The sequence below is a fragment of the Mesocricetus auratus genome, unplaced genomic scaffold, assembly GCF_017639785.1.
Source record: "Mesocricetus auratus isolate SY011 unplaced genomic scaffold, BCM_Maur_2.0 Super-Scaffold_100010, whole genome shotgun sequence".
Classification (NCBI taxonomy): domain Eukaryota; kingdom Metazoa; phylum Chordata; class Mammalia; order Rodentia; family Cricetidae; genus Mesocricetus; species Mesocricetus auratus.
This window is the reverse complement of record NW_024429194.1, coordinates 17,769,375-17,840,971: the sequence shown is the minus strand read 5'-3', so window position 1 is coordinate 17,840,971 and position 71,597 is coordinate 17,769,375. Positions and strand designations below refer to the sequence as shown.

The following is a 71,597-nucleotide window of genomic DNA, read 5'->3' as shown; positions in this document are numbered from 1 at the left end:
TGGCTGGTCCCGTGGCATCCACAGACAGGAAGCAGAGATGGATGCTGGAGCTCAACTCCATTTCTCTTTTATCCAGTTGAGACCCCATCCCAAGGGATGGTGCCACCACAGAGGATGGGACATCCCTCCTTGTTGAACCCAATTGGGGTTCACAGGCATGCCCAGAGCCGCACTTCCCAGGTGACTAGAGTTTATCAAGTTTCCATGGTCTGGGGAAGACCCTGTGTCCAGCGACAGGTCATGACCTGTTCAACTCCTTGCGTCTGTGTGATGGAGGACACTGTTTCTCACTGGCCATAAACTAGGGCTTCCCTTCACCTCAAGTTCTTGACATAAGCCCCTGAGGTATGCTGGCAGCTCACAGCATGGCTCCAATTAGGTCAGCAGGAGAGGAGCATGGGCTCTGATGTATTATTTAATATATTATCTTAAAAGTGCTGTTTCAGAGAGACAGAGACACAAAGACAGACAGACACACACACACACACACAGAGAGAGAGAGAGAGACAGAGACAGAGACAGAGACAGAGACAGAGACAGAACACAAAGATACAGACTTAAAAGACACAGACAAGCCACAGGGGCTGGAGAGGTGGCTCAGCAGTTAAGATCTCTTGCAGCTGTTGCGGGGGACCTGACCTATGTCAGCCATCCTTGAGGAGCCTGCAACTCCAGCTCCAGGGATCTGACACCTCTGGCCTCCATAGACACCTGCCCTGGGGAGCACACACTCTCACACACATACACTAATTTAAAAATAAAGACGTATTTATCTATTATGTATATATGTGTGTATCTGAGCATATGTATGTGCACCATGTGTGTGCAGGTGCCTGAGGAGGCCAGAAGATCGCCTGGAACTGGAGTTACAAACAGTGGCAAGCCACCTAATGTGAGCATTGGGTACTGAACCTAGACTCTCTGCAAGAACAGCATGTGCTCTTAACCACTGAGCTACCTCTCCAGCTCTCATAATTAAAAATAGAATGAATATTCAGAAAGATACAAACAACAGAAACTGCCAATGAGGGTAAACAAACTCAGGTTTGACACAGTGAAACTTCAAAATAGTCATTATCAATTATAAATACGTTCAAATAACAAAAGAAAACCTTGATTAAGTTAGAAAATACATGTTTGAAGATGGTGTCTCATCAAGTATATAATATCAATAAAAAGACAGATTAAAAAAATTACACTGAAGAGTTATTTTAAATGACTCAGTTAGTCAAGCACTCATTCATCTTGCAAGTGGAAGGCACTGAGCTTGGTCCTCAGAGCACAGACACAGTGGCTCATACTGAACCCCAACAGTGGCAAGGAGGGTGGATCCCCGAAGCTCACAGGCCAGCTAGCCTACTTGATGACTTTGCAGGCTAGTGAGAGGCCCTGTCTCTAAAGTCAGTGGATAGTGCCTGAGAAACATCCAAGATTGTCTTCTGACCTCCACCAGCATACATACAGGTACACCCGCCCCGCCACATACATGTGTACACACTCACCAGGATAGCCTCTGACCTTCACAAGCGTGCCAACATGCGCACCTCTCCATCCCCCACAAACATGTGTACCCACCCACCCAGGTTGTTCTCTGACCAACACAAACATACATATATGTGTGCCCATCCACACACAAACATATGCGTGCTCACACACACATACGCACACAGAAATCCTAGCGACAAGTAAAAAGACTAAAATAAAAAATGTCAATGGAAGCTCAGCTATTCGTGGGGGAAAGGGTAAACTGGAAGAATTAGGCCTATAAACAAATACTATGAAATCCAAAGGACAAAGTAAAAATGAGACGAGACAAGGTAAAAGAGTTGAGGGTCCATGAAGTGTTGGGTGTCCGGATAATGTTGCCTATGCGTATTTGGATAAGGGGGCAGTGGCAACAGAAAAATGTTTGAAGAAATAGTTGTTGGATACTTCTCAAATGTGTCAGAAACCACCTATCTAGACCCCAGTAGCAGTCACATGGGGAAATAGGCTGTGGATGACCGCCCATGGTTGTCCTGGATAGCGCTTGTGGCCCGAATTGTTTCCACAAGGAGACATTTCTGCAGCAGAGCAAGGAAAATGGAAGTCACCGGAAGGGGAAGTCATCTCAGGCAGTAGCCCAGCCTAGGGATGCTGAGTGCCAGCCAGAACTTGCCGTGTGATTCTGATCACCATGAGATATCACAACTGACCAGTTCCTGCTACACAGGACCAAGCTCATCCTGGCTCCACAGAGCCTGTTTGTAAAAGCGGCCAGACCTTCCTTCTGCCACGGAGACTAAGAGGCTGAGTCCTTTCTTGGGCCTGCAGATGTCCTGGGGATCACAAACACCGGAACTAAAGCTTGACATCTCTCTCGCCATCTTACACCTGTCTGCTTAGACTCGGGCTCAGGGTCCTGCTCAGCTCTGCACACAGATACATTAAACATGCAGGGAGTGTTAATGCTGGGGCAGCAATCCTCCAACTAAGACTGAAAGTGGCCATGTTGCATCCCATGCTGTCACGGGGCACTTGAGTGAGTGTAGAATGCAGCGGATGAGGAAGTACCTGGGTGACGCTGTGAGGTCCCTGAGGCTGGACACCTGCCACCCTTCCATAGCCAAGTGTCCCCCTATGCAAGTCCCCAAGAGCACCCTGCTACTCTCAGGGCAGACTCACACTGCTTGGACTGACCCAAGAAGGGACTGAGCTGCCCACTAATTTTTCCCTCCTGTGAATTCCACAGGCCGTGACACTGGACTCCTGGCTTCTGAGTGCACCAGGCCTGTTACTGCAGGCCCCGCCCCTTCCTCCCGCTCAGAAGCAGACAGCGCTCGTCCAGACCTGGCTGCTGAGTGGCGGGCTCACAGTTTGCTTCTTGCATCAGTAGCCATCAAATCCACGTGCCACAGAGTCTCCCTTCTCTCCCCCTCTCTCTCAAACCCCGCCACCAGCATGCTGGTGAGCCTGGGACACAACCTGTATCACTCCCAACTTGAGGGAGGTGAGCCTTGGCTGGGAACCTTCCTCCAGGTGCTGTGTCCTCCAGGATTTCTGTGACCTTCCTATTCCCACCCACTCCAGGCCTTCCTATCCCCATCCTTGTCAGAAATCTCTGCAAAACCATTAACTGTCTCCAAAAAAACCAACCAAACAAACAAACCACATTCAGAAAAAAACATGGCTCCCATTATAAGCCTGTCTATTCACCATCCATCTTCTATCTAAGAGCTATCTATTTAAATATCTATCATATCTATCTAGTAATTCTTTGGAGGATGGGTCTTGCTACGTACCCCAGGCGGTCCTGAAGGTCTCCACACTCCCACTCCAGCCTCTTGGATGCTTCACTCACATGGGTACGTCAACAGCCACTATAGCCGGCTTGCCGGATTCCTTTCTAACCCAGCAACCATGAGACAACAGCCTCCAGCTGCACACTCGGGGTCCAGGAGTGGAGGAGACTGGCAGAAGGTTCACAGGCAATGGCCCATCCCATCCAAGTTGAGGATGCTGCAGTCTGCATCCCGGACTCTCCAGCAAACCAGTGCCCTGTGTCAGTGGTGGGGATGGGGGACACCAGGTGACATGTGGTTTGATGGTTCCTGATGCAAATACTCACCTGTGAGGGCAGTCAGATCTAGATGTGAACTTGGGTTTTATACGGCAGGGGAAGCCTTTCTGAGCCAGGGAGCAGCGGGTTCCCGGTGATTCGAGGAAAGGCCTCACCACGGATGCAGGCCCATGAGCCCAAAGCCAAGTGACAAGCTGTTTGCTTTAGCACATTTTAGAACAAAGGAACTGGCCCACCTCATCCAAGTTGGGCACGCTGCAGACTATGTCCCGGGCTCCCCAGCAAGCTGGAGTTGAAAGATTGAAAAACATTTTTTCTTCTCTTTTCAACAGTGGGGATAGACCCCGGAGCCCCAAGCATGGCTGACAAGAGCTCTACCATCAAGCTAAATGTCAACTTCAAAGATCTTTGAATCTGGGTGATTCTCTCTACTTTCCTAAATATTTAAGAAAATGTTCTATGTCGGACAGAAGGAAAACAAAATATGTGTTACTTATTTCTACACATATAAATGTATGCATGAACAGAATTCTGTAGGATCCCTGATAATGTAAAGGAAAATATTTACTTACAGAATATTCTCTAATTTTGTCTCTGTTTCTTGGCCAACGTCAAGCGAGGACTAGTCTTTAAATAGTTTGTTTTTCTTTTAAATTATAAGGAATTTTGTTTTCAATACTGACTTATCTTTTGCAACAAATTACAGGGTAGTTAACAAAACATTTGAATTCTGTGATCCCCCAAGAGAACTTTGGCATGTAAACCATTTTTTCCCGTCAGTTATATGCCCCTTCTTTTTATTGCTCAGAGTAACATGGATGTGTTTCCAAAATATATGACAGGCTTTAATAATAAGGGCTTTTGCTTAACAATGTAAACACACACACACACACACACACACACACACACACACAGCTTTAAATGGCTAATTATGTGAGTTTCTATCAATGACAAATTCAAGAGAAATCCAATTTTTATTAAAAATTCTGTCACCGGCATTCTGCTGATAAGTTGATTCCATGGCTCTTTAAAAGAGAAAAAAACCTAAGTGTTTATGTTGTATTTTTTTTCTTAAAATGAAAGAAAAAAATAAACAGACCCTGACAATATACAACCTCCATGATGTAATCCTGGAAACCATCCATGTTTGATACACACATGGAAAAAGTACTTACAGCACATGTGGTTTCAAACAGCTCATCCCGGTGACCTTTGAATATGCTTGACAGTGCTGAGTCAGGGGCATTTAGACTGAACATCCAACCATGCAGGGATGGGGAGAGGCCATTCCACAGCAAGAGAGGACTTTGCATCACCTGGCCGGCTTCAGGGTGAGCACAGGTTCCAGAGGGCAGCTCAGCAGATGGACAGGGGAGGATGGAGGCTCAGCCTCAGCTCCTGGTAGGCAGGAAGGACAGGCTGGGCATGGGGGAGCAGTGGGCTCTGGGCTGTGTGCCAAAATGCAGCTGCTCCACTGTAGGGTGCTGTCCCAGGGCCAACTGTTATAGCCCCAGCCCTGGAGCTGAGCACACGGGAGGAAACACCTTTAAGAACAAATGGCCAGTGTCACAAGACACTTCCTTAAGTGCGGAACTTCCTGTTCTCCATTCATGATGCTAAGGGGTGGCAGCCAATCAGAGACCAGGGCTGGATTAAAAGACAGCATGCATGCCAGTGGCCTCCTGGTTGTGCCCTCAGTCAAATGCATATGGGCTATAGCCTAGAGCTCTGACTTCATCTTTGCAGGACATCCTGGACTCTAAGATCCTGTTCTAGGCCACAGAGGGGACTTGTCACCTGTCCTCCCAGGCTCTGTGCAGGACAGGAGGGCAAGAAGGCGTGTGGCTCACGTGATCACCTCTAACAAGGTCTAGCAGGAACCTGTAATGAGATCTTACCCAAAACAACAGACAGGCTAGGACTCTGGAACCCAGCCTGGACTTAAGACACCTGCTGCTTGGCTTGCCAAAGCCTTCCTGCTGACCCTCCACCTTGGTAACAGCAGAGTCAACACACACAAGAGGTTCCAGAGTAGGAAGAGGGAGGGGAAGCCAAGGATTCTGAGGTTCTAGGCCCCTTCCTTGCCAGGCCAGCTCTGTGAACAGCCCATCACCCGGCTTCACGTGAACAAGCAGTAAAGTACCCCTTGCTGTTGGGAGGCCTGAAGACTTGAGGCCGCCTCTGGCTTCAAGTTAACTCCAGCACGAAGACAGCCCAAGTCAGAGCTGCAGTGGGAGGGAGGAGGCCCTAAGCGCCTCCTGTCAGGCCCAGTCACAGTGGTCAGACCCCATGCAGCTTAGCGCACAGTCCCTTCCTGTCAGGCCCAGTCACAGCGGTCAGACCTCATGCAGCTTAGCGCACACAGTCCCTTCCATGCCCCACCTCTTGGCAAATGCCTGGACTCATTGGCTTAGTTGCTTTCCTTGTTTTGTGATAAAACTTACTCAGCTGAAGTAAGTTAGGAAAAGGTTTATTCTGGCCCACAGTTCCAGTACAGTCCATCCTGCTGGGGATGGCGTGGTGGCAACAGCTCGAGGCAGCCATTCACATTGTGCCTGCAGTTGCGACACAGAGAAGACCGGGAACGGTGATGTCATTTCATTCATCCGCACGCTCTTCTGTCTGGTCACACGCATCTTTAATCAATGAGGAAACATACACCAAGAGTCTGAATGGATAGACATGGGGCAAGTGGGATTCAAGAAACCCTTTTGTCTGGCCCAGGCCACTTGATTGCTAACCTATTGATGCTGTCTTGTCCCTAAGGCTTCTGAGGCCAAAGCTGGACTCACAGGAGATGATCGGCATTCTGGCTCCTTCTCGCTAAGACACAGGTACCTAGGAAATCACTTTTCAGATGCCTTGAACCTGAAACACCCGTAGGTCCATGATCAAGGTAATTAGTTGGTGGCCTGGAGACAAGGACCATACCTTGCCTCGAGGTGGCCAGGAAGGACAGCAGCTGTGCCAGGCCAGCACACACCAGAGGCATCTGTGGTGGCGGCAGCCCACAGGCTCTGCCGCCTTGGCTTCCCACTGGCCTTGTCGATGCTTCTGGAAGCCTGTAAGTCCAGAGAGGAGGCCTGAGCATTGCTGACAAGAAGGGTGGGATGCTGGCCAGTTTAAAAAGGGAAAAAATGATCTGGAAGTGTTTATAGAAGGAAGAGATGTAATTATACCTGTTATATGTAGATTCAAAAAGCTTGGCAGCTTGGAAAATAGGGCCCGGATCTGCTGTTTCTTCCCATTTCCTGCAATTTCCCCTACTATTGTCCAGGGCTCCCTGAGCCAGCTCGCCCTTCTCCCAGATGGCTCCCCATCAACAGCTGCTGGTTCCTAACCAGCCCTGCCAAAAGACTCACTTTAGGCCAAGGAGGAGACCAGAGAAAGGGGGTGCCTCCTAGACTTAGGGAGCACTGGGCATTGACATCGGAGCTAACCAGGGTCACCTTGCTTGTCACAGGGCACCTCAGGGCTGCAGAGACTTGACAACAGGCGGGGGGGGGGTCTGCACGGGGAATCCACGCAGTTGAGGGGTCTGCCACGTGAGATCCAAGGCTGTGGGAAAACACAAGCTGTAGCTCACATTGAGCATCAGGGCCCAGTGCACTGTGTGGACCTTACGGTTCTCTTCACCCAGAGCCCATCTCCAGGTTGAGCAGTCTGGGTAGCCAGACCTCCCCAGGGTCCGTCCTCAGACTGTACAGTCCACAGGTTTTCAGGACTTTGAAAACGCTGCATGAGAACAAGAGTCCAATGACAGCAGCAGGAGCCCCTTAATCAGGGTCTGAATACCAGCAGGGCACTCATGCCCCAGAGAGACACTTCCCATAGGCAGTAGCCGGAGGGTGTGTTTGGGCATTGGCTGTTTGCTCATCCTGGGGTGGTAATACGACATCTGTGGCCTGGTCCTGGGTGGGGACCCTGTGCTCAGGCGCCACAGCTGTTTCCAGCTGATGGGAGTGCATACAGTGTAGGGTGTAACATGATAGGGAAGCCTTCTTACCTCCTACTGCTACTCTGAGAGCTCACATCCAAGATGTGCAGGTGCCAAGAAGGCAGAGATCAGGGGTGCTTCTCGGAACACACAGCACACTCACATTCAGTGTCTCTAGGAACACCACACAGGACACCTGAGTAGTCGTGTGCCAAGGGGCACCTGGGAAGGCAGGTGCTTCCCTCTTAGTGGCTGCAGGTCCTCAGTGGGTCACTCTCCTGTCCTGTGACAAGTGAGTTCAGGGCCTGGAGGCGGGCTGTGATGCGGATAGTGAGGAGGCTCCCCCTTAACACGCCCACTCCAGTTTGGACTTCAGAGTCCTGTGTCTCATAAGGAAGACAGGACACTTCTTTTCTTACCTGGGCTGCTTGGGGCAGCCATTCTTTCGAGACTGAGCACTGGGGAAATCAAGGTGGGGAATCAGCAGGTGGGTTAAAAGGCTAAGGACAAAATGACCCCTGTCAAAATAACTGCTTTGACTGAGGGCTTGCTGAAATGAGGTAATTTTTTTTAAAGATGTGAAAGTGTGGTTTTTTATTTAAAAATGATTTTTCATTTTATATACTAACCCCAGTCCCCCCTCCCTTCCTTCCCTGCCTTTTCCCCCTCAAGCCCCCACCCACTCCTCAGAGGGTGTAAGGCCTTCCTTGGGGAGTCAACAAAATCGGGCATACCATGTTGAGGCAGGGCCAGGCCCCCACCCTCAACCCATATCAAGACTGAGCAAGGTACCCACCATAGGGAATGGCTCCAAATGCTATTCATGCACTGGCTCATGTCCTGGTGCCACCGCGGGGAATCTCACTAGGTGACTAAGGGCAGGTGCACACGTCTCCCCATCTGCTGGCTGTGACTACCCATCTCCTGTATAGCCATCCCTGCATCCGTTTTCAAACAAGAGGGCCCTTCAAGGCAGTGCTTTTCCCATTGGCCAACTCCAAGAAAGTCCACTCTCCATCTCTGCCTCACCCCTTGCCTATCCAGGGCTCGGCTCCACTCTGAGCAGCCTGGGCCTCTAAAGGACATCCTGAAGAGCCTGCATGCAGGGAAGGCTGACCACTCGGGCTCCCTTTGTCTCCTACAGGCAAGGAAGGGAAGCAAGCACAGAGGGCTCTAATACCTCCCTGGGGCAGGTGGTGGAAAGGGTTAAAGGCAGGGTGTGGGGAGTGCCAGGAATGCCTAGGAGGGACAGAGGATCCCACACACAGATCTTACCAGCTACTGGGCTGTGCCCTCTGCAGTGGCCCTAGGCTAGGCAGGCAGTGATTATAACCTCCCGGGACTGTGAGGAGGGAAGTCAGTCCATGTGTCTTTGTCCTTAGTATTGCATTGTTTCATAGTTCTCTTTCCTCCAAGGTGGCATCATTTCGTTTCTTGCTGGCTGAGTCTCACATCCCACTGGAATATAGTTCTACCCCTGGGCCCTCAGGCCATTCACTGCCACAAGGCTACTGAGTTTGGTAAACACAGGAACCCTCTGCTTCCAATGCACTTAGCAAGAGAAAGATCCCAGCGCTGCTGGCACCACCCTTCCTAAGAAAATGCAGGTTTAAAGTGTAGACTTGAGCAGCTTCCTGTCTGAAGAATACTAAAAAAATCCAGTAGAGGCCAACATCTCATAGGTGTCAGTGACAGCCTGCTTCAACGATCCCTTGCCACTGACCCTTTGGGGTAAGCCTTTAGTGGAGGTGTCTGGTCCTAGGGTGTCCAATGAGAGTTCCAGAGAAAATGAGATGCACCAGAACTCAGAGCTCAGGCCTCCCAACAAGGAGCCCAGGGCCATGCAGCTGAGAAAGTCACTTTCCCTCAAACTCTCTGGTCAAATTTTGGACCTGCTTCCTTCCAGGGGAGCTTGCCTCTAAAAAGCCCCCAGGACGAAAGGACCTGAGGGCTGCAGGTCCTAGGAGCAGCACTGCCCTCAGGGGCTGCTTTATTTATCAGAATGTAAACCCAGGGTGCCGCAGGCTCTCCCTCAGCGCTCTGAGCTGTTTCTTTCAAAGCCTCGTGTAGGGTGGTTAAGTGCACTAGCCTTGCAGAGCTGCCCCAGCGCAGGCCTGAATCCTTGGCGCCAGCACACCCTGCTTCCAAACAGTCAAGGCAGAAGTCCTTTCTGGTAATCGGAAAACAGGATGCGCCCAAGCAATTAGGAGCCAACAGGCTTTAGACGAGGGGCCCATGTAAAGTAAGAAGAGTTCATTTCTGCTGCGATGCATTGCATAACCCCACACTTAAATCAATGTGTGGCCTGACTGCAGGTCCAGGACCCTGCATCCTGCAAGTGGCCACGCAGTCACACACTACCCTTACTGCACTCCTCTGCTTGGTGAGGCAGCTATGTGCCACGGCTCCATGGCTGTATGGTGGCTTGCAGTTGGCAGCAGGCTGACGACTGGGGAGCATGCCAGCTGCCACCCGCTGAGCCTTGCTCTGCTGAAGGGGAGGGGAGGGCAACGACCACAAGACAGTTAAAAGTCCGCAAGGACTTCCTCTTCAACAGAAAACAGACAGAACCAGTGTTGAGACAGTGCTTAATTCCTGATCCTCAAAGTGCTGAGGCTGCCAGTGTGGGTTATCCAAAGTGCATGCTTTTATCTCTGCCTGATATGCTTTAAAGGGCAGTAAGCATTTTTGGTGAAACTAATGAGGTAATGCACTGAAACCAGATTAGAGCACCCGCTAGTCCCCCGTGCAGGGCTTCACCCTGGAGCAGGCTGCGAAAGCAGACTCTTCTCCCTCGGCCCAACACAGAGTGAACACGGGAAACGGGAAGGCGGACCTCCGTAGCAGCGCAGACCATGAAGGTCACGCTCCACCCAGGGAGTACAGCCCCCGGGAGAGAAGCATGTGGACTCTCAGGGGCTGGGGCTGTGCTCACACGTGCCAGCCCACATGGCGAAGTCCCTGAGTACCCACTGCTGAGAGCACTGTCTGTGTGCGGGGCTTCAGGGGCAGCGCCCCTCCTAGCCATGGACAGGAAGTATAGCCAAGGTAAAGACTTCTCTTTAAGCCTCTCAGTGGGTTCATGACACTCCAGGGCTAGCCCATTTCAGAAGGAGGAGGAAGAGAGGGGAAAGGCAGGTCGGCGGCAACAGCAGTAAGGCCAAGCAGACTCTTCTGGAAGATGAAAGTGTGCTGTGTGTACCTGATGGAGCCCAGTGCTACTAGGAAACTGAGTGCTAATGTTCATTCACTTTTAATTAAGTTAAATGTAAATTACATGTACTAGGAGCAGCCACAGCAGGGACTCAGTACCAACTCACAACTTAGGACAACTTACAGAGGAACTTCCAAACGGCAACATGAATGACACTAGCTCACAAGGACTCTGCCCCCTAAGTTCCAATACAGGTGACAAAATGTGATTGTTTTCTTCACTTGGGACCGGCACCCTGACTTTTGGTAACAACATCAGACCTGTGTCTGTACCCATCTTCCATGCTCTAGAAGACGGCACTTGCTAGTGTGCGGACGTTCTTCTTTCCCTGTCTGCTCTAATGTGCATTTAAAGGAAGGACAAAGGCTTCAGCAAACAGCTTCAACATTGTGTGTGAATGACCCCAACTGCAGGGGAGGATGGAAGGACTCAGCATCACCACCTGGTAGGTGTCCGTCTGTGTGTGCGCTTGTATATGTGTGCATGTGCATGTGTGTGCGCTTGTGTATGTGCGCACGTGCATGTGTGCTTGCACGTGTGTGTGCATGTGCACGTTGTGCAGACACAGGAGGAGGAGGAGCTATAGAGCCGGCTTTATTTCTTGACGTTGAGGGGACTGAAGGACTTGGGGACGTGGGGCTTCCAGTGGGAGCTGCTCTTCCAGAGCAGACCAGCATTGTTTTGTTTCTTCCCCAGATGATTCCAAAATAAAACTGGAAGCTTCCAGGACCTTTTCAATGGAAGTTGAATCTTTCATCAACTGTTTAGACGCAGGGCAGACTGTTTTTGTCAGACCATTTTTTGGAACAATTTCTTGATCGCTGCTTTTTCCTGTTGTCTTGTAAAGTTCAGAGTTGGCTGTGACGCAGCTAGGCAGAGGGGACTACTCACTTCAGCCAGATCCACTTGTCACCCACATCGGCATTGTACCCAGGGTTGTACTTGCGGCCTGGCAGCTGTGGGGGGAAGGCATTAAAACACTGTTAATTAAGGCCACCTTCCCAGCCCCAGAGCTGGTCAGGTACTGCCCACCCAGTACCCAGGGCAGCCCCGAGAGCAGAGATCCACTGCAGCGCAGCCTTGCTGTAGCATTCTCCCTGATGTCATAAGGACAGGAGGGACAGGACACAGCAGCGGCACTCAGCGAGAACTGGCAGGGGGACCGAGTCTAGGAAGTGCCCTGCCTGCCTGCCTGACCACTGGGAGTAGTGAGCAGCTTTGAGAAGCGGTGGTGTGCTCACTAGGGTCCCGGCTTGGACGAGTGCATGAGGGAGAGTGTGAGCAGGCAGCTAATGGAGATGGCGCGGGCCTTGGGAAACTACCGAAATGTGCAGGTCTGCAGGAACACGGGCAAGAAACTACTTTGGAAGCAAGGGAGTTGTGGGAGGAGCCTCTGGGCTGTCATCAGGAGCAGAACGGATCAAGACCTCAGCCCCTATCTGCCAATGGCTCTGTCCTTCCCCATCTGGACAGCTGGATGTCACAGACAAGAACCCAGGTGTTAACGCCATAGGGCTCAGAAAGAACTACAGACCGGCAAAGGGCATGATAGGAACCTGCCCAGTACAACAAGAGGAGTCTCCACACAGCCCCAAGAGCAGCCTACTCGTACAAAGGCTGCATGAGGGCAAGCAGAGGCTGGAAGCACCCCCTCCCCCGCCACCTTTCCCCAGAGCAGCAAGAGGCTCTGCAGTAGAGCAGAGCTACAGTGTGCTCACAGCCACTGAGACACAAAGCTTCTCCAACTGCCACCCAACCCAAGAGAAGGCTGCTTTTTCTCACTTGTTGGACCAATGCACACAGTTATGTCTGATCTGAGCGGGTCTGCATTACACTAGCGGCCAATCAGCCGGCAAGCCCTGCGGTTTTCAACCACCATTGTCCTGAATTTTAAACTAGAGCAAGTAAAAACTAGCTGAAAACCACCTGACCTGCTGGGTCTCACCAATGTTGACTAACTGATTCACTAAACCCACTCTCTGGAATTCTTTGTGTGGGGGCATTTAATTGGCTTATACAATCAGCGAGGGTACGCTCAGGTTCTGGGGAGAAGGCACAGCACTCAGATATACATAAAGCACCCCAAGTTCCCAGTATCTAACTGCTTGTCTGTGGGCTGGAGGCCTGGTGACTCTAAACTAGTAATTCAGATCATCACAAGGTTGCAAATGAAGACCAGGGCACAGCTGCCTCTGGGGAGGGCCCTGGGCAGTTGGAGACAGAAGGGCAGGGCTCTCTGGAATATTTCAGGACACGCAGGTATTTATTTTCAAAAAGAGCAAGTTACTTGCCTTGAGCATACAGTTATTCCATCCACAGAGCATGAATCTGTACTTGTTCCCAACTCTGGAGAGGTGCTGAGCCTGAGTCTACACACACCAGCCTGAGAGTTGACCTGTGCTGCCGAGCCCGGATGTTTCCAGCCCCCACTCCTCCCTATAACGCTTCCCCTTTGATAAACTCCCAGAAACAGAACTGCTTGCTGAAGCAAAACAGCCTGAAGAGCAGGTGTAGACAGCAGCCCTGCATGGGCCTAACTTGACAGTGGGGAAGCTGGTCTGGATTACTGTGCTGAGGCTTAGGCATGGGAGCTGACTCAGCACCTCCTCTCCTTAAAAAATCTAACCATGCTCTTGGTCTCTGAGGGCCTCCCACCCGCAGGGTGAGCCAACTGGCCACACTTCAAGCCCGGCCCACTGCCCGTCCTTGCAAACAAGGCACCGCCCTCATGCACTTGTGTACAAAGTGGCTATGGTGGCTTCACCAAGGTCTAGTTGGGAGCTTGGAAGGCAGTGGCAAGTGTCATCTTGTGTATCCCAAGTGAAGCCACTGACTTCTGGGTTTAAGTAACAAGATGAAATGGGGTTCTGAGAGTTGTCAAGGGGCCTCCCTCTACATGCCACAGTCAGTCGGGAGGACACCTCAACCTCAAAGCAGCCAGTGCAGAAAAGCTGGACTTGGGCCTCCAGGCCCTGGGTTCCAGTACTGGGGCCTGGCAACTGAGATCTGCCAGACTAACTGCCATCAAGTAACAAGCAGCTCCCCAACAGGGTGTGCCGCTGCATCTGGTCACTCCCCTCCAACCAGAAGCATTTAGAAACTGGAAAGTTGAGTCCCTGACCTGAACAGGCCAAAATGTATGCAGCTGGCAGAGGGACATAGGGCTGGGCAAAGCCTCCAGGAGTCATGAGCAGGATGAATCCAGGGATACTCACTACAGGCGGTGGATCAGACAGGTTCCCACTGAACCCTCCTCACACACAAGAGCACAAGAGAGATCTCAGGCCACACTGGCCCCCAAAACAGGACTGGAAAACTGGGACTCAGTGCTAACAAGATTAACGCTGATGTGCAAGCCACTGCTCTGCAGCCAGAAAACTTCTAACACTTGTCTCAGAATAGAACAAAATCTAGCATTCCAAACCATAAAACTCCCAGTGCACTGCAGCCAGTGATGCACTTCCAGACACGTGCAAGTGGAAAGTGTGACCCTCAACCAGAGGGAAATCAGGCTGACTCAGAAATGACGAAGACGATGGATTGGTGAACAGGGCCATTAAAGCATCTGGTAGGAAAGTGCTCGCTATGTTCTGGGAACAAAATGACAGATGACAGAAATAAGGGAGAACTGGAAAACAGAAAGGCAGGAGTCCAAGTTTAAAAATAAGATTCCTGAAGTACAATTCTATTGGCTGGGTGTGGGGTCAGGCAAATGTGCCAGGCTGGGCTGCTGCTGTGGGGCTCTGAAGGACCTGTCCTTAGACTCTCTATCCTGCTCATGGCAGGCTACACCCTCCCTGCCAATGGCTGGTTACAAAGGAGCGGTGCCACACAGAAATGGATGCCCCAAATCCCTAAGAACACTGGGTAAACCTTTTCTAATGTTTCGAAAGGTACAGACAGCACACCAGGAAACTCTCAGCAAACCTCTGCAAGCTATAAAGACAACTACACAGAGGCAAATCACAACAAAACCCCAAAACAAGCACTAAAGGGCTGCAGACAATCCTCAGAGTCCTGGGGCACTAGGACCAAAGACAAGAGCAGATTAGACCTTCCATCAAAACAACACACACACGAGGCACAGAGAGCCTCCCATGTGTTGTACAGTCAAGCTAGAGTCTTGTATCAAGTGAAAACACCTCTCAGACTGAGTTGAAATAAATTTTTAGCTAGCCAGCTAAAGGAATTTGTCACTATTGGATCTGTACTGTAAAAACTGTTTAAGTTAGTCAGGCAAAACCAGGGTCCAAACAAAGGTATGGAATGCACCCAAAATGACAGTCCAGGAAGAAGACAGAAACAAAAGCCATTTCCAAATCTCCTTAAATGGCAATAGTTTACTATACAATGGTTTCTAGAAGCAACACTATAGCCATGCAGGAGACCGCCCCCCTTCTCTTTTTTTTTAAAATGTATGTTTCTAACTGAATTACAAAATTGGAGGTCTTGATATTTTTTTTCATAAACCCATTGTTTTTGTTAACGTTCTCATCCCACACCCTTTTCTTCCCTACCCTGGCTGACACCAACCCACACCAGCATTATCCCTTTTCTCTTTCCCATCACCTATGCTCTACCAGACACCCTCACTTAAGGGGTCCCTGATGGCTCCTTCTGGCTCCTTCTACATATGCTCCAAGCTAAGCACAGATCTAAAGGGTCTAAGCTGGATCTGCATATGAAAGAGAACATGTGGCCTTTGTCTTTTGGCCCTGGGTCATCTCACTTGGGACGGACACAACACACACACACACACACACACACACACACACACACACACACACACACACACACACACCACTACCTGCAAACTTTGTTTTTCTTTACAGCTGAGTACAATTCCCTTTTGTATACACCACATTGCTTTCAGCCATTCATCTGCTGACAAGACACTTAGGCTGACTCACTTCCTGGTTATTGTGAAAAGAACAGCAATGAACACTGATGGGCCAGGGTCTCTGTAGGAGGATATAATGGCCTTTGGGTCTATGCCCAGGGTGGTATTGCTGAGTCACATGGTAGGTCCATGTGTTGCTTTTTGTGGAACCTCCACACTGATTTCCATAGTGATGTACCCGTCCACACTCCCACCAACAGTGAATAAGAGTTCTTCTCTCCCCATAAGCTCAACAGCATCTGCTGTCATCTGACTTCTGGATAACAGCCATTCTGACCAGGCTGAGATGGAATTTCAAAGCTGTCTCAGTTTGCATTCCCCTGGTAGCCAAATTATGCTGAATACTTTTAAAAGTATTTATTAGCCATTAATATTTCTTATTTTGAGAATCCTCTCTTCATTTCCAAAGCCCATTTTTAAATTAAACTGTTTTCTTGAAGTTTTGGGTTTTTTTAGTTCTTTGTACAATCTGTTAGTCCTGTCAGATATTTTCTACTATTCCATGGGCTGCCTAAACAAAACTCCAGGTGTCGAATGAAAAAATCTCTCCTTATAAGCTATTGGTCTTAGAGGCCCCAATATAGGTTCTCAGCATTCTTGGTCACCTGTAGCCAAGCTCTGTCCTACATGCCAACTCCCAAATAACCACATGGAGACTTCTTATTACTTATGAAAGTTCGGCCTTAGCTTACAGTTGCTCCTAACTAGTTCTTATAACTTAACTCATATTTTTAAATCTTCATTCTTTTACGCAGATTGATTAATTTTACTCCATAAAGGCCAATCTTGCCTCCTCTGTGTCTGGTTGGCTACTCTGCCTTTCTTCTTCCCAGAGCTCTCTCTATCCACAAGTCCTGATTACACCTCCTGTCTAGCTATTGGCCATTCAGCTCTTTATTAAACTAATCACAGTGACACACCTTCACATAGTATAAAGGAATATTCCACAACAGATACCCACCAGAATTAAAAGATAAGACACCATGTGCCTTGGTTGCAAGATACAGAGAAAGCAAGCTGGAACCCGGCCAATTGTTTCTTCCCTGCCAGGTAGCTTTCCCAGTGCCAACTTAAGGACGAGAAAAGGCATCAGTGGTCTTACCCAGATGTGAACCCTACAAAATATAAGCCAACTTGTGAGACAAGATGTGTCCACAAGTGCAATAGCAGCATTACTATTATGGGTAACTAACAACTCTTGGATTAGATTTGAGGTGTGCTCCATAGGAGGGGATTTATGCCTGGTACTATAAAACTTTGCTCCCAAACTCATGGTCAGGAAACACCGTCCCAGGGGGAACGCACCACTGTTATCTGATGTGACATGAAACTGCCTCCTAAATACTTAAGACTACACGCACAGATAAATGCTACTTGACTCAATCAGTCTCTGTGAGTGACAGTGAACGCAGAGTCACAGCTGCTCAGGTGCTAAGAATAAGGGATGGCTGGGTGCTCATCCCTCTACACACCGTCTCGAAGGCTCAGTTAGACAACATCAGAGGGAACAGAAAGAATGTAAAAGTGTGAAGAAGGAAAAAGGGCTACAAAATACTGTCTTCAGATATGACACAGACTGAAAACACATTCTCATCACAGCTGTGGCTGCCTGCACTGCACTTGTATGAGAATAGGCCTGCAGTGGTCAACCATAGACCAGGAAAGGACTCATGAACCCTACAGTCCCTGTTGAACTACTGGTTACTGACAGATTCTAGAAGTTACTGTCTTCAGGTATCTACCTAATTGTGATAGTTCCAAATCCATGGTCCCACAGACACCATCGGTAAAATCAGTGAGACTCACACCTCTCCGAAGGCAGCTGCTAACAGAGATGTCAAGGACTTTGCTAGGGACAAACTGCTCTGCATGAAGAAGCCATGGATGCAGAGATAACCTCCAGCTCTCCACAGCCAGATCTGTGGACTCACACTTAATTAAATGGATGAAGCACATGGGAGTTCGGGTTATACTGTATATTTAGAGCCACTGTTGGGAGCCAAACCGAAGAGGGCAGACTTGTGATAATTAATCTGAATTGGGAATGGCCTAGAAGACAGTAAAGCACACTTCTGGGTATGCCTATGTTTTCAGAGACAAGGAGAACACAAGGGTCCTGACCCGTGTGTAGACGGATTCCTGGGTAGACACATAGTGTGACAAGATGTTTGGGGAAGGGGTGGAAAGTAGGAGATAGGGCCCAGGTGGAAAAAGTCCTTACAAGTGTGTCTCCTTCCTCAGTTTCTTAACTACTATATTAGTTGCTGCTCCCTGTGTCTTCCTTGCCATGGTGGACTGCCACCCAGAAAACTCACAGGAAAATGAGCAATTCTTCACTGACATTGCTTTTGTCAAATGTTTTGTTGCAGCTACAGAACCGGCAACTAACTCTTCTGAAATGAGCAGGGGCAGTCCCAAGCATGGCCCCAGTGGAACAGCTGGGCCTCTGTGTAGTGTGGCCTGGGTCCCTGCCCTCGTTCTCTTTCTGTCCTCTGCCCCAATCTCTTGAACATCTCCCTGTTTCCACTGCACCTATTTTTTGCCTATCAAGTCACAAAAAGTCTTGGTCTTTAGCAACAAAACCAAGTGACAAACTAATAAAATACTGGCCAGTCAGTTCCCACACTCTGCTGACACTTTTTCTCAAGGTTCACCTGAGATCCCAAGCAGTCATCAAAGCAACATCCTGGGTGCCCCTCCTTATTGTGGGGTATTTATACACTGTGTGGAGGTGTACTGCTGAGATCGGTCTAAGAGAAGCTGAAGGGCCAACAGCTAGGCAGGAGATACAGGTGGGATTTCAGGTGAGGGAAAGGAAGAGGGGGAGGAATCCAGGTGCAGGAAGATTCCAGGAGACACAGAGAGCAAACAGGAGGTGCAAGATGGAAGAGAGGTAATACCACATCATAGAATGTAGATCAATATAAATGGGTTAATTTAAGTTGTAAGAGCTGGTTAGGAACAAGCCTGAGCTATAGGCTGAGCTTTCTTAATTAGTAAGTCTCTGGCGGCCCAAAGAAAAGTTCAGCTATACCGCCTTGACCTACCAACAGTACCTTATACTCAGCGGGTACACGCTCTCTCACCAGCTCCCCTCCTCCTCCTGACAGGGAGTGTCTTGACGCTGCAGGCTCCAGTGCTTGGCTGGACTCACTACCTTGCTGGTGGCACTCCTACGCATCCCAGGAGTGAGGTGTGGCAGTGCTGGCTCCCAGTCAGCAATGACAGTAGCGCTTGCCAGTGCAATGCAAGCAGATCACTAAGTCAGAGTTGTGTGAGGCTTGAGCACAGTGGCTGGAAGAGTTCTGCTGCCAGAGAAACACCTTCATGAAACCCACAGGTTCCCAGACTGCCAACAGCTAGGTAGGAAACGAACGGAGGGGCCTTTCTGCATTCATCTCTGACTCACCCATAATGAAATTTCCAGAGGGAAATCTTGTAATAATTGTTGCCGTCTTTAATAGCAAAGAAAACTCTGTCTCTAAGAAGAAAGTCATTATTACTTATTACCATGCTTCATTTCAACCTATTTTTACTAAAAGCAGTTGTTCCCTTAAAAGACAACATTCCTCTAAATGGTCCCACAGTTTGATCATCAAAGAGAAAGCCTGAGGACCACACGGTGCTTCTGGAAGAGACAGAGACTCTGCAGGGGAAAGACGGGGCAATCAAGGTTAAGGTCAGGCAATGGACATGTTGTCATTCGCCTTGACCTTTACCACCTTACCGAAGTGCACCTGAGACTGCACTGCAGATCCCTTAAACTGTGACCAGGAACAGGAACACATGCGTCACTAATGAGAAGCCACAGAGCACTAGCGTCTGTGCCATGATGGGTCCTGGCACAGAAGGACAGAGTGAAGTTCTGGGGAGACCTGGATGATACTTCAGTTGACACTCAGTGTCCATGCCTCATATGACCTGAAAGCTGGTTTAAAATCTTCAACATTTCCAACATTTAATTAAATCTGCATGTCCAATGCCACAGATTCTGATATTCAGCATTCGTCTTATTACTGTTGTGATAAACACCATAACCAAAAACAACTTGGGGAGCAAAGAGTTTATTTCGTCTTATGGTTTGTAGTCCATCACTCTGCGGTTGGGGTAGTAAATCAAGGCAGGAACCTAGGGGCAAAAACTGAGGCACAGGAAATGGAGGAACGCTGCTTCCTGGCTTGCTGCACATGGCTTAATCAGCCTACTTTCTTATACCATTCAGGACCAACTGCCCAGGGGTAGTACTACCCACAGTGAGCTGGGCCTTTCCATATTTATCATCAATCAGGAAAATGCTCACAGGCTTGCCCCAAGACCAATTTGGTAGGGGCTCTTTTTCAGCTGGGGTTCTCTCTCCCCAAAGCTTGTATCAAGTTGACAAGAGACCACCCAGCAGAGTATCAGAACACAGAGAGCCGTAAAAACAGAAGGGTAGTGATGGTGTCAAGATCACCATACAACCACCTACCTATGTCTAGATTTTGGACGACTAGCTGTACAAGCAGAGGCAGATGGCACATAGAGTCCTTCACTCACAGGGATCCCGGCAGGCAGGGGCTGTGTCTTAGGGTGTCAGGACAAAGAGCAAAGGGGGCTTACAGTCAGCACATCAGCCTCCTGGGTTTCCTCAACTCTCACGAGCCGCAGCAGCAGCAGCAATAAGGCACTGAACAGAGCTTCTAGCAGCTGTGCACATAGTAGGGATGAAGCCTATAAGGAGCACCCTGTTAAGCATGCTCTCTCAAGACAGACACGCTGTAAACACAACAGACCTCATGGAAGCACACAGTCAGCCATCAATGTGGTCTAGAATGGATTCTGGTAGTCTGCCTTCACTTTAGTGCTGACCAGGCGACTGTGCAGTGCATCTCCGTGTGGGTGAGTAGCACTGCCAAAGTCCAAAACTACTTTACATTCTTAATCAAATACAAACAAAAGAGCCAAGTAACAGCCACAGTGAGCGAAAACCTGAGACAAAACCCAGGAAGCACCCGCCAGGCCAGGCTGCAGGGACAAAAGGATCAAACAGGACAGTGAGCCTGACAGTGGAGCAGACCCCAAGACAGACACTGCAGTTATCAGGCTACTTTATTTGAGACTGTTTCAAAAAACGTGTAACTAAAATAATTTTGCAAAGTTGAAATGAAAGTGTAAACTCTAGAAACAACAAGAAAGACTGACTAAAGCGGAAGGCTCAATGATAAGAACGGCAGACGGTAGGCTGGAAAGATGACCCATCAGTAGTGTGGAAGGTGGCAGAGGGCACTGATGCGCACTGAGAAAGGCCGCGAGAAGACAGACCCGCACAGTGTCACAGTGTGAGACTACCGCCTTTGGGAGCCCGCAGACAGCAGAGAACCGGCACTGACTGTGGAGCCCAGCTAACGGGACACCGGGCTTCACAAACCTCAAGGCCACATCAGGAACCAGAGAAAACACAGACCCCATAGAGAAACAAGAACCATTCCACAGAAGCAGCAAGCTGCTCTTTAGAACAGAGCCGGAATCCTAGACGCTCAAGCCTGGATTGGCTGAAAGGAATCAGGCTGGTGGCTCAGAATTCTCCGCCCCATGCGTATCATTCCTCAAGAACGATCCTAAGTGGAAACAGGGCCACGAAAGGATGTGAGCCACAGTGGGGTTAAGTGTCGAGTGCTGCAGAACTATCTGGAGTCAGTACGATCTCTACAGTGCCCATTATGACTCGACGGACTTCAAATGCACAAAGAATTAAGACACATAGTCACAACAGCCCACAGGAGGAGCTGGGCAAACAGCAGTCTGTGATGTCACATGGCTGGAAACTGGAAAACTATTGATATCAGACACAAATGACCACTTTAATTACCAATGATTATCAGCTAATTACAGCGACTAACTGATACTAGAATGATAACCAGTCAGCAAGCAGAGGGAAATAAATGAAGCCAGAAAAAAAACTGATTTCCCGAAAGGAAAGATTAAAAAAAGAGCAAAAACCTGCTCGGTGCAGGCTTCTATTCCTGTCGGGCCTCTGATCCCTGGCTGAACAGCTGGAAATGACCCCTCACACTAATGGAGGAACAAAGGCTTGTGAAGAAGATGTGGAAACCAGAGAAAGGTGTGATCGGAGTAGTAGCCACTGTCTTCTCTGTCATCCTCACTGCACTGTACTGCTTGGTTGGAGGACACTGTAGAAATGTAAGCCTAATGATTTAGAGATACACTGTGAGGAGTAAGGTGACATCAGATACTGCCGTGAAGAACTGGAGACACCAGCAAATAGAGGACTGTGTCCATCAAGACAAAGCACCTAGCGAGGGCCCTGGATGTGGTGCTTATCTGAGGACTCACTGTTCAAGACTGGCGAAGGACTCAGTGGCCATAAGTACCCCAGGCTCTGCCCCCATGGCTGGGGCTCACCTCTTTGAAGCTATTGTAGATCCGGGAACCCTGGTGAGGTCCAATTGTGACTTCTGGGAGGTAGATAGGAACGGTCGTGAAATTCAGCACGTCCATCTTATCCTGAACCCTGAAGAGTAAGACAGACATGGATTACAACAAGCCACCAAAGTCAGTACCATTAGGCAAATATTATCTATATTAAAAAAAAAAACCCAGCATAGGGGGGCTGGAGAGATGGCTCAGTGGTTAAAAGCACTGGCTGCTCTTCCAGAGGACCCAGGTTCAATTCCCAGCACCCACATGGCAGCTCACAACTGTCTAACTCCAGTTCCAGGGGATCTGACACCTTCACACAGACACATAGACATACATGCAGGCAAAACACCAATGCGTATTAAATAAAAATAAATCTTTAAAAGAACAAAACAACAAGAAAAGCCTAAGATAAGTGCCGCTCAGAAGCAGGTGTCTCTGAAGCCGCCCCTCTCTCAAAGACCCCAGGACTGTGTAGTAGCCGCTGCTGAAACAGCTCCAGAACTGAGCGAGTGCTGTGAAACCCTGGCACCTTCAGAGTCTGGGATAGGAGGAAATGGGGCAATGTGCAATTCACACACAAGAGCAGATGGTAGGTCACCATGCTAGGCACACTATGCCTTATTAAAAATATGTAACGTTAATAGCAATGGAGGAGGCAGGCCACACTTATCAACGGTCAGCTGCATTTCTGGTACTGGTAACGCCAACTGTGGGCTTCTGTCTTGCTTTACCAGTTCCCTCTGCTGATGCGAGGATGTTAAACTGTTGTTAAAGCTCGTTCACTTTGAAGCTGGTCTCAAAATAACCACTGTGCTTGAGGAGACAAACTTTTATTTTATTTTTTTAGGAAGAAGCTTTAAAGTTGGGCCTAGTCATGTAGGCTTAAATCCTTGAATGTTTGAAATCCTTGTTCTTGGGAAGCTAAGACAAGAAAACTGCCACACATTTGAGTCCAGTCTGAGATATCTGGTGAGACAACTGTTGGAGGGGAAAAGACACTAACTCTTCTCTTACAGGCTCGAGAAACAAAAGTAATTATTTTCAACAGATACTTAACCACATCTAAGTTGTAAAGGCAACAGAGGGCATTTCTTCCCTGCAATTTCCAAGTGGAGATTCTGTACTTGGCTCCTGGTGGCTGGACCTTGTAAGAAGCATCTAGACTCACTATACAAACTTGCAAGTAGCCAGGACCCCACAGGACCAGAAGAACGAGAGGAACGCAAGACGCATAGACCTATGGGTCACACCTCCACAGGAAACCACAGAGAAACAAGGGTTGTGGCAGACTGAGCTTAGTTGGTAGCAGCAAAGCACGGCCTGCTGTCCTAGCACAAAGGCATCGCTCCCACAGTTAATGATTCAGTGGCCCAAACCCCACCCCAAACAGCAGCTGTCCAGTAACCCGCCCTGCCTCTCCTTCCATGCGGCTTGCACTCGTTTAGATAAATGGCCACACTCGACCCAGTCAAAGAATAAGATTGCTTTTCTTAGCCTTCCTATCCACTTGGTTTCATCTGCCAAAAAATATGAAAACATTTAAAAACAATTCCAGCTTGCAAATTGTAACGTCTACGAAGGACACAAAGTAGCTGTGTTCTTTCTGTAAGCTTGCTTTGCTCAGCTGCTGAATAAAAAACTCTACAGCGCCAAAGCCCATCTTCAGCATCGCCTTCTAGCAGCCCTCTCCATAGCTGCATGCTGACAACTCTCACACACAATCTTTACCAACTCTATGCCAGCAGCCAGCAATGCATGAGCACATAATTCTCTACTCTAACACACAGTTATTTTGTACCTGCTACCTTTTAATTTTGTTGAAGTGGCAACAAAATATTCCAACTAAAAATGAAGTACATGGTAAATGTTAACAAATACCAAAGTAGTAGGGAGGTACCTGGTTTTCTCTATAGCTGAAAATTCTTAGAAAATGCTGGAAAATAAAGAATGTGTCTTGGAAGTATAGGAAACAGAGCAACAGCGCCATCTATGCTTAATTTGGCAAAATTACAATTCCCACATGTCCCAGAAAAAGTTACAAAAAGGCTTTAAAAGTAAATCCATTGGTCTATTCTGCACCTTACTTAAAACCTGGAAAAGTTCGACTCTTAGCGGAGTTCACAGAAATGAGGAGAGCCACACAGCATATCTCAAGTAAATACATCTCTTTGATCAGAGATAATTAAAGAAACAAAGACACTAGGAAGTCTTTTATGCCTGAGAACACAGAGCAGGTAAGGAGAGAGTTCTACTCACAGAACACTTGGTTCAACTCTGCGGTTGGAAAACCCGGCTGAGAACAATGTACTTGCCACACAGTGCCCAGCTATGATGCATGACCATAGTCTGGGGAAGCATAGTCTGTGACAGACAGCTTTGAACAGAAGGTTGAGGCAAGAAGACAGAAAAGAGTAAGATGGCGATTGAGGCTTTATGACTGAAGATTTCTCCATTAGCAGAAAGCACCCTTTCCCCCCACCTTTCACAGCCTGGTTTGCTTCCTCCTGAACTGCAGCTCCGCCTGAAACTTCACGGGGAGCTCCCACCTGGCTCCACAGTACTAGATCTCTCTTTGGAAATGGGTCCCAGTTGTCGCTGTGAGCCTCCTGGGCAGCTCTGTGGAGCTGGGAGGTTGACTAGAGGTGGGTGCACCGACAAATGTAACTGAAATTAAATAGAAATGCTCCAAAGCAATAATTTGGTCAAGTTCCGGGCCAGATAAATATAACTGGATAGTGGCATGTTTACAATAATTATCTCAGAAAATAGATCATAATTTTCACTCAAGAAATTAAAATCAACACAATTACCACTGAAAACTGTTATGAAACCGAGGAGAGGACACCAGACAGGGAAAGGACAAAGCCACAGCAAATGGAATGAAAGTAATCAATTGGACGTCGTAACTCACAAACTCTGGGAAAATTACAGGACACAGCTCCACATCCTGATAACCATATAACTAAGTAATTACCAAAACTATGATTTTAAAGCATGGATCAGATCAACACGTGTTCCAGATCACATTTAGAAAATGACACGGTATTATCTGTGGGAGGTCAAAAGCCAGACATACTCCCCAGTCTCGGCAAATCTGTCCAGATCTTAGACAGGCCTCTGTTCCTGTATGGTAGCTCACACTCTGCCCAAAGTCACTGATCCTAACAAGCAAGGGTCATGGACATTTGTGTGACAGACCCACAGCATTAAGAGGTGTTGACAGTGACATGGGACTGAGCAGGCTGTGAAGAACACTGGAATTCAGATAATCACTAGGTGCTGGACCAGGACATGGAGCACAGTTCCTGAGCTACCCCAGGAACATAAATGTCAGTGCTTGGGAACACTCTTCCAAAAGGGGAAACAGGAACTTTCTTAACAAGCAGACTATACTCTGGAGGCATAATGGAAACAGCTGAGAGCAATTAGTGACTGGTCAGAGCCAACACGAGGGCATCAAACCATCAAGGCAGACAGTAAGAGGGACAGGCATGAAACCACATGGAGGGAACCAGCTTCAGAATGGACTTAGGGAGAAGCGAGGGATGGCGTGAAAGAGAGGGTTGAGTTGGTACCCCACACCCCATTTCAGGACGTCATAGGCACACCATGGTGTCCACAGGGATGTTTTCAGGGACTCTGTGCACAACAAACTCTAAGGACATAAAAAGCACAGTACTGTCACACAGCCTCCGTGTTTCCTGCCATACACTTTCACTAATCCCGCTCTGGACACAGCTATCACACCACAATGCTTAAAGAATACTGAGAGGGAAATGTCTCCACATACTCAGTCACAATTTTTAAAAACTAACTTGGCTGGTGTTATGGCTAGGATAGGCTAACTGCATTTTCTTAGAATGACAGTTATGATAGCCTGAGAAAGTGTAGCTTGCAGGGGAGTGGAATGTCGCCAGCAATGCTGTTAGGGACAGAGGGTGCTTCCTGCTGCCAGCCACCTGCCCTCCTGTAGGACAGCAGTGGACATGGATGAACTGGGAAGGCAGGGACACACAGAAACTAAAACTGTGTCTTTCTAAACTATAAAATATGAAGGAAAGACACAGTGGCTATGCTATGGGCAAAGTGTCTTTATTATAATATCTCAGACAGAACACAGTTCAGAACAAAGTAAAATACCAGGCACACACAGACGGGCATTATCTAATTAGAAGATTAAGATTCTTAGCAACAAGAATGAAAACACAAGGCAAAAATGAGCAGGGCTCAATGGCGGCCCAGGAGAGCTGCACTGCATTTCAGATGGACAGGCCCTACAGAGGACACAGAGTACTCGGCCCCACATGCCTCGGCTTCATCAACAGGCAGACTTAGCCCTCCCTGTCCCACAGCAGAGCCCACACTGTCTGCTCAATGGAGCATGAACCAAGACATAAATAAGACCCGCCAGCCTGTAAGACAACTGAATGGAGGTAAGAGAAATAGGCAGAATGCTTGCACCAGATACAACAAACAGCACATTCCCAAATCATATGTGAGCCAAAGGAATTGAACTTATTTTCCAGAAATGAAACTAAGAATGTTCCTTATCAAATGTATAGGCTGCAGGAAAAGCAATACTAGAGGGAAACTGAATGTACCAGCACTGTTAGGACAGAGGGTCTAACTCGGCTGTCCAAGCTTCCTCCCTGGGATGCTGCAGAGAGCAGCTGAGACCTAAGGAAGTAGGAAGAAGAATGAAACAAGCAAAACTCACCACTGAGAACAAAGCAGCAAATGAACAGACTACACCTAGTTCTTGGAAAGTCATCAGTAGGAAAAGGAGACTCACAACGGCACATAAGCAACCAAGAGGAGCATTAGCTAAGACTTAGAAATTGCACAGCAAGTAAATTCTTTTCTTTCCTTTGGGAACAAATGGCAGATTTTGATTTCTACTTAATTATACTGTAACATCACAGGTTGATGTTCCTGTGCGTGTGCAAACGCACATGTGAATGTATGTGACTATGTGTGCAGAGGCCAGGAAGACTCAGTCTTCCTCACTCACTCTCAGTCTTCATTTTTGGGATGGGGTCTCTTATGGAATGGATTTGGTTGGACTGGCTGGTCAGCAAGCCCCAGGGATCCCCCTGCCTCCGAACAAGCATGCACAACCAGCCCAGCTTGTTATGGGGGTGCCTGGAATCTTAACTCGGGTCCCTTACTAACTAGGTCATCTCCCGACCCTAAGTGCACTTCTTAATATAAAATATTCACTGGCAACGGTTTCTATAAAATAGTTTTGCAAAAAAAAAAATAGTTGTAAAATGTATTTATTTGTACATTCTGACCCAGCAACAATTCTTACAACTTAAGAAAGTAATATAGAACCAAAGAAGTGTGCACGATATGTGCATTATTGTGTTGTGAATATGAAGAAATAAAATAATCAGAAAGACCAGTATCAATAAGTAGTCAATGAGTTCGGCTTTATCCCAGGGGTTAATAAGCTTTTCCTATTGAGGAGCAGATAGTAAGAACGAGGCTTTCAAACTGCAAAGTGACTGTGCTATGAGTGGCTTTCACTGAGGCATTTCTCATGCACAAATGGGAGGGGCTCTAATTTCTACCACCTAATATGCAAATGTAAGGACAGTCTGAGCAGCTCTGGGGTGATCTGGCACACAGACCATAATGTGCCTACCTGATTCATTTCTTAGCTGACAGACATGGCATATACGGGTAGCCACTAAAAATAAAAAACCTGTTTGTGTAGTAAAACAGGGACACATTTGTGATATTAAAATAGGATATAAACTATAAGACAATATTCAGAAATACATAAGCACACAGTGCATTGAGTAGAAACCCCACTAAACTGTCAATATGGGTTCTGTGACAGTAGAATGGCAGGTGATCTGGGTTCCCATCTTTTTCTCTAGCTTCCCAAGACAAGCAGGTATGCCTTTGCCCTCCAGTTACTTCACCTTGCTTTTGGTATGCCTCCTCTTGAGCAGCTTAACTAGTGCTGCCCCATGCTGCTAGCGTGAACCTACTGCCTCATCTTTCTTCACCACCGGCGTCATGAACCCTACAACTTCCCAAGAGCCTGACAGCTAGCCCTTCCTTAAAAATGTACTGCTGTTAAAAAAAAAAAAAGGTAGTGTTCTACTAGAAAGCCACACTCACATGTATTACTTTTGAAAGAGTAAAATACTCCCGTGCTTCTAAGCACGGCTCAAGGACGTGCAACAGTGCAGCACACGGCAGGACCACCACTTAACCTATGCTTGTGAGCAGATGACGAAAATGCACAAGGGGCGCTAGGCGTAGATCCAATTGACAAAGATGTGAGATCAGGGGAAAAGCAGCACCAGATATCACCCTCGGTGCCTATAGCAACCGCAGTGAGGGCAGGAAGACGGCCCTGAGAAGAGGGCAGGAAACACTTGGGTAGCTGATGGAACAGCCTCCAAAGCTCAAACCACTCACAGCAAACATTCCCAACATCAAGGGAGCACACAGCATAAAGAGATGAGTGCTTGAAGAGCTCACAGCTGAGATGGGAAATCAGACATCCTACAGCTGAGCAGGTGCTGGGGTCCCTGCGATGCTGAATCAAAAACAAAGAGTGTCCCTGTCACCAAGAGAGCCTGTTACACTCCAGGGGGGGAGAGAAGCTGTTTATGGGGAAAAGCAAACAAAAGATAAAAGGAAGCAGAAACAAGCCAAGTACTGAAGAACAATGTTAACAGAAGAACACAAGATAACTATAATCTACAGGATACACTGTATAAACTACCAAAGGGCAGCACTGGGACCACCCAGCTCTATACACTTCACACTACTTATAAATTACAGCAATTCTGAGGCAGGCTCCGGGTTTTTTCTCACCCTACAACGAGGACCCAAGCATGACAGTTAACTCTTGTTTGTTTGCTTGTTTGTTTTTAGATTGTTTCTCTGTGTAACAACTCTAGTTTTTCTGGACCTCACTTTTTAGACCATGCTGGCCTTGAACTCACAGAGATTTGCCTGTCTCTGCCTCCCTAGTGCTGGAACTAAAGCTGTGTGCCCCCTACCATCCACCAACGGGTAGATTCTTAGTATCTTCCTCCAAAGGTGTATAGTCCATGGTGTAGTCACCAGCCTATGGCTGTGTGCTCTTCAGGACCCAGTCCTTTCTGTTTCCTGGCCACCATGAGCTGATGGCCTATTCTACCACGTGTGGCCACCATGTTGTGTTACTGTGACACAGGCCCAAGCCACATAGCCAAATAACCATGGTCCCAGGCCTCCAAAACCATGAGCCAAAATAAGTTTTTCTCCCTTTATCTGTCACCACGGGAGAAAGCTGACACACTGAGATGCACGTCCCTAGCAAGGAACACCTCTGACCTCATCATGACAGGATAATCTCTGACATCAAGTGTCTTCTCTTTAATGAAGGAAAGTCTCTTCTCCTGGAGACTTAAACTACGTTTCTGCGCATGACATCCGCTTCTCTCCATTTCCCATTTTGTACACCCAGCAGCTGAGACTGCTGGGAGTACCTTCCTGACACCCTGCCACATTTACAGCAAGGCACAAACTACTACAACAGAAACTGCCTCAGGAGCTTCCCATGGAACATCAACACCAGTGCGAGCTCTGCTTCTAAGGGAGCAGAGGCTCCCTCCTTATTGTCTGTTTCTCACTGTGTCTGTTGGCAAGCTTGCAGCCTCTGCTGGACTGTGGCGTGCATCCTGAGCAGGTACTGCGCCAGGCTGCAGAGCACTCACGCAGGGCCCACAGGCAGAGCGGTGAAGCTTCACTCTCCTGACAGCAAGATTCAGAAGGAGGCTTTGTCTTGTGTTTCCATGGAGGATGCCTAGATTCCCTAAGAGGCTTTTTCAGAGACGTGGCTCTATCAGCGGGTTCCTTTCACTGGCTTAAGACTGCTGCACAGTAGGCCAGTGAATCTATGGAAAGGAACGCATGTGAACGCTACACTTACACTTGTTTTTCTTTTCTAGTCAGCAAATTCAGCCTCATGTCTGCTTCAGTATTAAAATTTTACAGATGAACATACTTTAGTTTTGTAATGCCTCAACTTACTTTATTACATCACCATCTTACATAGATAAACCTTAGAGTACTCATTCCTGAAATCTATAGAGCTTTGCCTTGTCTGATACTTTAAGGCGGCAAAGCTACCAGCCATCAAAAGCATCAGAGTTCTTGAGAAGGATAAGATTTTACCTGAGACTGGAGAATGAGAGACTTCGTAGCTGACTGCATGGACAGCCACCCCCAAGGGCCTCCACAGTTGTTGCAGTCAGAGGCTCCAAGAACACCTGCCTTTTGCTGATAGTGAGACCTGTGCATTGGGGACTTTTTAGGAAGACTTTCCTACGGTTGACCTGAGCAGCGTGGAGAAAGTCGATTCCAGTGTCCTCTTTTCCAGTGAAGAGTCCTGTGAAGCAGTTGAGGTGAAGGGCAGGGCTGCTCAGTGGCCAGCATTGCCACTTTTGTGGGCGGAGTTTCTTGAGTGTCCACCAGTCTTCTTGGAAGAAATGGGGTGGTGCCAGCAGCTGGCCTGTCTCTCTGTTATAAAAAGCTTTTAAATAAAACATTGAAATGCCACGTTCTCTAGATCTCTGAGCATTTGAGGACTGTTTGTCTGTTTAGTATATCTTAGTAGACAGAATTTATCTTTAGTGACTTGCCTTAAGCGCATAGATGGCTAGAAAATAGAAGTAATAGAAGCTTTACCTTTGTAACCAGCTTACAGGAAGGACTGGGTGTTATACTTTGTTAATTTGAAATAGACCCTTATAACTTTAAATGTTTATCATCATTTAAGAGACAACAATTTAGAAATATTTGATATTTAGTGTAGTTTAATTAAAGTTACCTTATTTTTTACACATACATGTAGATACATTAAACAGGATTGGGCAAAAGTGTTTGATCCACACTTGTAGCAAACAGATTTAAAGAGACAGTCAGTGATGAGAAGGAAGATTTATTACAGATAGACAGGGGACCCTGGAAAGGCACAGTATTCCATAAACAAGCCATGTAAAGCTGAGCCAATGAAAGAAGAAATTAGAGGTAAAAATAAAAGCTCAAAAGAGACAAAAAGTAAATGAATTGTATCTATCAGCAGGCTTGGCCGGCAAAAGCTGGCTGGACCTAGTGAGGTGAGGCGCGTCTACACCTAGGTCACTCAGTAAACATGGCGGCCTCAGTAAACAAGTTTCCAAGGTAGGCTGCATCACCAAGATGGTGGCCTCCATAGGCACATTCCTTAGAGTGTCCTGAACAGACACTAACCCAAGCCAAGCCATTGTAAGCTGCTGACATCTGTATGGAAAAGGAATACGGTAGAAGCAAAGCTGAACAGAAAAGAGGAATTTGTCATTCCAAGCTGAATGAACAGGAGAGACAAAATAGGACACTCCCGGGTGGAAGGTGGTTCCCGCCCTGAGACAGTTTAGTCACGATGGGAAGTGGCGAAGCCTCTGGGACGGGTGGGAGTTTTTTAGGTTTAGCTTTAAAAGCTAGAAGAATGAGATTTAGAGGAAGAATGTTGAAGAGAATGTTTAGCAGAGAGGTAGAGAAAAAGGTTTCTCTTTCATTATACTACTTTTCATAGTCTTAACATTAATCAATAAAGTTCTGATAAGCTACTAATCTAGCTCCAACAGTGTTAAACAACTATACCACTATATAATCATAACTATAAGCTCAAAATTAAGGTGCTTTTCGTTATGCTAAAAATATCTGTCAGTTTCAAAAATGTTAATGCTGTCAGTCAAGTCTTTTCTAACACAAATATGCTGCTGATATGTCTAATACTTATGTTTTCACAAACTCAGAGGATTCTTGTAAGCTCCAGAAAGCCAAATTGGACCCACCCAAACAGGTCAGATTCACTCCAGATATTATTCAACCTCTCCCTGGTCCTGGGACTCCCTTCTCTCATCTTGAGACCCCTGGGGAACCTCTCCCTCATCTTACAGTCTTCCCCTCAAATACTAGGACCTAAGAAAGAAATTTTTTTTTCAACCTAACTTTGTCTTCTACTCTGCTAACATCTTCCCAGATCCACAGAGATGCCAGAGTTCCAATGGAACCACCAGCTACTCCAGATGTGGCAACACCCCAACTTTCTCAGGTTCCCCCAAAGATGATCAACGCCCCCAGGTCAACAGGAAGTAGTTTTAAGAACTCAATGTCCTTGATCCCAAACCTGCCACGTCTAACACCCCCATCTCTTCTTAATCATAAATAAAGATGGGAATGAAAGGTTCAGGCATTACGCTGGTCTGTCCTGTTAGCTGGCAGGAATCACTCAGGCAGCACTCTGGCCAGCCCAGAGTTCTGTGAAAACCACGCAGGTGCAAAGGACCCCTTTGAAGGACTGACCCCTGACCGATTACACTCTCTCTTTTACTCTCGTCTCTCTCTCTCGTCTCTCTCTCTCTCTCTGTCTCTCTCTCTCTCTCTCTCCTCCCTCCCTCCCGCCCTCCCTCCCCCCTCTCTCATATCTTATCCCCCTCTCAGCTCTGCATGGGTTGGTTACATCTCACCCCCCCCTTTCCCTCCCTGTCCACCAATAAAACTCCACGTGGGATCATTGAAAAGAAAATTTTTACAGATGAAGAAAGCAAGGCACAGGGGTCAAGTTATCTGCCCCACATTCTAGCTAGACCAAACCCTACTCCACCCCGCAGTCTGGTGCAGACACTATGCTGTGTCTACCTCATCAGCGCTCACCATCTATTCCAACCAACCAGAAAAGTAATTTGTACCCAACACTTCAGTTTGATTGCAAGTTGAAATCCCACTTAAATACTGTGCTGTGAATTAATACTCAGTACACTGACTCCTCTTCATGTGGATCTGTTTTTGCTGTGACTGCGGTGATGGAAGGAAGAAAAAGGCTGCAGCACATCCGCTTCAGGCACCCCACAACTATGCTGGAGACTGATGCCACAGCATCGCAGACAAGTGCTCTACCATTGACCTTATCACCGTGGGCAACAGCCTGTTAACTGTATGCTAGTGAGCCTGCTGTGCCCTGAACACAGGAGACCACACACAACTCCACTTAACCCAGCGGTGGAGAAAGCACAGTTGATCCATCATACACTCTCAAGGACAAACCACTGGACCACTGAGGAGGTACTCCCATCATAGCACCAGGCAGGGCCTCTGAAGCAGTCGGTCATTTACTTCTCAATATTGAGAAGAGACTTGGGCACCAAGCCATTCTGGGGTAGGCAGCCCAGGAAGAGCCAAAGGGACCACAGCCTCAGTGCAAAGTGCAAGGCTCTGGGCCCAGTATCAGGGCGGTGGCAGGAATTCACACAAAGGAACAACCAGACACCATGTGCCCTAGTATTGTAAGCTAATAGACTTAAGACAGCAATGCTGGTGTAGACTGGTTTTCCCAACCACTGAGATGATTGATCCCTTGGACCTAGGAGTCTGAGACCAAGCTAGGAAACACAAGGCAACCCCTTTAAAAGGGGGAACCCTAAATACTGAAATATTCTGTTATGTAAGGAAAATTAACGGTCTTCTTTACAAAGTCATTCCTGAATTTGTAGGAATAGCTACAAAACAATAAAGAGAAAGCACCTCCTCCAGGAGTTTCTCCTGCACGTACATCTGCATAAAGGCTGTGCAGGACCTGGGGTGGCAGGTAAGCTTCCGTCCAGCTGATGGCCAACAGCACAGGCTGGGCAATAATCAGGACTGGCTGGAAATCTATGAGGTCAGGGAACACGCTGAGCAAGAGATCACTCCTGAAGTGTCCATGGGAACAGAGTCCAAGAAGTCAAGACACTATGGCTCGAAAGAGTACGGAATGGGAGGCCTAGTGCATATATGTCACCTATGAGAGCCCAATAGTGACATGCCACAGAAGGCTAATTGGGTAGGTGGCCCCCTTTCCCACACCTGTGGTCTGCTTCTGCCATGGCTCCTGTTTGCTCACACTGGTTTAACTGGGGAACTACACCACCTCCAGCATGCCCCTGCCTCAGCCTCTTCATCCGTTGCCCCTCTGATGCCTGGTAAGCTTCAGACACATAAGGCTGAGTCCTACTTCCTTCAGGCCTCTTCATGCAAAGGCCTACACATGCTGGTCACTCACACTCCAGGACTAGGAGTGACCTTTATGACTCAATAGCTCCATGCCCGGGATGCTCTGCATGTCCCACTAAAATGTGTCTTTGCTGACAGCAGAAATTTTATTTGCTCTTATAGTCTTTCAAACTAGAACCAAGCCTGGCACAGGGTAGAAGCAAAGTAATGATGGAATTATTAACACCAAGTAAGTAGCTGGTGAAGGTGACAAGTAAATTGAAGCATTCATTATTTAAAAGCTGTCTACTCCTCCAGCATGCAGCAGAACCCTGTGGTGTGCTCCAAGGAGTAGTTTGTTTCTGCCCCAACAGCTCCCCCAGTGACTCACAGCATCCGCAGGTGGTGAAAGGTTCGGTCATCCTGTTTAAGCCAAGGCCCTTTGTTGTAGTTAAGGTATTCAATGTCCTCTACCACCTAAAACAACAGAAACAGAGAACCCCACTTTAGAATTGTGAATGAGGCAACAGTGGAAGCCACAAACTCTTGGCATACAAGTCACGAACAAAATGGTAGGACCCGAGTGCTGCTCAGCATGGTCCTGCCTCACCAGCATCCCAAATACCAAGAGCTGCTCTGAAGACTGGAGGAAAAGTAAGACTGGACAGAAAAGCCAACAGTAAGGACAAACTACCCTCGTCTTCCCAAAACTTCCTTCAGAAGGAAAGAGTCAAGCAGAGAAGCAGAGGAACCTGAATGCCAACACATTCCTGGAGAGGTCGGGCCTCTAGTCCCGCCCTTTCAGAGGCACTCTCCTCAGGCTCAGAGCTCTTCTACGTGAACATGAACAGGGTGGCACGGGACCAGGATGGTAAGGAAAGCAGCCTTTCAGACCACGCAGGACAAGCCAGGGAAAGACGCTTCAGCAGGAAGCAGCAGAACCACACTAGAACACGGGCTCCTCTGAAAGCAGAGCGCTGCTCCCTAGGGACAGCTCACCAGGCTCCCTTCCTCTGTCCTCTGTCCAGAGGAACTGAGCATGCAGGCTGTCACAGCCACCAGCTCTGCAAGATCCTTCTGCAGGACAGAGGGGCCACTGCCAGCACTCAAGTCTTGAATTCCTACACTTCTTACTGTTTACTAACTCTCAACCTTCGTTTCTTCCTGAGACAAGGTCTTGCTACACCCCAGCTAACCTGGAACTCACTATGTAGACCAGGCTGCCTCAAACGTGCAGTAATCTTCCTGCCCCTGCTTCCCAAGTGCTGGCACTACAAACATGCCTCACTTGGCGCTGGCAACTGAAGCTTCAGATACAATGAATAAATTTACAGCAGAATTCCTGTGAGGGGATGGGTGTTAGTTTTTGCCACTGTCAACAGGTTCTCATGATGCAGCCTAGGCTGGTCTTGAATTCACTATGTAGCTTAGGCTGGCCTCGAACTTCCATTTCTTTACTTTAGGCTTACATTTTTTTCACTGAGTGGATATTTACTTGCCTGAATGTCATTTAAAAAATGACCTTTTCCCTCCTATTTCACTTTTTATTATTATCTTGAAGGAACTGGCTTGGCCAGACTAGGGTGGTCTTTGTCTTGAGTCTAGTGAACCAAAACCAGCTCATGCTAACTGGGTGACTTCCTACCTCTTGCATTAACCAACTCATGCTAACTGGGTGACTCCTACCTCTTGCATTAACCAGCTCATGCTAACTGGGTGACTTCCTACCTCTTGCATTAACCAACTCATGCTAACTGGGTGACTCCTACCTCTTGCATTAACCAGCTCATGCTAACTGGGTGACTCCTACCTCTTGCATTAACCAACTCATGCTAACTGGGTGACTCCTACCTCTTGCATTAACCAACTCATGCTAACTGGGTGACTTCCTACCTCTTGCATTAACCAGCTCATGCTAACTGGGTGACTCCTACCTCTTGCATTAACCAACTCATGCTAACTGGGTGACTTCCTACCTCTTGCATTAACCAACTCATGCTAACTGGGTGACTTCCTACCTCTTGCATTAACCAACTCATGCTAACTGGGTGACTCCCTACCTCTTGCATTAACCAACTCATGCTAACTGGGTGACTTCCTACCTCTTGCATTAACCAACTCATGCTAACTGGGTGACTCCCTACCTCTTGCATTAACGACACAAGAGTTTTTTGCTACTGTGCATGTGCTTTTGTACTTGGGAGAGTAGATGTCCTGAATTACTCCTTTCAGAATTTTCTTGGCTGGTACTTACTAGGTTTCCTGAAAACTCCATTAAGATTAACTGGAATTTCACAGAATTCAGAGTCAAGGCAAATAGTTCTCTTTAAAAATTAATTCTAACTTTTCCTCTGAACTAATGAAAGGTGCAGCTGTAATACTCTTGAGATACATACATGACCACGGGCATTTTGCATCTTTGCCATCTAAGATTTTAAGATGATATGAACAAAGCTAAATTAAAAAAAAAATCAACAATTTGATGGCTCAGGGAGGGTGACGAGCAGGGCGGATCCTACTGTCTGATTATGATGCGCCAATGCTCCTATAACTAGTAGGAATCACACTCATCATGTGGCCTGGGGAGCCCTGTGCATCAAATTTAAGAACATCTGCCACTGACTAGCATTGCCCCACCTTGGTTGAGTCTTCAGATTCCCAGGTACTGTACACCAAAACCTCACACTGCTCACTGTAAGACAGAATGAGAGGCACGTGGTTAGCATTTCCACATAGGTCTGGACAAATGTCCAGCAGCCACTAGAGCCCCTGTTCTGACACAAGCATCCCCCAGACAGTGACCTGAGTATCCTGTGTCCATGCCACCACAGTATGACTCTGCAGGAGGCAAAAACCACTTACTTCATTTTTGTTTTATTCATAATTTCAATTTCTTTGAGAACTTAAACAATGCCCTGAAACTTTTCGGTATCAAACAATTCAACTGTAACACCTTCCTTTACATACAAATACACCCAGGACCCGAGAGCCCTGAGAAGTGGGGGAAGCACAGTTCCCTCATGCTTCAACACAGGAACAGGAATGGAAGAGAACAGCTATGGTGACGCTCACCCTATACTGCTGAAGGACCCAACTGAAAGGATCCATGGGACTGCGTTTTCATGGATTTCCTCCACAGGTATGCTGAGTGTTTCCAGCAAGTTTCCTAGATATCTAGCTGCTGCCTGAATAAGAGTGCATCTCTAGTTCCCTCCAATCTCTGTAAGGCAGCTTGAGTCTTACATGTCAGCACTGAGCTGGGCTCACCTCATCTCTGGGAGGAAGGTGTTTTTGTAGGCATTCTCGATGTCCTGGAGATAGGCAGAGGTGATCTTCATCTCATGTGGCTAAACAAAAGCAGAGAAAACAGAGCAGGAGGCATTCAGACTGTTTCTTACCGTGTGTGTAAAGCGTGGCCACAACTGGAGGCACTGCTTTTTTCTAAGGACCAACAAGCTGCAAGGCTTCAGGGGACACAACCTGACTATAGAGCAACCCATGTCATGACCCTCCTCTACCAGAGCAGGGCCAGGGAAGAGGTCCCTCTGGAAAGTCCTGCCTGTCTTTCTGCTGCACCTCACATGAAGGGCAGGCAATGAGGGAGCATAGAGACTGGGAGGCGCAGTCTCTCCCACTGCCTCCACTCTCTTCCTGCAGACCTCTCTACCCCTCTGCTCTTCCCTCCGTTTCCTCCTCCACATTCCTTCACTCTCACTTCTCTTGTCATCTGAGGTAATTTTAAAACATTTAAAATTCAAGTAAGGGTGGACAGTTTAGCCAAAGCTAAGGCTCATTCTTTCTCCCTGGTTCATCTTCTGTGGTTTCTGCCTATTTCCCTGCTCATTACAGGGTTCCTTGACTACAGAGAGCTGCTGGGGTGGGGAAGTCACCTATCCGGTTACAGTCCCAGCACCCTAGATCACATGGAGATGTTCATTCTTCCACACCCATGTAAGCCCAAGGAGAAAGCCAGGCCTTGCCCTGCTTACTAGACTTGTAATGTACCAGCCTTGCCCTCTCCGCTAAGGAAATAACCTACCTTGCTGGTAACATAAACACTCAACACAAAACATCCACTGAACTTACATGACTACTGAAGGAACATCCCAAATCACTTTCATCTCTAGGACAACAGGACATGAGACCTTTCAGAAGAGAAAGGTCCAAGCAGGGCAGAGGAGATGGCCACTGGGAACTGGCACACATTGATCACAGAAATATGCAGACACCTGGCTCTCATGGTACTGACTTACATCTCCTTTCTTCTGGATCCGGCTCTTTATTTCCGGCACGGGCACATCGATATATATGACCAGATGGGGTGGCAGGTACTCTGGGAGAGTGAGCCGTTTCACTTCATTGTAGTGGTCCACACCTGCAGGAGAGAGCCCATGGTCATCAAACTCTAGACAGCTGCAGGCTTCTGGCACGTGGGGATCTAAACCATGACCGTAACCGCTGTCCACAGAACAGACTCTGAGTATGTCTACCTCACTTCCTGGACAAGTTGGAGACATGCCAAGTGTTCTCCTAATGTTTCTTGAGCTGGGATGCATGATACACCTGATATATATCTACTTATATCTTTATGGAACACAGATAAGAGTCTGGTCTATAGGGAGATCAAAAGGTATTTCTCAATTAATTCAACTGAAAACATAAGGTATACTTCCCTGGGTTCAGAATATTTCAGAGAGTTGAATAGACCATGCCAACTACCCACTGAATCAGATTCACACCAAAATGAACTGGGAGCCCTGAGACTGGAGCAGTCACCTCACCCTCAGCACACACCACATGGACGTCAAACCGTCCTGGCTTGTTATTCAAAAGAACAACAACCCAGCAGCTATGCACATCCTACCCACACCAGCACCCAACAGGGCACCTCTGTGCAGTGTCGAGAAAGCACTGTTTGTATGGTAAAATCTTCCAGAATGATAAGTGGGTGCTCACACTAAGGCCCACAGAAAGACGCTTATTTCACTTCATGAACATTCCAGTGACCCTCATGATCACTATGTCAAAGGCTATCTTTGGACTGGTCTGTGACCAAGACCAAGGAGGGCCACATACTAATAAGAAATGTGTGATAGAGGAGGCATATCTAGGGGTATAGGGCACTTGCATGGACTGCCCTGACCACACGCACGTAAGCCCAAGGAGAAAGCCAGGCCTTGCCCTGCTTGCTAGACCTGCAATGCACCAGCCTTGTCCTCCGCTAAGGAAATAACCTACCTCATTCCCCTGTTCCAGCTCCATTTGCCTGCTTATTTGTGTCAACATCCCATTCCTTTAGCCTCTCCTTCCACACTGGATGCCACTGACTCTAGCCAATGGGCTTTCCCCTGTCCTGGTACTAATATGATTGGCTATAGTCACCAACCTTATACATGTAAAATCCACTGTTACAGTCCATGTGGCATGGCCAACCCCTCACACCCTTCAACTATCTCTATGCACACGTAGCCACGGAGCTTTAGCCTTCAGGGTTTCCCCCTCCTCAGTAACTGTAGCCAGACCTGCTCACCACTCTGCTGTCCTCATGAGCACTACCAAGTCAAAACAGGCCCTGCCGGCTCTACTCCTCAGGCCTCAGCAGCATGACTCTGCCTTTAGGCCTAACCTGAGCCCATTTCAGAGGATCTCCCACCCAAGATACTCAACAGAAACTCGCCTTGCAGCCTACTGGCTCCTCTCCATTCTAGAAACTGGTCTTCATCACTCTCCTGCTGTGCTTCTGCAAGAGTGACCACCCTTCCCTCCTTGTCAGCTTCAGCCTCCTCAGCAGACAGCTCCTGCTGCCAGTAAACCCTCTAGCCTAGACCAATCTGTTCCCTTCCCACTTCCTCCCAACTGGCCTCCTCCCCTCGGACTTTTCCTCACCATATATGTTCTTTCCAGATATTTCTGTGACCATCTAATTATTAAATCTTCCTTCTCACACAAAGCTCAGTGGTCCCTCAGCACCCCACCCTAAACGGCCAGTCCTTACTTGTGCATGCCCCGTCAGGGACTGCCACTCCAGCATCACTGGCCAGTCCCCAGCCTGCTGCTGACAACGGGCCTGTCCTCTCTCCCTCCCTGAAGGCCACCCACCACAGGAGCTGTCCCTGGCAATGACCCCCACTGCTGCCACACATCAGTCAGGTTCCAGGCATGCGATTTCCACAGCACTCTAGAGCAAAGCTGAGGGTTACTCAGGGACTCTGTGCGGCCACTCATCACTTCTGCTGGCTTAAAGCCCTTGCCTCGAGGATAAGAAAAGCCTTGCCTGATATCCTAGAGCTGTATATACAGTGGCCCCCAGAGATACCTGTTGGCCACCCTAAACTGCTGCTTGGCATGTACAGGGCAGGCTGCCTGTGCCCACTCATTCCACTCCACACACACAGATGGGTGACCTCTAGCCACCGTGATGTAGCAGAGCCAGAGCCTCATATTACAACCATCCCTTTGCTTGCCTCAGTTTCCCTGACTGACTACTCATGCTGACCATCAGATTTCAGTACCCACTGATGCGGCCATCAAGCACTCAGGCAAGAACCTGACACTAGAACTGACTCAAGTCAAACACAGTACAGTCCAAACTCCTTACAGATACACCAGCCTCCTCAGGATTCCCAGGCCAGCCTACTTTAACCAAAAGCCTTTTATTCTTTCTCCTTTGTCATCTGCCAATGACCCAACCGATGACAATGTTTCTAAAATAGACTCACCAATTTGTTGGAGGGGCAACTGTACAGGGACAGACAGAGGGGAAAATAAAATGGCCCAATTGCATAAAGCTTACACAGCAGAGCTGCAGAGTTTAGCACAACTAGCTATACAGGCCAAGGAAAAGGTCTCTGAGGGTATGGCTAGGAGAGCTGTGGGATGCCAGAGGTTTCCTGAGCACCAAGGACACCACTCTGCTTCTAGGGCTAAGTGAAGGGACAAAAGCTACATATTTGGAATGAACAGGACAATGGGAGCTTCCTGAGTTCCCTCTCCCCTGGGAATACGGTATGCAATAGCACAATACCCTCCCCTCAGCCTCTGTGGAGGTACCCCCATCAGCAAAGGCACAAGCACACCAGAGGGCACATTACACAACTCACACTCCTTTCGGATGAAGCCCTGGTTGTACATTGCTTCCAGGAAGACAAAGTCACTGTAGATGGAGCGCTCCAAGACCACACCTTGTCCTGTTGAAACAAGTAAAGAAAAAATTTAAACCAAACAGCTAAAAAGTACTGCTAACTAGAAATTTCATTTTAGAAATGGAAAAGAAAAACTCCAGTCACTTACAGTTCCAGTTCTTACCAAACACATTCAGAGGACCAGCTTCCCCAGAACACTCGCCAACTCACTCCTGTCATGTATATTTCTAGTCTGTCTTTATGAGCCTATTAAAATGTAAGCCTCCTGCCTGCAGTATTCCTGGCTTTTGGAACATGCCTAGCACACAGCAGGTACTTACTCACAAACTATTTAGTAACTAAACATAGCATAAAAAGAAACAAACCACTGTTTACTTAACATGTAAAGTGTTTCTTTTTAATTTAAGAAACAAGTAGTTATAAAATGGGCTAGAATGTGCTTCTAAAAGAAATGGACTGCTTGGATTTCACTGAGGTAGGTCCTGGTAGAACCCACGAAGAAGACTCCTGACCACATAAGTTCCTAGGAATATTACTAATCAAGACCAGGGCTTCCATCCAGGGAAGGGAAATAATCACTAATAAAATTGGGAAATAAAAACCAGACACCTCTGTGACAACGTCAGTATGACCCAGACGCTGTGGACACACGCTGTGTGCTCAGGAACCTAATAAGAGTCCAAGAAAATGGGCCCCAAATGTAAATTTGTGAAACAGCTCTATCTGCTATCTTAAAGCCTTGCTGAAAACACATCCTTGTTCTCACAGCTCAGAATCAGAAACATGGATCCAACTTCCCAGGGCAGCTGAACTTGCTTCGATACCCACATGGAAGCCTCTGCCACAGGAAGTAGACAGAGCCTTAAACACAAACCACCCAGTCTTTCCCACACAATCTGCCTATCAACAATGGGCAGCCACTGCCACAGGAAGCAGACACAGCCTTAAACACCAGTCACCCCCTCTCCCACACTGCCCACCCATCAACCATAGGGCAGCCACTGCTATAAGGAACAGACACAGCCTTAAGTACTGGCCACATCCTCTCCCACCACACACACAACGTGCCACTGTGAATACAGTTCCTGGCACATGGTACAGTATATTTCAGGATATTCTGGGTCCATGTCTGTTTCCCAGGGAAGGGGCTGTATCCTGACCTCACTTACATACATTCCTGCTCTGTCATGTGCTCTCCCCTCGTGTCCTTGCTGCCAGTCTCCCACTCTAGACTTTGCTTGCCCAAATGCGCTCAGCTTGAATAGCATCTATGGAAACGCTCTTCCTAACTGCAGGGGCTCCTGAGACCCTGCATGCTTTGCCTCTCCAGTCTCTGCCATCTTTTCAAGGGTTAACTCTTAATCTGTGGCAACTTCCAGCCCGGCCACTGTCGCTCCAGAAAAACAGCTGATTGTCATTCATGTCTGTATAGGACACACAGTCCATCCTGATGGGAAACACAGCAATTTTTTGGAAAACCTCTACTCAGAACAGGATCAAGAAAGAGAATGCCCACCACCCCTGACCAAGGACACAGTGGTACCTGTGCTCAACAGATGTTCCAGGGCATCTGAGTACTGGAGGAGGCGGCTGGCATACAGCCAGGACTGCAGGCGGTAGCTGTTGCCATCGTTACTTTTGGGGTCATCGTAAAATTTCTCTAGGCTACAGCTGCCACTGAATTCCGTGTCGAGGGGCCTCCCATCGCCTGTGGTGCTGCTCGAGTACTGTATGCCTGCTTCAGGAAAGTGCTTCATGCCTAAGGAGAGAACACCCAGACTAAGCATGGGCTGACCACTCCCTACTACTCTAAGTATGTGGTTGAACAAAAACACAAAGAAAATGTGAATGCTATGGCCAGGGCTGGGCACCAGAACCCAAGAGAAGTCGCCTTCTCACTCACACTTCTTCACACGCTCAAGAAGCACACGAGGTGCCATGAACAACGGCTGAAGAGCATGTGTCACCATTTCCTGCAACCAAGCAGCACGTGGCAGTCCTTCCAACCCTCACCCCACTGCTACTGTCCAACACCACTAAAAAGGAAGGTAAGCAGATGGCTGCACCACAACAGGCCAGCCTGTCTCCCCGCCATCCCATGCGGAAAGCAAAGGCAGTGAGAGCGCCACCGGCAACGCAGCTCAGGCAGGTGCTCTGCTGCTCTCCCAGGGAAAGTGTAATTCCAACTGGTAACTGCCAGGGATTTTTAAATATACTAATTTGAAAGGTTACTACCCCCCACCCCATTCAGTCTTTTTGAGATAGGGTCTTCCTATGAAGCTTTGGATGGCCCAGTACTCACTATATAGCCCAAGCTTGCCTGGATTCCATGGCAGTCTTCCTGCCTCAGCAGCTAAAGCACTAGAGATTATGGGCATATATTAAATAAGCAACTAAAAAATGTAAGACCTACCTTAGGTATAAATTTACCTAGTCAACTGTCAAGCAAATTCTATGTAGGATAAGCAGTCACATGACCGACAAGCCAGGGCCAGTCTGCATGATGTCCATACCTAGTTTCTCTGCGATCTCCTTGGCGAGCTTGTTTTTCCCAGAACATATGTTCCCATCTACTGTTATCACTCGGCTGTACTCATTCAGTTTTTTGGTTGTCTTATCACCAAGAATGAAGGCCAAAGCTCCATACTTCATCTGTTTTTGCACACTGGTATGAATTTGTCCCTGAAAAACACATCACATCACCACTCTGGTTACTGCAGGCATTAGCAACTATTAGGTAGAATATGAGGAGGCCCCTCTTGTTTGATGAGCTGATTCCCTTCCTTCTTAGAGCAAGCTCTCTGAGGGTTGACTGTTTACCTCCCTAGGTCTCAGAACAGGGCCTGGAACAAGGATGCTTGCTATGTTGATAAAAAACTAGGTGGATGGATGAATAGATGCAGATGACAAATGGCAGAGGGGAGGGGGATCTGACCGAATAAAAGCGCCTCTCTGAACTAGGCTTCTATCTTCAGGCTGTTACCTAGTTACCCCACCACCGAGTACACATTTTAAGCATGAGAAAGCTAGAAGACTTAAACCAAAGTAGAGTTTCCATACTCTAACCCCCACGACCCAACAAACAATAGAGCAAATGTAAGTATGATCTTTGCCTTCCTTCAACTCCATAATCACCACAGAAGCCAAACTCTCAGGCTCTGTGGAAGAAGCACCACCTCCCTGTTACATCTCTCATCTGCAAGGCAAGAGATATCCTCACCAGCTGTCTCCCAGGCTATGCCCCAAACTGAAGCTAAAATAATCCACTCCCCCCAACCCACAAACAAAAAGGTCACCAAGGGGGCACCAGTGGGGGAACTGAAAGGGCAGCAAATTTTAAAATGAGAAGTAAACTGATCTCACAGAGATGATGTGGATGACAAGTGACTAAATGCTCCCACGAGAGCCAGGAGATGCACTGTGTGTGCTCTCCCAGGATGCCCACAAATGCAAGTGACTGCAGCACCAAGGCCAGCAAGGCAGTGTGTGGCAGGATGGTCTGCCCTGCTGAGTAGTACAAATGGGGCAGTCAGTGGAAGTCACATGGTTATAAAACTAGCATCCCACTAATGGCCCAGGAACCTTATCATCCAACTGACAGGAAGCATTCCCACAAGAAATTTGGATGCATACTTAATGCAGCCCCCCCACTCCAATTGCCTCGAAGGGGGAACTATCAAGATGGTCTTCAATAGGTAAATAAATGATTTTATATCCAAACTAAAGAGCATTACCCATCAATTAAAAGGAATGACTAAGCAAGCCATAAAGACATGAGCAATTTTTTTTCTTGCTGTTTTTGGGGTTTTGTTTTGAGATAAGGGTCTCACTATGTAGGCCTGGCTGGCCTGGAGCTCCCTGTATAGATCAGGTTGCCTTAGATTTCATAGATCTGCCTGTCTCACGCTGGAATTAAAGGTGTGCACCATGACATCTGGCTTAAGATTTATGAGAGGGAGGGAGGAGGGAGGGAGGGAGGGAGGGAGGGAGGGAGGGAGGGAGGGAGGGAGGGAGGGAGGGAGGGACAGAGAGAGAAGAGTGTTAGAAGAGCAATGGATACTTTTAACCACTGAGCCATCTGTCCGACACCACTGTAAAGTAAATGTAAACACAGAAACGTGTGGCAGGCAATATAATGTGACTGATTACATGAGTCCAGAATAGGTGAAATAACAGAAACCATCAATGGCTGTCAGGTTAGGGTATGGGAAATAAATGAACATTAAGCACAATGGACTTCCTCAGGGTTGTGAACAATTCCATGTGGTACTATGAAGGCAGAGATATGTCACTGTCCACTGTGCAAAACTACAGGACTTCACAGCATGAAGAATGAGCTAAGAGCATACAAAACTTGGAATGGAAACCAGAATGTGAATGGACTTCCGATAAACATATGTGGAACAACCTCACTTAAGAAGGGGTTGATGAACGGACAAGGAAATGAATGTAACCTTTAAGTCAAGGTCAAAGCAAAACTGCACCGTGAACGTTCTGTGCGCTCTAGTTGGTAAGTGTGGACCCAATGGGGAGTAAGCTGACAGCGCTGATTCCGGCTGGCATTCACGCGCTCCCCATTTCTCTCTCTGGCTCACATTCATAGCACACACACACCTCTCTTCTGTTCAAAATTAAAACCCTGGGCAGTTTAACACCTCTGTAGTTCTAGCTATTAGAAAGCAAAAAGAGTTAGGATGCCGTCATAAAACGTGTCCTATTCTGCCGGGCGTTGGTGGCGCACGCCTTTAATCCCAGCACTCGGGAGGCAGAGTCAGGCGGATCTCTGTGAGTTCGAGGCCAGCCTGGTCTACAGAGCGAGTTCCAGGACAGGCTTCAAAACAATACAGAGAAACCCTGTCTCGAAAAACCAAAAACAAACAAAAGTGTGTCCTGTTTCCAGCCACGGTCCCGTCAGCACCCAGTATCACCCAGTAGTATGCATGCGCCGCAGGAAGTCCTAATCCTCCCAATCTAGCCCCAAATGTCTACTACTGCTCCACATCACGGCACCCCAGCGTCTACAGGACGCTCCACGAAGCCGCTTCGCCAATCACTGGACGGATGAGCAAGCGGGCCCAGGCTCCAGGGCTCCGGCATCCCGACTCCCCAAGTGCAGCCGGGAGAGCGAGTCCCGCTGCAACGCTGCACCCGGAGCTGGGGCTGGGGCCTCAGGAGCTCGCGGCTCCAGCAACACCGGGACAGAGGGCACGGAGCCGACGGGCCGAGACCCAAGCAAGACTAGCCGCCCGCCGCTCACCACGCGCTGGACTCCGGCCGCGAGGCCGCGCGCGGAAGCCGACGCCGGGACGAGTCTCAGCAGCCTCAAGGCCATAGCTCCGCCGTCCCCGCTGGCTCAAGGACCAGAGGGACGCGAGCGCGACGAGGTCCTAGTCTGTCTGCGGCGCGCTGCCATGACGTCACCGTCGAGGTGTCCGCGGCGCCTGTCGGGAAAAAAAAGACACCTTTCCAGGAACACAGGTGACCCGGCAGGGTCTTAGGGAAGGGACGGTACTTAAAGCTAGACTGACACTCAGGGGACCGGGTTAGCTCCTTTGGGCGAGTAACGCGGCTGGACCCTAGAACTCCGAGTGTGGCGAAGGCCGAGAAGCCCCTCCTGAGCCTTGCGGATTGAGCGGAGGCCGCCAACTCTGAGCTGGGGTTCTCATCGATGCCTTGAGGGGTGTGGCGGAAGGGTGACGCCCTCGCTCCGGGTATTCCACGGGTTCCGTGGGATGGACCCGCTCGCTCCCAAGATTCTGTGGTGAGAACCCGCCTCTGAGGAGAAGACCCAGTTCCTGAGTTCCGTCGGCGGCGGTGGCGTCACCTACTCCCTGCCTGGGTTCAGAGAGGAGGAGCTGCCACCCGCCTGGACTCCGAGGCTGACAGCCCTGCACGACTCGTTTCTGAGCTCTTGCAGTGCTGAGAGCTGAGGTGGCCTCAGGTGTGGAACCACCGTGGTTTCCAGTGCAGAGCTCCCTGCCTCACTTCCACAGCTGCCACCCCCCCCCCCCAAACTTCTTCAGCCACACAACCCTCTGAGGCTAAGGAAGAAGAGTCTTCATAAGCCAGGAAAGTGCTGTTAGGGGGAGAATCCCCAAAACAATGGGGAGTCAAGCCTGGGCGCGGACTTGTCCTTGTAGGTGACACAGAAGCTCTCCTGCACTTCCGCATTTCTAGAAAGCCCGGTGCTCTTTCCAGTATATTAAGAATGGGAGTGGGAACCCTCACCACCCACATTCCTCTTACATCCTGTCCTGATCATCCCATTTGGCAACCTTAGTAGTTCTATGTGGAAGAAATCGGATTTTTAATTTAAAAATCACAACCAAAAATGAAATGTCTAAACATGTATGTTTTACTGAAGAATTTTACTTAACACTTAAATATGTAAATATGTACAGTTTCCTCCAGAAAACAGAAGAGAATGCTTACCATCACGTATTGTGATGCCACAACTGTCAAATATATCCCAAAAATTTAAGACTAGTGAAAAGGGACCAGCCAAATTAACACACCCTGAGCAGAGCCAAAGAAACACACTTTGGCCCTGGAATCAGAATCAGTGAAAGAAATACACCCTGGTCCTAAAACTAGAACAAAAAGACTAAAAATGACCAGAGAAAGAAACACACTTTGGCCCTGAAACCAGAGCCAAATGTAGCCATCCTGAGCTGGAGATTTAAAATTGACCAATCCCCACCCTGGAAGCCCCTATGTAAACCCTGTGTCTGTTCAGCTTGTGGCTGTTCGCTCTACCCGGCTGTCCTCTGCTGCTCTGGCAGGGGGCAGCCACATCTGCTGGATTCTTCCCTCCCAGTAAACCCCTTTGATGAGCTTTGGGTGAAGACCTTTTTTTGCGCTGGAGCAGAGAGAACCCTGGGCAGAGCAGAGCAAGCAGGGCTGTAACACTTCTGCTGGGGAAACCTTCCCTTAGCAGAGCCAAGTTGTTACACTCCATTCTCCACTGTCCCGGAGCATAGCTGAACTGTAGCAACTTAGCCTGGGAAAACCTCATGCTGGAACAAAACTGCTACACTGGGCAAACATCCCCAGCTGAAAGACCCTGTCCTGCCAGAGCAGAGCCGATACACTGGGAAGCCTATCCCTGAGGCAGGGCTGTAAGCTGCTATGCTTACTGCTGCCTGTGCTGGTCCTTAGCTCCGGAGCTCCAGGATACCTTACCATCTGAGTTGTGTAACACTTAGTATTCTGTGACTTCCATTGCCAGAATATCTGTCTCATCTGATCCGACCAAAATGCCTACAAAGACCCCCATAGATCAATATCTTATGAATGTATACAGGAAAATTCTCAAGAAAACAGTAGCAAAATGAATCCCGCGATGTATAAAATGAGCACAACCCCAACAAATGTGATGTAGTCAAAGGATGCAAAGCCATGTGATGTTTAAAAATCCACTAATGTAAAAACAGAACAAAAGAAATACATGTGATCAGTGTGTCTGATAAAAGCATTGGACAAAGACAAATACTGATTTATAACAAAAGAGCACATGTGTTCAAACAAGGACTATAGGGCACCTACTCATCTTCAGAAAGAATGCCCACAAAACCCTAGAGATAACCTCAAGTAGAGGAAGAATGAGATTTGTCTTTTGAATAAAAAGCAAGGCCTTCTGCTTCCCCCACACTTTCCTCAGCAAAACAATGAAAGCCCTAACTCATATAGTATTACAAAAGATATAAATGGAATACATATAGGAAAAATAGAAATAAACTATCTGTAGATGATATTATTTTACTCAGAAACCCCAAAAGAGATGACAGAAAATCTCCTTGAATGAACAAGTAAGTTCAGTTCAGTTGGGTTGTGCAGTACACATAAAAAATGTACATAGAATGACAGTATTCTATGTACTAACATTATATAAGCCAGAGCTGAAGAACAGATGAAATTCAATTTATTCTTTTTTTTTTTTTTGGTTTTACGAGACAGGGTTTCTCTGTTTTGTTTTGGAGGCTGTCGGTCCAGCCCGGCCTCGAACTCACAGAGATCCACCTGCCTCTGCCTCCCGAGTGCTGGGATTAAAGGCGTGCGCCACCACCGCCCGGCTTCAGTTTATTCTTGATCTAAGTAAACTGTAATACTTGAGTGTAAATATCACATATTTGTAGGCTGCAACATATAAAATGCTGATTTCAGAAATCAAAGAAGCCCTCAAAAAATGGAGAGGCATATATATCACAGATCAGAAGAAATACATAATGTCGATTTTCCCCAAACCGATCTATAGGTTTAATGGAGTTACCACTAAATCCTCCACAAGGACATTTGAATGGGTAGAGACAAACCTTTTAACATTATAGAAGTGTAAGGACGCTAGATTAGCCACAACGAATTGAAAAAGAAGAATAAAGTCAGGGGAACTACTCTTCCACTGTTGGGCTTCACTACATGTTGCTATAAATCAAGAATGTGCAGTGGTTTATGGAGGCTGTGGTGTTCCCAGAACAAGAACCAATGAAGCAGAGAGAACTGCCACAAATGAACCAGCACATAGTCTCAGCTCTTTCTGCAATGGTGCAAACACAGTCCCGTGGCAGATGGTGTGAGAGTGATTTGGCTAGCCATGGGGGAAGCAAATAAACCTTCACTAACCTTAACACCAAAAAGAAAGAAAGAAAGAAAGAAAGAAAGAAAGAGCCTAAAATCTCAAAATGGAGCGTGTATTTGAATGTAGTATGTAAAATTACAAAGCATTTAGGAAAAATAGAAAGATTTTGAGCCTAGGACTAGGGAAATAATTTTTGGCTTGATATCAAAAGCATAATTCAAAATGGTTAACTAGACTTTATCAAATCCAGAAATGTCTGCTTCATGAGACCTTAAGATGTTGAGAGGACAAACTACAAGTAGAGAAAATATTTCCAAGCCATGTATTGACAACAGACCTGTTTCTAGAATATATAAGTAGCTAAATTCACATTAGAAATAATCCAGGAACTGGCATGATGGCACATTCCAGAGGTCAAGTGGTGTGGTTTCCATTTATATTATATTATGTGTTGAATGACAGGAAGAACAACTTAGAGGCCAGGGCCACATGGGACTCCCTGGTTTATGTCTTTGCAACATTATGTAAATTGCCATTATCTCTAAAAGAAGGCATGAAATTACATTGTGTGCAGGATAATAAAGAAATTGTAACAGAAGACAGGTGCTCATTATTTTCTTATTAAAATCTCAAATTTGTGACAATAACATTGTCTTCAAATTAATCTGTAGATTCAACACAATCCCGCAAATAAAAACCTGCAAGCTTTTCTTTTGTTGACACTGACAGTCAGATTCTTAGATGTGTAACTCCTTCCGGGAAGACCTAAGAGAAACCAAGACCACCTAGAATAGAAGCACATGAATGGAGGGCATGCTGGACCAGGTCCCTCTTCATGACAGGGTCCTGAGGGAGAAGCACCAGGAGACAGTGGCAGAGGGGGAGGGTAGAAGAAGATAAAACAATAGCTGGGGTTTTCATAAGCTGATGACTTTTGCCAAGCAAGTTTATTAAGAAATACGGCATCTTATATACTATTTTCAGGGGGAGATGTGGCCAAGGTCAACAGAGCTAAATCAGACCATGTTGGCAAGAGAACACATGATCCTTCAGACACAACTGCTTTAGGACTGATAAACACAGCCCCGGGAGAAGAGATTGCTTCTCCATAAACCACAACCATGAATCCTTTGAGGCACTGACTTGTGTCCCAGATCATCCTTGTGAAGTCCACTCTTGTACAAGGACACAGAGCTAACATTTCCTTTGTTCTTTCATCGCAGCCTCTGAGAAAGTCTTGAATGGGTCTGGCTCCCAAAACCAGGTATACAAAAGAGCAGGCTGGAGTCTAAAGCACAATGATCTATGCTTTCAGTGATTTGTTTTATTAGATGGTGACACTGCCTAGGGAAGAGCGTGACCTTTCAAACAATGGATGAGTGGTAGACCAATTTCAGGTTCTAATGGAAACTGTTTTCAGTTTCAGATAGATTAAAAATGTAAACATTTAAAAAACAAAGCTTTGAGAATGCCACTGAAGAAATTTTCATGAACGTAGGGAAAGCAAACATTTCTTAAATATAAAATCTCTATAAACGTAATTGTACAAGTTAGACATGAAAATGAAGGACTTCTCATTGTAAGACACACCAGAACAGATCATATAATAAACTGGAAGCTTTTTGCATCCAAGGGCTCAGATCTGACAGGAAGCTCAGATCCAGATGTTATAAGAAGCCCAATAAGAAAAGAAACCAATATAAAAATGGGCAGAAGATGTGGACAGCTCACCAGGAAAGTCACATCCAAATGGACAGTGAGACACTCAAGTCAGTATATGCAGAACACCATTTGCACTTGGAAAACACAGATTAAAGTCACTGTAAGGGACCTTTGGAGCCCAGAAAAAAGGCTGAATTGAAGCAGAAACAACACTACATGTTGGCCATGATTCAGAACCTCTGGTATTCTCCTGTATTGCTAATGGGAATAAAGATGGTACATAAAGTTTTGAAAATAGTTTCTACTAAACCTGGCCATGCACATATCTTATGTTGCAGCAGTTATAGAAACATGCATCCTATGTTACCTATGTCTAGCCTAGATACAGCTCTGTGTATCTCACTAAACTGCATGACTATCAATAAAATACTCTGGATTGTATATAGAAGCATCACACATCCTAGACAGTATCCATAATACTGTCATCCAATAGCAATACACAGGACTACATGCTGATGCACATGTGAAGATTACCAAGCAACAGTGCATGAATCATCACTACATGCAAGAGAGGAAGACACATACAGTTGAGCCAAAGCAGGACATGAAATGTAAGCATTTCATGACCACATTAATGAAACTCAAAACACCCAGGTTATTCTGGCATTAGAAACCAGCATAGTAGTTCTCTTGAAGCAGAGAGGGTAACTAGGGCTGGACTCTAGTGCGTGCCCAGAGTCCACACTCACAAAACATATTTGGATGAAGCCTCATGACTGTGGGTAGTTTTACAGTGTTAAATTTCATGAAAAATAATAGTATTAGGATGAGAGGTTTTATTTGCATTACACTTGAGAGGACTTAATGTCTACTGAGAGTAGTGCCCAATCCCAGGGTCCTTCTCACAGCATCCTTAAATTCAGTGTTCCTCAGACAGTAGATCAAAGGATTCATCATGGGTGTGAGGACAGTGTACACAGCAGAGATGAGCTTGTTGGAGCTCCGGCTATCAATGGCCTGGGGCCTCACATACATGAAGATCATGGCCATGTAGAAGAAGGTGACCACAGTAAGGTGGGAGGCACAGGTGGAGAAGGCCCTCCACCTTCCCGTGGCCGAAGGGATACGAAGCACAGCCAGGGTGATGTGGCCATAGGACAGAATGGTGGCCAGGAGAGGGAACACCAGAATGATGAAGGCCAGGACGAAGTCCACCAGCTCTGCAGTAGAGAAGTCGGTGCAGGCCAGCTTGAGGATGGGGGAGATGTCACAGAAAAAGTGGTTCAAGACATTGGAGCCACAGAAGGTAGCACTGGAGATAAAGTAGACCTTGATCACAGAGATAGTGAAGCCACTAGCAAAAGAGAAGGCCACGAGCTGGACACACAGCCCCGTGGTCATGATGACTTGGTAGCGCAGGGGATGGCAGATGGCCACATAGCGGTCATAGGCCATGGAAGCCAGGAGTACACACTCTGTGCACACCAGGGAACTGAAGAAGTAGAGCTGAGTCATGCATCCAATGAAGGAGATGTGTTTCCTCTGCAGGAGGAAGCCGTCCAGCATCTTAGGGATGATGTCTGACACATACCAGATCTCTAGGAAAGACAAGGAGCCCAGGAAGTAGTACATGGGCCTGTGGAGAGAGGCGCTGCTCCAGACAGTGAGGATGATGGCCAGGTTCTCCGTCAGCACAAAGAGGTAGGCGAGCAGGAAGAGGAGGAAGAGCAGGTACTGCAGCCTGGGGGCTGTGGGGAAGCCCAGCAGGATGAACGCGCTGACCTTGGTGATGTTCTCTCCCCTCATCCTTCCGCACCTGCAAAAGATCAACAGGACCAAGTGTCAGCTGAGGGGAGGAGAGGGAGCAGGCAGTCACCCCAGCTGCAAGAAGGAGAACACCCCTGGTTCCTGTGAGCAGCAGGGAAAGGAACTCCTTCTCCTGCCAGATCTCACACTGGGAAGACCTGTGCGCTTGTGTTTGGTGCATAGTGACGAGGGGACAGGCAAGAGGGGAACTGCTGAGGATAGATGTTTAAGATGTAGGAAGCCTACATGGCCCTTGGGGAGAGTAGTTGGGTTCAGAGTGGGGTTCTTTGCTGTGCTGCTGGTGCTTGGGTTCTATATTCTAGGAAGGGCATGCAATGGTTTTGCCAGACAACATCAGCATCCACCCTCTCTTCAATCATGTCAAGGATGATAATGCTTATTTTATATTATTTTCCCTTGAATCAGAGGTGCCAAGGCTGATGTTTGCTCTGCTCTGCTTTAGTCATAAATGTTTACTGTGGAGAAAGCCAGGACAGACAGGGCGGTGTGGTACCCTGCAGGGGTGACTATAGACAGGTCCATGCTCCTTGGTCTGGAAGTAAGAGGATAGAGGGGACTATGCTCCTGCCTTGCTGGAGGAATGAGTGTAATGGCTAGGGCGCTACGACTCAGTGAGATCTCCAGGGATCCCTGTGCCCAGCTCCACCCAGCGCACCCCACGCGTACACACACACACACATCTGCTCTCACATCCTGACCCTCCCCATGTTGATAATGGCATCACTGCCTTTCCTGGCTACAGACTACAGTAGCCCATAGGAAGCTGGATTACTTTGAATACAGGGGTGGGAAGCCGACTTAATTGGAACATAGAGAAACTGGGACCAAAGGAGGTCCAGGAAAGGCCCTGGGAGCAGTTAGTGGGCAGAGAATCTCTCAGCGGATGAAAAGCAGTACCCTCAGGGCCACAACTGCAGGTGTGAAGGACACAGCTTGGGGAGGTGGAGAGGGAGATGGTTCAGCACCCCATGCAGACTGAGTCAGGAAGACCTCGTGGTGTGACCACAAACACTGGGTGGAGGTGAGGACAGGGCAGGATGGAGCTGTGGGGACAGAAATCTGAGGTGCAGCCAGAGACCCATGAGACATGCTGGCCCATTGCAACTCCAACAATAAAGAGAAACAAAGGAAGCCAGGGCTGAGTATGGCCACTCACAGAAGCTGTTCCGCTCCTGGGAACAGGAATAGATGCGGGTCTCAGAAGCACTGATAGAATTGGACAAAGGTTCCAGAGCAGGCCTTACTCAGGGAGGACAGTGAGCAGACATAGAGGCAGTCACATGAATGCACATCACATGGTGCAAGTCTCCAGGATTCCTGCAGCTCAGACAGAAAGCTTTGGAACAAGGTCTGGATATCGGGCAACCAAGCTGACCCCAAACTAAAGGATACAGAGGCTGCTCAGGATCCTGGAGAACTGGTAGGCAAGAGAGATGTCAGGAGCCATGGCCCCTCCAACTAGGGATCCTGAGCCAACACCCATGAGCTCACGGAGAACCTAGAGTCAAGGCCACTGTTCATTTAGGAGGATGGGTATAGGCATAGGACAGGTCCCCACAGCCACAGACAGTTCTTGCAGATAGCAGAGAAACACCAAACAGGCAGACTTTTTTCTCACAAACATCCAAGACACCCGTGAACTCTAGTGTAGAAAACTGTGTAGGGCTAATCATGGCGCTGCTGAACAGCACCGTTCTTGCATTCCCTAGCTGCAGGCTGGCAGCTTTCCTATCCCATTGTGTCTGCAGGCCTCTGGGACAGTGACTGAGTCTGCTCTCCTGCTTTTTCCGCTACCACCAGTTGATAGCTGTACTTGCTCAGCCTGAGCCACTTCTGTTTAGTTGTCCATGAATGATCGCAGCACCTCACGGTAAGGCTTGTGTGTTTACGCAGCCATGCTACAGCACTTAAGATGCCATAGACATCAACTCTGAAGGTAGACTAGAGCGGTGGACATGTGCTTGCCCAGGCTGCTGATACTATGCCAGTGCTGATAGCTTACCAGCTACAAACTTGCAGGCTATGGGTAAAGTAAGTCTGGGGAAGCATTTTTCAGGGTGCTCCCTGTGGCACTGGAATTCTAGCCCTAGAATTCTGGTTTGAAAAGGAAGAAAACATCATGAAAATAAATACTTAGGTGTCCAGTTGACACCAGTGGTTTGCTGGGGAGGGGCAGTGTCTCCTGGGAAGGTTTTGCTATTGGAGCCCCAGTAAGGGGGTTTTGAACCTTCAGTATAATGGGGGTCTTCTACTTCGTGTTGGCTATCATAGCATGCAGACTCAGATTTCGCTAATTTCTGACCTCCTTTTTGGTGGACCTTAAATCCAATGACAATGACTTTCTGAAAGATAGCAAAGAGTAGACATCTATGGAGGGACAGTCACATGAAAATCCAGGCAGATGTTGAAGCCATGCAGCTGTAGGAATGAGGATCCCTCAAGGCACCAGGCACAGGAAGAGGCATAGAGGATTCTCCAGAGAGGTCAGGTGGGAGAACAGCCCTGCCACACTTTGACTTTGAAAGTCTGGTCCCCAAAATGTTGAAAGAATAAATGTCTGTGGTTTTAAGTCACAGGCTCTAGTCCTCTGGTAGTCCTGTGGATCCTGGCAGCAGAGAGAGAGGAGAAGAGACTCAGGCGAGCTGAGCTGTTTAGCATACCCAGGACATTGCAGTGATGGGAAGTGTAGAGAGGGCCCTGTGGCTGCCCGGTGTCTAGGAGCATCTCTACTTGGGTGGCTGTGCTGTGAATACTTGGGTGGCTGTCTGTAAGGTTGGCTCAGCAAGCCTGGGATCCACAGAGAGGTTCTGGGATGAAAAAAAGAAACCGCTAGGAAAGACATGGCACAGGGCAAGTTTGCACTTGGGATGGGGATTCCTGCACCAAAGGTAGATACTCTGTAAGAAGACCCAAACTTGCCACAGCTGTGAGTTATCCCAAGGTAACAAAACTTTCATGCCATTAAAATGCTAGTGTGTGGTTAAGTGCTGAGCATCGTCCTCTGCAGCACTTACAATGTCCTCCAGTGTGTCACCCAGCACACACCTCTTAAGCTAAGCCAGTAATGGCCCTGCCATTGCAATCTCAACACCTGGTGCTGGACATCATCCAGAACCAGGTTGTGTCCTTCCCTGGCTGAGTGACCACAAATGGCTTTGGAGCTCCTAGAGGAGTCCTTGGCATTTCATTGGCTTTGCCTGGTATTGCTGTGTCTCCAGAATGGTGCAAGCCACACGGATCATGCGTATCATTGGGACACGGCTCCTGATCACTGTGAATGAGCTAATTAATGATGGACGATGGAATGGACAGAATCTCAGTCTGCCAGTTGAGCACCTGAGAGCTGCATACTCCTCTTCATCTGTTCCTTGGCCATGGCTATGGGTTCTTTCAAACAGACTTTCTATTTTGGAACCATTTCAGATGGACAGACCATGAACCTCCTGTTCAGTTCCCTCAAGGCTAATGGTCTGGGTAATAGAACATGCTATCAGGATGAGGGGGTGGGCCCAGGTATTTGCTCATGACTGCACACACTTTACATGTCTGTCATCTGTTGGCTCCCATGTTCCAACTGATCTGAGGTCTCCACTGTTTAAGAATGCATTTTCATGCTGGGTTTCAGGTTCTTGTGGAGGCTGGAGGGCCACATGGGTTCTGATAAGGAGTCAGAGGTTTTCTCATCACAAGCTAGTCTGCACGGTGCCCCAGACTGAGTGCCCTTGCATGGTAGAGTTCAAATTCAGGAACATGCAAAAACCCAAGAGAGGAAAGAAAGTTTCTGCAGACTGGGGTTGCCCTGGGAGTCAGGAGAGGGTCCTGACCCTGTCAGCCTGCAGTCGTGAGCTCAAAGACTCCCATTCTACCTGGGAGAACCAGTGGACAAGGACCTAGTCATGGTGGGGAGCAGATGTTCTGATGAGCCCAGTGTCGTGAGGATGCTAAGACTCTGTGCTGCTAGAGGGGAGGACACAGCACAGTACCCAATCTATGCATGCAGCATTGACCTCAAATATGCACTCAACACAATTCTCACAGTTCCATACTCAACACAGCACCCATTGACGCTTAGTCAAAAATACCCACTAATGTTTACTCAACATACTACCCACTAATGTTTACTCAGCAGAGGACTCATCAACATACACTTAGCACAGAAATCCTGAACATGTATACATCAGATTAAGTACACTATCCACCCATACACACTAGGCACAGTACTCATAGATGATACTCACACAGGGCAAATCAATGCTTAGTCAACATAATGCTTACTTAACACAGAACTCATCAATATACACTCATTGCAGTATCCAAAGATGACCACTCAGCATAGCACTTACAGATGAATGACCTTTTGATTCAGTACTGTGAGCCTTCAGGCTGGGTGCTGTGTCTGTGGAGGTGAACCCGCCCCAGCCTCAATGTGGACACGTCTGATGAAGTTTCAGTCACCCTGCACACGTAGCTCTTCTATGATCACATTATACAACATATTCTGAAGACAGCATGATCCATCCTGACTCGAGAAGCACTCATACTACCTGGGGATCTGGTAGCCTCACTTGGACAGACTTTGGCAACAAGGCTGTTCCTGGCTGCTGACTCCACAGTGACCAGATGAGACTCAGACAGATTCTAAGGACATGGGCTCCTCAAGTGAGGGAAGGAATAGGTACGGCTTTTTAGCTGGAGCCAAGTGTCTCCTGGGCCCAATTACCCCCTTGCAGCTGATGAACCTGCCCACACTGGTAATGAGCTGGATGAGGACTTGTGGAGCAGGCTACTCCTGCCCTTTAGCCTGAGGAGCCTGTGGTCTTTCTTTGTTGCCTCCCCACAGGCCTGGCCATCCGGTTGCCCCACTCTCCAACTGAAACCAGTGTTTTTCATCTTGTAGACTTCTTCCATTCTCAACCGTGAGACAAACTTCTACAACCAAACATGGAGATCATGAAAGATTTCGCAATACTAAATGGTTCCTGAACATGCATGACGAAGAATTAACCACAAATTAAGGAACAATGACACATAGAGTGGCCACCAGCTCTGGCTGGGTTGCATCAATGTGGCCTCACTGCGGTCTTCCTCGGAACACAACATGAATACCATGTATACCCTCATGCCACATAACACCAAAGAACTCTGCCTGGCACCCCAGGCTCGGATTCCAGACTACCCTATGTTATGAACTGCATGTTTTTGTTTTTATTTTTGTTTTTTACTGCAAGGGCATACTTTTCGGCTTTTAGAGCTGTAATGTTTCAATTATGGAACACAAATATTTCTACTGACATTCATCAGCATAGAAGAATCAAATTAGTGTTATATTTGTGTTGTATTGAGTTCAACTGCTTTATTTATAAAAATTGATGTTTGAGTCACCAATTTGAGCTTCATGAGAAAGCGCTCAATTGATTTTGTCTTGAGAGCAAGAATTTCCAACAGTTTGTGGAATGGTGCTAAATGTATGTTTGTACTACTTATTTATATGAAGCTGCAATCTCAGCATTGGCAATTATAAAATGAAAATATCAATCAACTGAAGAATTCTCTATGTCCTTCATTATCAAATATTCAGCCATTATTTTATTCCTCATGTAAAAATAAATAAGCACATTCATGTGGTTAAATACACAAGTCTAATTTACCTTTAATAAACAGGGACATTCTTCTATCCGAAGATTTTAAAAACATAAATTTACTTATGCTTTATATCCATTATTTGGTGATATAAAGCATAAGTGAATTTATTTTAAAATACCTATGTTCTGAAGGTCGTGTAAAATTTCTCACATAAAGAAATCCATGAGTGGAAAGTATCCAAGGAGACTTTGTCTAAGACACAGCAGCCAGCTGGACACTGCCTCTTACCACTTCCTGATGAATGGAGAAGCCATCGGCTCAGCAAGTGTAGGATTGGAAGCGGAGGCCATGGCGTTGCTCTGTGGGATGCTCTACTGGACAGTTCTCAGCTATGCTTTCCTGTGGTAACGCCGGTGCCAAAGACTCAGAAGGAGGCTGCCAGGCAGATCAGACGCCCAAGCCCCAGGCAAGTTAGCAGCAAAGGGAATCCTTTCAGGACCCCCGCGGACGCAGCTGTGTCGCTTCCGCACCGCGGAAGCAGCTGTGTCACTTCTGGCACCGTGGACGCAGCTGTGTCGCTTCCCGCACCGCATTTGCCATATTCCTTCAGGACAAACATCGAGTCCTGATGCACATTTACAGTTGTGGGGGAATCTGGACATACAAGGGAAGCACAGAACTTCTTAGGTGCGGGGCGACAAACTCTTTTCCTTTGTATCAGCGTCACCTTGCCACCGTTGAGATGAAACTACATGTGTCAGTCCACATCCAGGCAGGACATTTTGCTGCGTCTGCCAGGGATGATATAGATGAGAAGTGACCTGGTTCTTCCCTCTGCTCTGTTCCAAGTTCCTCAGAAAGAACCTTAATAAGCAGAATGGGTGCCCCTGATGTGGAAAAAAAAGAAAATTGCTGTCTGAAAGGATGTGTAAGCACGGCCTCACAGAGGGCCCAATGCGTGTTCATCCCTGAGCTCTAGAAACCTTTTTTTTTTGTTTGTTTGTTTGTTAAAAGCCCAACTCTGTGAAGCTTGAAAACAGGAAAATCATCCAGGTTATAGAACGAATGGTGACTGTTCCCAACATACTAGCATAGCACTTAAGCAATGTTGGGTATGTGAGACCCTTCACCATAGGAAGACAGTCGGCATTTCATGTGGGGTGTCCGCCCACTAATGGATGTAAACTATTGAACTGCCCTTTGATGAATGTAATGGTTAATTTCAATTGCTAACTTGATACAAGTTGAATCACCTAATGGGAGTCTTGTTAGGGGTTCTCTTGATCAGGTTGAGTTGTGGTCATGTCCTATGTTTGGATCCTAAACTATAAAAAGGTAAAAATAAGATGAATACAAACACACACACACACACACACAGACACACTCCTTTATGTGCTCTGGACAGTGGGAGGGACTAGCTGCTTCCTGTCTCTGCCACCTAGACTCCTTGGTGGATTGTATCCTGCAATTATGAGCAAGACAACCCTATTTTCCTCAAAGTGTTTTATCACAGCAACATGGAAAGAAACTAGGAAATAGGATATTTGAAGATTTAAGTCAACTTAAGATAACTTTGGAGCACAGAAGGAGGGCTGAACTGAAACATATGTGCAATGCTACCTTGTAGACAGGGTATGAAACCATTGGGATTTTCCTATACTGCTAATGGGAGTAAAACTGGTACATATGGTTTAGAAAACATTTTTTCTGTTTCTTCTAAACATGGCCATACACATACCTTGTGCTTCATCAGGTTCTTATATGTAACTCAGTCTAGCCTAGATACTGTTCTGAGTAGCTCTCCAAACTGCATGGATATCAGTACAAAATACTACCTGGATTGCACATAGCAGCTTTACCCATCCTATACAGTAGCCACAATACTGCCAGCCAATAACAAACACATGAGTGCATGACTATATATACGTGAATACTATTGAGCAACAACTTATGAATCATCACTACACACAAAGACAGGAAGACTCAAACACATGATGCTGAGCCAAAGCAGAACATCAAAGTATAAGTGCTTCATGATGACATTCATAAAACCTTCAAACACCCAGGTTACTATCTAGAAACACTCATAGTGGTTCTCCCGAGGCAGAGGCTCATGAAGGCTGAACTCTAATCCCTGGTCTACTTAGGAGCTAGTTACCTGAGTCTACACTGAGAAATCATATTTGGATGAAGTCTTATTACTGTAGCTCTGTGTTAGCGCTAAATTTTACAAAAAAAATTAAAGAACATTAGGTGCTATACAGGAGACTTTTCATGACAAATTCGATTCTAGAACATGCAATGTTCTACTATAGAGTGTGACCCAATCCCAGGGTCCTTCTTACAGCATCCTTAAACTCTTTGTTCCTTAAGCAATAGATCAAGGGGTTTAAGATGGGTGTGAGGACAGTGTACACAGCAGAGATGAGCTTGTTGGAGCTCCGGGTATCGATGGCCTGGGGCCTCACGTATATAAAAAGCATGGCCACGTAGAAGAAAGTGACCACAGTGAGGTGGGAGGCACAGGTGGAGAAGGCCCTCCACCTTCCCGTGGCCGAAGGGATACGAAGCACAGCCAGGGTGATGTGGCCATAGGACAGAATGGTGGCCAGGAGAGGGAACACCAGAATGATGAAGGCCAGGACGAAGTCCACCAGCTCTGCAGTAGAGAAACCGGTGCAGGCCAGCTTGAGGATGGGGGAGATGTCACAGAAGAAGTGGTTCAAGACATTGGAGCCACAGAAGGTGGCACTGGAGATAAAGTAGACCTTGATCACAGAGACTGTGAATGCACTCGCAAAGGAAAAGGCCACGAGCTGGACACACAGCCCCGTGGTCATGATGACTTGGTAGCGCAGGGGATGGCAGATGGCCACATAGCGGTCATAGGCCATGGAAGCCAGGAGTACACACTCTGTGCACACCAGGGAGATGAAGAAGTAGAGCTGAGTCATGCATCCAATGAAGGAGATGTGTTTCCTCTGCAGGAGGAAGCCGTCCAGCATCTTAGGGATGATGTCTGACACATACCAGATCTCTAGGAAAGACAAGGAGCCCAGGAAGTAGTACATGGGCCTGTGGAGAGAGGTGCTGCTCCAGACAGTGAGGATGATGGCCAGGTTCTCCGTCAGCACAAAGAGGTAGGCGAGCAGGAAGAGGAGGAAGAGCAGGTACTGCAGCCTGGGGGCTGTGGGGAAGCCCAGCAGGATGAACGCGCTGACCTTGGTGATGTTCTCTCCCCTCATCCTTCCGCACCTGCAAAAGATCAACAGGACCAAGTGTCAGCTGAGGGGAGGAGAGGGAGCAGGCAGTCACCCCAGCTGCAAGAAGGAGAACACCCCTGGTTCCTGTGAGCAGCAGGGAAAGGAACTCCTTCTCCTGCTAGATCTCACACTGGGAAGACCTGTGCGCTTGTGTTTGGTGCATAGTGACGAGGGGAACATGGACTGGAAATGCTGAGGTTAAGTGTTCAGGATGTAAGATGTCTATGCTGTCCACATGGTCCCAGTCTGGAGCGCTATATGTCTCAACATATAGGAGGTTCATGCCTCCTATTGATGGACCCCTACCCACTACCCTGGATCCAGAAATATAGAAGGTGCTTTACCTCAATCCTTATTCCATGTTCCCACCCTGAAAGTGTGAGTGAGTACTGATGAGGATGTGGCCTTCCTTCTTTTTGGTGAGTATAGTTGGTGTCATGCCCTCACGTTCCAGAAGGCATGAGTATAATGGCATAGGCCCTGGGGGCTGATGAGACTAAGTGAGATCTCCAGCGTTGACTGGCTAGTGTGATTACTTTGCTACCACCCAATTGGCATGAACACATAAGTGCACACGCACACACACACACACACACACCTTAGAAGGAAACAGACATGTTTGCTCACACTCCATTACACACATTCCCCATGTTGTTGACTGTTTTCCTTGGCCTCTGCCTATAGAGGTGGCTGGAAAACCAGCTTAACTTGAACATTTGGAAACTGAGGCCTGAGGAGGTCTAGGGCAATTCCTGAAGTCACAGAGGGAAGGTTGGTCTCAAAATAGATGAACGATCTGCTTCAGGACCTTGATTGCAATCTCGGAGGACACAGAATAGATATCTGGAGAAGGAGATGGGGTATAGGCCTCTTTTTTAGATTCAAGGAGGGGTGTCCCATAGCTAGATGTGTCCAAGAGCATTGGCTTAAGTGAGTACATCTAAAGATGGAGTTGTGGGGACAGTGTGGGTACACCCGACCACCTATGTGGTAAGTGCTGCTGCTATCTCCTGGTCTTGGCTTTTTGTATTGGCAGGTAGGTGGGAAAGAATCAGGGTAATTCACAGGACGTGCCTTGGTCCTGATGATAGAAACTAAAGTGAATCTGGGACTGCGTGGTGACACATATGCCCTGATTTTAAACAGCATGTGTGAGAATAGGCTGGCACCATGGATTAAAGAAACTAGCATAGGGTACATGCTGAATGGTCAAAGATGAGTGTTGCCTTTTTTGAAGTGAATAACTTCAGGGGACCCAGAGATGGGCACAAGGGAGCAGGGGATAGGATGGGGATCTAGAAGCACTGATTAGTTGGACAGGGGCTCTAAGGTAGGTAGAGCTCAGTGGAATGATACAGTCCAAGAGTGTCTGGAGCAGACATGCATTCCAGTGGGGCACAGAGGTGGTCAAATGAACATCCACGGGGCAGGCTTGCAAATTCCCTACAGCTGAATAGTGAGTTTCAGCATAAGGTCTGGCTGTCCCCAAACCACGTAGACATCAAAGAAGGCTCTATCGAAACTTCACACCCTCCCAGAGAACCACCCTCCAAAGTGGGCAGATTCTGAAGCTATATCCCCTCCAACTAGGGATCAGCTAGCAGCTGACTGCAAGAAAACTTCTAGAAATCAATTTCTCACAGACAGGTTTGTTTATGATGCCATTAATGCAGCTGTTCCTGCTATAAAATACTAGCGAGTGTTCCAACACCCTCCAGGACATTGTGCAGCCTCCTCCTTTAAGTCAGTTCAGCAAAGGCTACTGCCTTTGGGATCTGAATATCTGGTCTTGGACATGGTCCAGGGTGTATCTGTGTATCTTTTCAGCTAAGTGGTCACAGAGGGCTTTGTATTGCACGTAAGGTACTCAGTAGAGGGCCATCACCACTCTCCTACAGACAGGGATTGCCTATAGACTGGAGGTCCTGTGTCTCCTGTCTCCATCCAGGACTGCACATGCCCACAGACTGTGTTCATGTTAGGATGTGACTCCCAATCACTGCAGGTGGAATAATTAATAATGGATGAATGGGATGGATAAAGCCTTGGTCTGCAAACTGAGTCCCTTCAGAGCTGCATCCTCCATTCAACAGAATCTTGGTCATGGTTGTGTGCACTTTCACACAAACATTCTATTTCAGAATCATAGACTTACAGAAGCCTTTGGACCTTTTGCTCATCTCCCTCAAGGCTAGTGGCTGTCAGGGATGGGGTGGAGCGGGCACGTTACTCACAGCTTCACCCACACAGTGCAACTCCCACCTCTCTTTTCCTGTGTCCTTTCTTGCCCCAGATTCCCATTCATTTTGCACTTCTGGTCCCCTAATTGTGAGGGAATAGACGTCTATTTTGTTAAGACCCAGGCTATGGTCGTCAGAGATCTTGAAGAGAGAAGTGGACCAGAACATAGGTTATCCCACAGGTGAGATGCTCTGAGGATGACTGCATTTTCATGCTGGATTTCATGGTTCTGGTAGAGGCTGAGGGGGTACGCTGGTTCTGATGAGTAGCCAGGAATTCTCTCACCACAAGTCAGGTCTGCCAGGTGTCCCAGACTGCATGCCCTTGCATGGTAAAGTTCAAATTCAGGTCCATGCAAGAAGCCAAGAGAGAAAAGGAAGGTTTCTGCAGACTGGAGGTGCCCTGGGAGTCTGGAGAGGGTCCTGACCCTGTCAGCCTGCAGTCGTGAGCTCAAAGACTCCCATTCTACCTGGGAGAACCAGTGGACAAGGACCTAGTCATGGTGGGGAGCAGATGTTCTGATGAGCCCAGTGTCGTGAGGATGCTAAGACTCTGTGCTGCTAGAGGGGAGGACACAGCACAGTACCCAATCTATGCATGCAGCATTGACCTCAAATATGCACTCAACACAATTCTCACAGTTCCATATTCAACACAGCACCCATTGACGCTTAGTCAAAAATACCCACTAATGTTTACTCAACATACTACCCACTAATGTTTACTCAGCAGAGGACTCATTAACATACACTTAGCACAGACATCCTGAACATGTATACATCAGATTAAGTACACACTACCCACCCATACACACTCGGCGCAGTACTCATAGATGATACTCACACAGGGCATATTGATGCTTAGTCAACATAACACCCATCAATGCTTACTCAAAACAGGCCTCATCGATATACATTCATTGCAGTATCCAAAGATGACCACTCAGCATAGCACTTACAGATACAAGACCTTTTGACTCATTACTTTGAGCCTTCAGGCTGGGTGCTGTGTCTGTGGAGGTGAACCCTGCCCCAGCTTCAATGTGGACATGTTTGATGAAGTTTCAGTCACCCTGCACACATAGCTCTTCTATGATCACATTATACAACATACTCCGAAGATACCGCATGATCCCATCCTGGCTCTAGAAGCACTCATCCTACCTGGGGCTCTGGAAGCCTCACTTGGACAGACTTTGGGAACAAGGAGGAGGCTCTTTCTGGCTGCTGACTCCCAGGCTGACCACAGTGAGCAGATGAGATTCAGACAGATTCTTAGGACATAGGCTTCTTCAATTGAGGGAAGAACAGTTATGGCTTTTTAGCTGGAGCCCAGTGTCTCCTGAGCCCAATTACCCCCTTGCAGCTGACAAAGCTGCCCAACACTGATAATGAGCTGGATCAGAGCCTCTGGGGCAGGCTGCCCCTGCTACTGCCTATGTCTGTCAACCCTAGAAGTGTCTTGGCTTCATAGATAACCTCTACACTTGCCTCTCTGGCTGGCTGCTACACTCCCAAATGGAGAAGCACTGCATTGATGTTCATGTGTCACCTGTGGCCATGGGCTCCAATTATGCAAGTGCTAGTGTTGAGAGCCAGGCTGGTTGTTGGTGGGAACCCAGGCCTGTGTGCAGGAGAAAGAAGGGGGATGGGTAAACACAGAGGTAGCTCTGCTGAGTCCTCAGGAACCAGGAACCATAAAGCATAAGATGTACTGGATATCACAGGAGATCTTGACTCATGTCAAGAGCCCTTGGATCTCATGCTCTTGGAAAGAGTTGATGGATACATCACACTTACTTCCCTCAGGCCTCACTTCCCCATATCTCAGTTCTCCTGTCCCCTCCCTTGTCTTCCTCCCTTCCCTCAGCTCCTGTATTTTAAAGCCCCCTGGGTTTCAGCCAAGCTCTTCCCCATGGTTTGTTCTTCCTCCATTGTTCTGCCCTCTTTCCCCACTTCCTTGCTCCCCACAATCTTCTGGATTAGCAGTCTCTTTATTCCCCCCACCCTGCTCTCGTGGCTTCTGACTTTGGTAGCCTTGTTTTACTATATGCTCACCTCTTCCTCTTGGGATGTTAAATACTTATATACCCCTTGTAAGGACCATTGTCATTGCATTTAAAGACAACCAGATAATCCAAGTGAGATACCATTCACAGATTTCAGAGATAGGACAAAGGTGTGAGTTGGGTGACTTCTGGCTAACTATAGGGATTGCAAACTGTTTATGTTGTACATGCCCCAAACACTATTCTTACAGCTAGCCAGGATTGTCAACCTTGGGGAACCTGTATTTAATCAAGAGACTCATGTCTGAGTTACATTCTGAAGGCATCCGGAGATAGTATTACCTAAGCATGGAGTCTCTTCTTCATAGCGGGGTAAAATTCCAAAGAGATGCCAACATATAAAATAGTCTGAGGAAAAAGCATTACCGATCACTATTCTATCATTTCTCTAGTGAATGGTTATATTGAACACTTTTTCATGTGTTTATATTCATGTGCAATATTTTGAGAACTGTCTGTTCATTTCAGTAGCTGATTTATTTGTTTGGTTGTCTAATTTGTTGTTTAGGTTATTTCGTTCTCTCTATACCAAGATGGTTTCAGAGTTTTGGGTCTTAGATGAAGATCTTTGATCCACTTGAAGCTACTGTCTGTGTATGGTGACATATAGAGATCTAACCACATTCTTCTACATGTAAATATCCAGCTTCCCCAGAACCATGTGTTGAATATGTCTTTTCTCCAATGTGTGTGTGGTTTGTTTGTTTGTTTTTGCACAGGTCCTCTGTTCTGCTCCGTGGACTTGTGTCCCTTTTTTTCCAGTGTCATGCTCCTTTGCTACTGTGGCTCTGTTGTACAACTTGAAGCCAGTGGTAGCCACCATCCCACATTATTCGTTTTGCACCGGGTTGCTTTGGTCATCCATAAGAATGTCAAAATTTCTTTCCATCTCTATGAAGAATGGTATTGGAATTTTGATGAGGATTATATTAAATCTGTAGATTGATTCTGATAGTGTGGTGTTCAGTGCTAATCATCAAGGACCCAGAATGTTTGGGGGGCAGGCCTCCAGGCACACCTGTCAGGAGATATTTAGCCTGTGTACATGCATGTGAGAGACTAAGTTGACTAGTTCAGTGATGTGAGTCACAATGAAAGTGGGCGGCACCATTCCCCAGGGTGAGTCCTGGATTGTATGAAGAGGAAAAAGCTGGCTGAATACAAGTGTTTGCGTCTTATGTTTTGATTACTAATGCAATGTGACCAGTTCCTGCCTCAAGTTCCTGCCACTGGGACTCCACTATCAGGATGGATTGTAACCTTCAACTGGGAGCCAAATAAACCCTCCCTGATAAGCTGCTTTTCTCTTGACAGTTTATCAAGAAATAGAAAAAGCAACTAGAAGGACCCAAGGGATACTTTCATTCCATATATTCTATGAAAAGTGTGTAGGATGGACAAACCTTGATTTATTGAAGATGGGTGTGATGACAGTGTACACAAAAGGAGCTTCTTCATATCACTTTTGTTACCATAGTAACAACAAAAGGATAACATATTAATAGACAACATTTTACAGGAGACATAGCCTATTCTGTGCTTTCCCCACCAAAAGCCCATGCTCTCTTGAACCCTGGCCACCCATGTTGTACAATGTTATTTTAATGTGTATTTTCATTTGCTTATGCTCTGAAACAGTTGCTTAATGATATAAAGATGTGTTGCTTTTGTTTATGCTGCATTTGTTTAACTCTGTGAAGTTGTGATTCTTTGTCTAAAACACCTGATGGTCTAATAAATCACTGAACAGTCAGTATCAGGCAGGAGAAAGGATAGGTGGGACTGGCAGGCAGAGAGGATAAATAGAAGGAGAAATCTGGGGAGAAGAGGGGGGAGCAAGAAGAGAACAAGGAGAGGAGGAAGCTAGGGGCCATCCACCCGGCTATTCAGCCTGCCACAGAGAAAGAGTGAAAGGAAGATAATCAGAAGAAAAGGAAAAGGCCCAGAGGCAAAAGGTAGTCAGAATAATTTGTTTAGAAAAGCTGGCAGGAAACAAGCCTTGGCACTCATAACTAAGAACAAGCCTCTGTGTGCGATTTGTTTGGGAGTTGAGTTGAGGGGCCCCCAGCCAAAAGAGTAAACAGCAACCAACAACAATCCAATCCCACCCACGTGTTCACTGCTCATCCCTCCGAGAAAAGGCCAACGTCTCCTGCACGGTCTCTCCACCATGCAGAGCGCCCCTTTTAGTTGGAATGGTCCAACTTTAGTGGCCAGCCTTGTGCATGCCGGGGACCCAGCATCTCTTTCATTTGCAAACACCAAACTCTACACCATCATCATCTCTGTGCTCTGCCGCTTCCTGCCTTCGAGTTTTGCTGCTTCTGGGCTTATCTGGATGCCCTTTCTTCTTCTCTGCCGTTTTAATGGAAACCACACTGACTCCTGCTTGAAAGTGTGGGAGCCACACCACCCAGGTTCTCCTCAACCGGCTCCTGTGGATTTCCTTTCTATCTTCTTGTCCCAGGAAACTGCATGTGCCCGTGCTTCACAAGCCTTCACACCCAGTCTGGCTTCTGGTTGGTTAAGAGACAGCAGGCACTGGGGGTGGGTCTTAAGGAAGGCATAGTCCTCATTTGATGGTTACTGGAATCAACTCAAGCAGTAGAAAGACTTTATTTTTTTTTTCTCAGTAGAAGAAGGGCTGCAAGGAGAGATTTGTGATGAGAAAAGGCTAAGGCTGGTTCCCTAGAACTGTCACAGATCATTCCCTCTGAGTTATAACAAGTCTGTGGATGCTCACAGTTCCCAGACACACTGCACTCTGGGGACTCTTGGGGCTCGTTTTGCCATGTTTCAGTATTTTCACACTTCCACATACCGAAACCTACTGAGACTGTAGACCTCACTGTCCTGGCCCAGCAGGGCCTACTGTCTTCTGAAATGTGGGTGATAATGTTAAAGGGGTGGGAAATGCATTCAATTTTACCACGTCCAGCTCTGCTCACATACGAAAGGTGATGGTGACAGAATGGCATCACTAACAAACAGTGCCCTTTATGTCTACTAAGGAAAAAGTGATGCTCTAAATACCTCCAGTGCTACAGCAATGCCAAGGGTTCCCACCTCCGCATCGCCAAGGTCGCATGCTCATGAGTTGCTCTGGAATCAGAAGGTCCCCTCCCTCCTATGATGGAGCTTGACTCAAGCCCAAAGCCTTCCTTAAGGCATCTTTAAACTCTTTGTTCCTCAGACAATAGATCAAGGGGTTCAAGATGGGTGTGAGGACTGTGTACAGAACAGAGATGAGTTTGTTGGAACTCCGGGTATCGATGGCCTGGGGCCTCACATACATGAAAAGCAAGGCTGTATAGAAGATGGTGACCACAGTAAGGTGGGAGGCACAGGTGGAGAAGGCCCTCCACCGTCCCGTGGCCGAAGGGATACGAAGCACAGCCAGGGTGATGTGGCCATAGGACAGAATGGTGGCCAGAAGAGGGAACACCAGAATGACGAAGGCCAGGACGAAGTCCACCAGCTCTGCAGTAGAGAAGCCGGTGCAGGCCAGCTTGAGGATGGGGGAGATGTCACAGAAGAAGTGGTTCAAGACATTGGAGCCACAGAAGGTGGCACTGGAGATAAAGTAGACCTTAATCACAGAGATAGTGAAGCCACTAGCAAAAGAGAAGGTCACGAGCTGGACACACAGCCCCGTGGTCATGATGACTTGGTAGCGCAGGGGATGGCAGATGGCCACATAGCGGTCATAGGCCATGGAAGCCAGGAGTACACACTCTGTGCACACCAGGGAACTGAAGAAGTAGAGCTGAGTCATGCATCCAATGAAGGAGATGTGTTTCCTCTGCAGGAGGAAGCCGTCCAGCATCTTGGGGATGATATCACAAACATACCAGATCTCCAAGGTGGACATTATGCCCAGGAAGTAGTACATGGGCCTGTGGAGAGAGGCGCTGCTCCAGACAGTGAGGATGATGGCCAGGTTCTCCACCAGAACAAAGAGGTAGATGAGCAGGAAGAGGAGGAAGAGCAGGTACTGCAGCCTGGGGGCTGTGGGGAAGCCCAGCAGGATGAACGCACTGACCTTGGTGATGTTCTCTCCCCTCATCCTTCCGTACCTGAAAGAATCAAGCAGGCATTGGCAGAGGCATGGCTGGCATGGAAAATAGGCAACCAGACACACAGACAGTGTCACATCTGTCTATTACAAACACCAGGGAAGGAGAAAAATACTCAAGTGTAGTTAGTTCTTAATGCCAGATGGTTTGGCTCTGATACTGGGCTCAGAAATACATTTTTATACTCCTCTCTATACATAATGATGACAAGACTGTAATTTGCAGTCTGGAGCCCTCTGGCAAACCTCTGAACATGGGAGAGTGGTGGGTTCCTTGTGCCTGCTTTGTAGGCAAGTGACCCATGATGGCCAGGGCCATTGGGGGTTATTGTTTTGTATCTAAGCATCAATATTAGCCAAGGTTGGGCCTTTGCTTGACTTCAGAAAAGATTTGTAAAACAGACCTGATGTCAACAGGGCTCCTGGGATGGTGGGCTCAGGTTATGGAGAACCTATCATCTGGCCTTCCCTCAGGACTGGCTTTCAGGCACAGGACAGTGGCTCCTTCCCTGTCTCTATAGGCCACATGAGCCATCAACAGTGGAGGAGTTTTGGCACTATTTGGGTCAGAGAAGGCAAGTACACCCGGGTCTAAAGGCAGCTGAGTGGAGGAAGTCTAGAATAGTATGAAGGTGCCCACAGTTAACGGAGGAGTCAGCCAGGGCAGTCTAACCTAGCCATTGCCCTTAACCAAGGTCACCAGAAGCAGACTCAACAATATGAGTGTCTTTACTCTCACCATGTCCAAGTGTGTAACACAAATCATCTCCTCACCCCTCACCACAGTTGGGAATGTGGCATGTCTGTGCACCGTCCTGAGAGCACAGCTGCATCAGGGTGCAAAGCAAGGTCTTCTGACACCGGGGCTGCTGCTCTCTTCATGAGATACCAACAACAGAAAAAGTGGACCCATATGCATGCCAGCTAGACATCTGCAGGGCTAAGATGGGAAATGCAGTGGCTGGTACCTTCTGGCATTACTAGTGTGGACTAGGAAAGCAAAGGTCACTGGGTGAGCAGGAGTGTTCACAAGGGAAGGCAGAAAGACTCCTCTCTGAGAAAGAGATGCAGGGCTACAGGCAGAAGGCTGGTTCATTAACCTAAAACAAT

The 71,597-nt window shown here is 47.5% G+C and overlaps 4 protein-coding genes across 4 annotated transcripts; all 4 read right to left on the bottom strand.

Moving 5' to 3' along the window:
• Positions 1-11,284: 11,284 nt before the first annotated feature.
• Positions 11,285-46,608, bottom strand: Ndufa10 (NADH:ubiquinone oxidoreductase subunit A10). The gene is made up of 10 exons (XM_005082192.4): positions 46,451-46,608; positions 43,707-43,875; positions 42,737-42,952; positions 41,152-41,238; positions 38,305-38,426; positions 37,319-37,398; positions 36,689-36,743; positions 34,443-34,528; positions 22,013-22,121; positions 11,285-11,666 (listed from the first exon to the last, which is right to left on the bottom strand). Exons 1-10 carry the CDS (start codon positions 46,523-46,525, stop codon positions 11,598-11,600), a joined length of 1,068 nt encoding a protein of 355 aa, XP_005082249.1. The 5' UTR covers positions 46,526-46,608; the 3' UTR covers positions 11,285-11,597.
• Positions 46,609-52,291: 5,683 nt separating this feature from the next.
• On the bottom strand, positions 52,292-53,236 carry LOC121142679 (olfactory receptor 6B2-like). Its single transcript, XM_040752807.1, has one exon. The coding sequence runs from the start codon at positions 53,234-53,236 to the stop codon at positions 52,292-52,294; it is 945 nt and encodes a 314-aa protein (XP_040608741.1).
• A 7,913-nt stretch (positions 53,237-61,149) lies between these two features.
• LOC101832309 (olfactory receptor 6B2) lies at positions 61,150-62,085 on the bottom strand. The gene has a single exon (XM_005082191.3). It carries the CDS (start codon positions 62,083-62,085, stop codon positions 61,150-61,152), a length of 936 nt encoding a protein of 311 aa, XP_005082248.2.
• A 7,454-nt stretch (positions 62,086-69,539) lies between these two features.
• Positions 69,540-70,478, bottom strand: LOC101825694 (olfactory receptor 6B2-like). Its single transcript, XM_040752806.1, has one exon. It carries the CDS (start codon positions 70,476-70,478, stop codon positions 69,540-69,542), a length of 939 nt encoding a protein of 312 aa, XP_040608740.1.
• Positions 70,479-71,597: the final 1,119 nt, after the last annotated feature.

Bases quoted from the DNA above. Each gene is read 5' to 3' on its own strand.
- LOC101832309 (XM_005082191.3), bottom strand. From the start codon at position 62,085: ATGAGGGGAGAGAACATCACCAAGGTCAGCGCGTTCATCCTGCTGGGC.
- LOC101825694 (XM_040752806.1), bottom strand. From the start codon at position 70,478: ATGAGGGGAGAGAACATCACCAAGGTCAGTGCGTTCATCCTGCTGGGC.
- Ndufa10 (XM_005082192.4), bottom strand. From the start codon at position 46,525: ATGGCCTTGAGGCTGCTGAGACTCGTCCCGGCGTCGGCTTCCGCGCGC. The intron at 41,239-42,736 runs GTACCACTGTGT...TTGTTTCAACAG, and splicing joins GGAACATCTGTTGAGCACAG to GACAAGGTGTGGTCTTGGAG. The intron at 37,399-38,304 runs GTAAGTCAGTAC...GCTTTTGTTTAG, and splicing joins GGATCCAGAAGAAAGGAGAT to CCACATGAGATGAAGATCAC.
- LOC121142679 (XM_040752807.1), bottom strand. From the start codon at position 53,236: ATGAGGGGAGAGAACATCACCAAGGTCAGCGCGTTCATCCTGCTGGGC.